At 36.8% G+C, this 60,948-nt stretch overlaps 1 protein-coding gene and 1 non-coding gene across 3 annotated transcripts; both read left to right on the top strand.

Moving 5' to 3' along the window:
- The first annotated feature begins 35,425 nt into the window (after positions 1 to 35,425).
- LOC145788723 (PRA1 family protein B1-like) lies at positions 35,426 to 36,539 on the top strand. The gene has a single exon (XM_082882592.1). The coding sequence runs from the start codon at positions 35,554 to 35,556 to the stop codon at positions 36,220 to 36,222; it is 669 nt and encodes a 222-aa protein (XP_082738718.1). The 5' UTR covers positions 35,426 to 35,553; the 3' UTR covers positions 36,223 to 36,539.
- A 942-nt stretch (positions 36,540 to 37,481) lies between these two features.
- LOC114315769 (uncharacterized) lies at positions 37,482 to 41,685 on the top strand. 2 transcript variants are annotated; one of them, XR_014337659.1, is made up of 3 exons: positions 37,482 to 37,623; positions 37,764 to 37,843; positions 41,429 to 41,685. It is a non-coding gene; the product is annotated as an uncharacterized LOC114315769 (transcript). The 2 variants fall into 2 exon arrangements; XR_014337658.1 differs by lacking the exon at positions 41,429 to 41,685 and adding an exon at positions 39,612 to 40,288.
- Positions 41,686 to 60,948: the final 19,263 nt, after the last annotated feature.

Here is a 60,948-nt window from a genome sequence, read left to right on the forward strand (position 1 = left end):
TGTGTTTTTGTGCTCTAAAGGGTATTTTGTTCTCACTATTGCACACAAACACCTACCAATACACCATCATTGGTTACTGAGGTGCTAGGGAGTTGGTGTTAGGGTTCTTGAGGTGATTTTGATCAGAGAAAGTTGCTGGAGTGGTGTTCTTGAAGAGTGTTCTTCAAGGGTGAGCATTCTTGCTTTTAATACCCCTTTCTTGCTTAAGCTTTTAGACCTTCTTGCTTATTGTTTTAAGCTTAACTCTAAACTACAATAAGTTCTGATTTTTGATACTTTAGATCTTTGTTTAAGGTCTCTTTTTGGTTTGGGGTTGTTTCCCCCCTCTTAGGCCTTGTTTGGCCTTATTTTAGGCCATCCTTTTTTGCTCTTGTTCTTGGCTTTGCATGACCATTCTACCACTAAAATCCAGAGGATTTTTAGTGGTGGAAAGGTGGTTTTGGAGTCCTAAATAGGAGAGGGTCATCCCCTCTCCTTATTGTCTTGAATGCTAGTATAAATAGCTTATATTGGAAGCATGTTTGCTTGACTTGTTTTAGCTTCATTTCAGTATGTATTAGGCTTTGTTTTACCATGATATAACACTGTTTTGACTTGGTTTGGACATACTATGTATGCTTCATGTACTTGCTTTGCAATCCTTTCATTTGCCTTAACATGCATCATGCTTTAAGCCATGTTTCTAGCATGATTTTGGCTCGACTCCATGAAGCTTTTAGCCTTGTTGTAATATGCTTAAGCTCTTATTTGAGTTGTTTTGACCATATATGCTATGCTTTGTATAGCCATAAGACATTCTAGCTTGTTAGCCTTAAGTGTTCAAGTCACTAGCATGCTTTACTTGGACTATTTCAGTGATTTGGCATCATTTGTTATATTATTTCAGTCCATGTTTCATGCTCAAACACTTGCACTTGTCACTCCTTTAATGCTTTAAAGAGTTGATGTTTTATGCCTCATGAATGGGTCATTGTGTGTGCCATCATGTTTAGGTCTTTGGAATGCCATCTAAGTGAATTTTGGGGCTTATTTTGATATATGTAACAGCGCCCGCGTGGGACCTCGCTACAGTTCGGACTCGATTTGTGTCACGGTTCTTAATCTTGAACCAAAGAGTCCAAATCTGGCAAATCGTTTTGAGAAACAGATTTTTGAAAAAAGTAGTGCCAAACATGGACTGCTTTGCCAGATACAGAGTCGCCACCTAAATATTTTTAAAATGGGAAATTTAGGAAACCCTGACTCGGTGCCGAAGGCCACATGTCCGTCATCACCGGAGTTGTCTCGGCTCGGGAGCTTGGGTACGATCGGGGAAGGTCAGCTATGAGCACCCCCTTTCGCCCGGTCCGAAGACCGGCCTCTACTAACCGTGATATCCGTATTTGAAAACTTTATGTGTTCTTATTCCATTTATTAGCCTAGAATTACTATGTTATGCGCGCAGCAAACAAGTCTAGGCTAGATTGTCTAATTTGGAAATAAACATTGCATATCCGTTTGGTTTGAAAATGCTTTGGAATTTGCTACTCGCAAGTAGGCTAAAATACGGATTTCAACGAGTTTTTCCAACTCAAACAATCCAACCTTCACCCACAGGCAATCAAAACAGTTTAACACATAAGCATCTAGCCACATGTTAAGCATGCTGTCATGGCAACATTCACACTCATGCGATATGCTAAAGCGGAAATACTTACATCGTACTCCGTGCCAAAACAAAGAACTTGTTAGCAAACATGCATGATCCAAGTCCATGTGAAGTGCCTAATGCAACGCATACAAAATGTTACTAGAACAGGCTCGGCTATCCTAAACATGTCATGTGAAAATGCACAATTATCACGTATTCAGTTTGGGAATTGAAGCATTGATGCAATTAGCGTGATGTACCGAGCCTAATGCATGCAATACAAATGCATGGATGCACACATGCATAGCATAAGGTATGCTAATTTAAACGTGCCCTAATACTAACCATTAAAGCGGGTAAGTAAAAGGGAAGAAAGAAGTGAGGTTGGAAGACATACACACACTCACGCACGCTTATTACAAATTTGCCCTCACTCGGAGGGACCGAATAAATATTACAAATTAATTAACTACACAAGCTAATTAATATTACAAATTACCTAATTTAATTAACAAATTAAATTAATTAATTAAAGCAGGAAAACGTCTCGGGAAACGCGCCACCATGCGCAAGCTGCCTCTGTTTTCCTCCCTTTCCTCCTCTGGAGGTTGTCAAAACCTCTGGACTGCATCCTTGGACAGAGGGGATCACCACCGGCTGATTGAAATTTCCACCGGCAGTGTAGTATGGCCATCGGCACAAAACAGGGTCTGTCGGCAGAGAAAATGGTGCCGGTCGGTACATTACACTGCCGGTCGGCAGAGTATTCCTGCAGAACCTGCAACTCACAGCAACAGAGGGCAAAACAAGGCATGGCAACATATTTCAAGGCATGTATGCACTAACCATGTCTCTTATCATTGTGATGACTCAAAGGGACATGTGCCTCGGTTCTCGGACCACCAATCACGCATTTCCATGCATGATGGCCCAAAGAACCAAGTATGCAACTTTGATTTCAAATGCATGCAAACCAAATCAAACCAAATAAGGCCCAATTCCTATCATCAAGTCAAGGAACAAGGCATGCATGTAAGATGCAATGCAACCTAAGCATACAAGCTAAGGATGCAACATGGCATGGCAAAGCACTTATGCAATCATGCGAGCATACATATGGCAATGCAAATGGATGGCAAAGATGGACTTAAACATGAATTAGGCAACTCTAATAAGGCCTAAAACAGTGGCCATAGGTGCTAAAGAGTGAAGGCTAAATGGCATACACACAAATGCACATAAGGACCAACACTTAAGCACAAATCAAGCAACATTCAAGCACACTTGAAAGGGACAAACATGAACAATTAGCATGCATTATAAGATTTGAAATCATGCTAATACATGGTGCCAAACCAAGCAACAAATCAAGCCAAGCATGCACCAAAAAGGCCTAAGTGTCCAAAGCAAATTAATGAGGCAATGAACTACACTTAACATGACCAAACATGGCATGAAAAGAGGGGCCAAAATTAGAGGTCTAGCATGTTAAAACAAAGCTAAAGGACTACTTAGATGGCATCTAAATGGCCCAAATACAAAAGCATACACTATGGCCAAAACATAGAGCATTGCAACACATGCTTTCAAAGCATTAAAGAGACATGCAAGGCAATCAAACAAGCATGGAAATGGGACTGAAATGGCATGTGGGATGATCCCAAATCATCAAAACAATGCAAAGATGGCATGCTACACATGCACATACTCAAGGCCAACAAGCCCAAATATAAAGGAGCTATATAATGCATGCAAAGATCAACCCAAACAACTATGGACAGAGCTAAAACATGGCAAAATAAGCACATAAACTTCATAAATACAAGCCTAAAACATGCTCCAACAAAGGCTAACAACCTAGAACATGTTAAGGCACGAATAAGGCATTACATGGCAACTATGCTAAGCATGCATGGAGTTCCAAAACCAACTTGAAATCATGTTATATCATAGATATATAAGCATGAAAAACAAACCAAATATGCCCAACACACACTCAAGCATAGGCTTCCTTAAGAAGCCAAAATGTGTCCCTTTCAAGGACAACAAGGAGAGGGGGTGGCCCTCTCCTTCTTGGGACTTCAAAGCATCATCTTCACCACTGAAATCCCTCAAGATTTCAGTGGTGAAGAGACCTCAACACCAAAATCCCGGAGCTAACACAAAATGGCTCAAAATGAGGCCTTTTGAGGCCTAAGGGTGGTCAACAACCCTCAAACAACAAAACACTCTTAATAAACAACAAAGAGGGCTTAAAAACAGAACTTTTTTATGTTATACAATAATCACAAAAACAGCTCTAAGACTAGTAGAAAATTGATGCAAGAATGGGGAAAAAAAGGGACTAGAATCTCACCCTTGATGCCTTCTTCAACAAAGATGCTCCAATGGCCTCCTTTGGCTCCAAACCAGTCAAGAAACTCAAGAACAAACCCTTAGAACCTCAGCTCCAAGAGGAAGGTGAAACACTAGGTGTTTGTGTGCAATAGTGAGACACAAAACACCTAGTGTGCAAAATGAGAGGAAAAGAGAGATAGGTGAGTGTATCTAACCCTAACCCTAGAAAAACCAGAGCTCTCCTCTGTCTTCTCTCCTCAAAAATGTCTAAAAGCCTCCCTCTTTGCCTTAGAGAGAGCTTCTCTCTATATGCCTCTTGTAAAGCTTACAAGACAAGCTTTGCAAGAGGGAGATCCCTCCATACACGTGTATGGAGGGGAGCAAAAGCCATACAGCTGTCTAAAAATATCTGCAAAAGCAGATGAACAGCAATCGGCCAGTAAAAAATGCCATCTTGGCCAAACAAAGTGCCGACCGGCACAAAATAGTGCTGACCGGCAACAAAGAGTGCCGGCCGGCAAACTATATTGCCGATGGCAGCAAAAACCAGCCGGTGGCATCTAGCCACTGCCGGTGAAGGGTGGGGATGGTCTACAAGCCCCACTCTGCCTCTCAAAGGCAAGAAGCAAGTGTTTGGTGCAAAACCAAACACTAAACGGTCGAGTTCGGAGATCCTGAGGCAAGGCACGCGAGCCGAGACCTCCGGGAACTCCAAACGAACACAAACATGGATAATCACCGAGTGTTCAAACGGTGACGTCCAAGTCTTGAGGACGGTCAAAAATGGGGTGTCTACAATATACCATAACTCTGTTTTTATTGGTTTAAGTCATGCCATGTTTGGTTTTGATAGGTGTAGTATAACACCTCTTTTGTGGCCTTGCATGCCTCATGCTTGTGGACTTTTATTCTAGCTTGTGTTGTCTAGGTTTAAGCTTGTTTTTGGCCCTATCTTGACCTGCCTTGGGACTGTTTTGATAGCCCTTGGCCCTTTGGGGCTTGCCTTGCATAGCCATGGTTTGAGTCCCTTGGTTAGCCTTAAGCTCTAGGCTTGCTTACATGCTATACCTGCTTTGTTTGGTTGATTTGACATTATTCCTCACATATTTTCAGAGCCTATTGCATTGCCACATTCTCATGTTTGAGAGTTGTGTCTTGTTGCCTAGCTTATGGGCCAATTGGCATGTGCATGTTTGTTTTGCATTTTCATGCTTCCAATTCATAACTTTGGCCACTGATTTGGGCACATTTAAGAGTTGTCCACTTTAGTTTAAGTCCATCTTTGTATGTTGTTGCATGCTTGTCTTGCATGTTGTTGCATGCTTGCTTCATTTTGTATGTTGTTGCATGCCATGTATCTTCACATGTTTAGGTAGTATGCCTATTGCACATTAGTTGCATTGCATGATCTAGTTGCATACTTGTTGCATGCTTGAGTTGTTCGCATCACGCTTGCGTGTTTGCATTGCATTATGTATGCATCCCTTGCCTCTCGATCAAGCATGATAGAGGTTGGGGCCTCTTATGTGTTTTGTGCATTCCATTTGATATTGAATTGCACACTTGGCTCCTTTGGCCATCATGCATTGGAATGCGTGATTGGTGGCCCAAGGGTCGAGAACTACACTCCTTTGAGTCTCAAACATGATAAGGGGTGTGGTTGTGCAAACATTGTCTTGCAAAAGTATTGCCATGCTCTGTATGTCCTCTGTTGCAGCAAAAGAAGCATTCAACAGGAAGAGATGGCCGATCGGCTATATTCAATGCCGGTCGGCTAACAGCATTTGGCTAAGAGCCTTATATTTGGTCGATGACCAATTTCTCATGGCCGATGGTCCTATTTTTTGGTCGATGGCCTCTCAGCATGCCCACAAGGTGGTTCAGAAGTGTCACAGAAGTTGGCACAATTTTCAGAGGTATAGAGCAATGCAAACAGAGACAACATGAAGCAGGGCAATGGATTTCCGAGCGAAGCCGTCCGAGCATGCATTCATCCCTCGTCTCGAAGCCATTTTAGTGTTTTAATAACTTAGAATAGTTATTTATTTCGATTTGGTTGTGTAATCAATTAATTAGCTTGTTAGTTAGTTAATTAGATGATTTGTATTATTTTTTCGGTCCCTCCGTCGAGAGGGCACAATTTTGTAATAAGTGTGCGTATGTGTGATGCATATCTTCCAATCCCCATTTCTTTCTCCCTTTTACTTAACCGTTTACGATGGTTAGTTTTAGGACATATTTCATTTAGCATCCTTATGCTATGCATGTTTGCATCATTCATCTGTATTGCATGCACCGGGCTCGGCGCATCATGCTAACTGTATTGTATTTCAATTCCTATTTGAATACATGTATCGATTGTCGCATCTCATATGCCATTTTTAAAATAGCCGAGCCTATTTCTAGTTGCATTTTGTATGTGTTGCATTAACCATCTTAACATGGACTAGGATCATGCATTGATTACTAACTAGTTCTTTGTTTTGGCTCGGAGTACGCTGTGAGTGTTTATGCTTTAGCATCTTGCATGAGTGTGAGTTTTGCCATGACAGCATGCTTGCCATGAGGCTAATCGCTTATATGATATAGCTGCCTGAATGCCTGTGGGTGAAGGTTGGATTACTTGAATTGTGACAATTCATTGAAATTCGTATTTTAGCCTATTCGCGAGTAGCAAACTTCAAACCATTTTCAAACAAATGGATATGCGATGCTTTGTTCCAAATTAGATGATCTAGTCTATACTTGTGTGTTGTGCGCATCACATAGTAATTCTAGCTAATTAACTGGAATAAGAACGCATGTGTTTTCAAAACCAAGATATCATGCTTAGTACAGGCCGATCTTTGATCGGGCGAGCGGGGGTGCTCATAGATGACCTTCCCCTCTCGTACCCAAGTTCCCGAGCTGAGGCAACTTTGGTGATGACGGACATGTGGCCTTAGGCACGAGTTAGGGTTTCCTAAATTCCCCCAAAATAAAATATTTAGGTGGCGACTCTGTATCTAACAAAGCAGTCCATGTTTGGCACTTCTTTACAAAAGTTCTAAGCAGAAGATGAAAACCAACAAGGTCAGGAGATTGACCCAATTCTAATTTCTAGTGAAGACTCGCAAGTTAGTATGGTGCAAGACAAATCTGAAATAGCCACACCAATGGAAACTAGAGACGAGAGTGAAGAAGAGGTAATTATTAACCTCTCGTACCCTTTTGAGTATCCCATGACATCCATGACACAGCATGTCAAGCCCTTGTATATCAAGGCCTTCTTCGATGGGATATAGTTGAATCGGGTATTGGTGGATAATGGGGCAACAGTAAACCTGCTTCCGAAATCTTCTTTGAGGAAACTAGGAAAAAGGAACCCTAGGTTAATCTCAACGAGCACAACCATTGCTGGTTTCACTGGAGACAAACAAATGGCTTAGGGAATTTTGCCCATCAACCTGAGTGTGGGAACCAGGGACTGCATAACGGCATTCTTCGTTATCGACAGCAATACTAAGTACAATGCTCTACTTGGTAGAGATTGGATTCACACCAACAAATGTGTGCCTTCCTCTCTGTATCAGAAGATAATGATGGCCTTGGGCAATGGAGAGACAGAGGAAATCAATGCAAATCCTCAACCCTTCATAGCTTGTGTAGACTTTGCAGAAGCTAAATTGTATTTTGAAGAAGTGGCACCACTCAGTGTACTGAGAAAACCTGATAGATCAGCCGAAGTGACGGCTGATGAGGAATTAGCACACCTGAAACACTTGGTCCAAGAGAGTGCTGATGAAGAATTTGTCGCGAAGAATGACAATGATGCCTGGTTGTAGGCAAAAAGAGGAAACCCAAGTTGCCAGATCTTTGGCCTTAATTAAGTTCTCAGTCTTGGACGTAAAATCAATAGTCCAAAAGGTACAAAGGCAAGAAAAAGAAGCCATGGCAATTGGCTATAAGCAGGAGCAACAACAGGTCAGGGTTTTGGCCTTGGATAAATACTGTGCATTGGACATTGAAACAAAAGTCCAGGAGATACAGGAAGAAGAAGCCTTGTGGACAGCCTTTGTCTATGAGGAGGATTGCAAAGATGTTGAATCAAAGAAACTAGGAGCAGAACAAAGTAAGAAAATTGCTTCGAAGACAGGAGAAATCAAAAAGAAGCATCAGTGAGTTCTCAGATACAAGACCCTTTGGAGAAGTTAACTTAGGGGAAGATTCTACACAACAGCCCACCTACATTAGTGCTTTATTGAGTACTTTTGACAGAGACCAGTTGTTAGTGGTCTTAAGGAAATATAAAAATTATTTTGCATGGTCTTATGATGAATTACCAGGGTTGGACAGGTCATTAGTAGAACATAGGCTCCCCATGAAGCCTAATTTCAAGCCATACAAGCAAAAACCAAGAAGGATGAGTCCTGAAGTGATTCAGAAGGTCAACAAAGAAATTCTTAGGCTCCTTAAGGCAAGTTTTATTAGAACAGCCAGGTATGTTGAATGATTATCCAATATTGTGCCTGTGGTTAAGAAGAATGATAAAATGATGGTATGCATCGATTTCAGAAACCTGAATTTAGCAACACCAAAAGATGAGTACCCCATGCCCATAGTAGATTTATTGGTGGATAGTTCAGCAAGGCATAGGATTTTATCAATCATGGATGGGCACTCTGGTTATAACCAAATCTACATTGCAGAGAAGGATATCCACAAGACAGCATTCAGATGTCCTGGAAACATTGGCACCTTCGAATGGGTTAAAATGCCATTTGGCCTGAAAAATGCTTGGGCTACATATCAAAGGGCTATGAACACTATCTTTCATGATCTCATTAGAGGATATTTAGAGTGTTACATTGATGATATTGTAGTAAAGTCTCAATCCATGGAGGAACATTTGTTTCACTTAGAAGCAGCTTTTGAAAGAATGAGAAAGTTCAAGTTGAAACTCAATCCTCTCAAGTGTGTTTTTAGCGTATTAGCTGGAAACTTCTTGGGCTATGTACTACACAATAAGGGAATACATATTGATTAGAACAAAGCCAAAGCTATCATTGAAGCCAGACCTCCATCAAGTAAGAAAGAATTACAAAAATTCCTTGGACAGGTTAATTTCCTTCAAAGATTTATTTCTAATACTACAGAGAAAACTAAAGTATTTTCTTCCTTGTTAAAGCTGAAAGATGAAGAGGAGTTTGTGTGGACAACAGAGCACCAAGCTGTTTTCGAAGGAATCAAAGTCTACTTGGCCAAACCTCCAGTGCTGATGCCACCAAAGGGTGATAAGCCCTTGAAGTTGTATATTGCTGCAGCAAAAGATTCACTGGGAGTTTTCCTAGCCCAAGACAATGAATAAGGCAAAGAGCAAGCAGTTTATTACCTTAGTAGGTTTCTAAATTCTTGTGAATGTAAATATTCAGCTGTAGAAAAGTTGTGCCTTACATTGTATTTTGCTGCAATGAAATTAAGATACTGTCTTTTGCCTACAATTGTCTTGGTAATTGCAATCACAGAGTTGGTTAAATATATGTTATCTAGACCTATGTTGAGAGAAAGAATTGGCAAATGGATACTAGCTTTATTAGAATTTCATCTAGAATATGTTCCCCAAAAGGCAGTATATAGCGACCCCGGTCTTTTCCCATTTGATTATTGTATCCGGACTTAGGTTCCGTTTATTCTGTCATTGTATAATTGTTGTTGTCGTCCTTTGTTTTCTCATTTGGAGTTATAGGATGTGTTGGGCAGGTTTGTTTCAGGTTGGTTGGGTTCGTAAACCAAGTGTTGCTGTCCAGTTTTTGGGTTGGTCGCTCGAGCCAGGGCTTGGTCGCTCGAGCGAGGGTTGTATTTTGTGTCTTCTGGTTCGATCCAGCTTTGCTTCGCTCGAGCTAGCAATGCGTCTAGTATAGACCTGAGGGCAGTGCTTATTCGCTCGAGCGAGATTTTCTTCGCTCGAGCGAGAGAGGTGTGTGTTTTCGAGTTTCTTGCTCGAGCGAGCATTCTGTCGCTCGAGCGTGCTCCAGGGTTGCAGACCTGAAGTATTGCATTCTTGGCTCGAGCGAGCTTTTCTTCGCTCGAGCGAGGTTTTCGTGTGTCTGGTCGCTCGAGCGACCAAGTCTTCGCTCGAGCGAGCCTGTCAGGTTTAAATGGGCAGCAGCGTGTTTCAGATCAGTTTTTCATACACTTTCAGATTCCAAAACCCTAGTTACGAGTTCTCTCTCCCTCTACACACCTTCTCTCTTAGGATTGATCTACTTAGAGTGAGTTTCTACCTTAGATCCTTTATTAAAAAGATAGTGTGAGTCGAAGGCTTCCATTTAATCTGAACATTTAGTGATTTGGAGCACATTGGAATTTGGGTATTTATCTTTGTCTTCTCCATTCGGGTTATTTTCTTCGAGGTGGGGATTTCCTACTCCAATTTATAAGTTTTGTTCTAAGTTTTGGTATATTGATATGTTGGGGTTACTTTGATAATTTTGGGAAAAACCCTAGTTGTATTAATTAATTAATTTGTATAATTAATTTAAGGGAGTTGGGGAATTTGGTTAAATTCATGAAATTGGGAAATTTATTGATTAAATGGTGTAGTTGGATAATTTAAATCACTCACCTATTGAATTGTTGATATATTTATTTCCAAGTCTAGAAATAACTGTTTTGGGCTATCGGTGGAGGATAGTCGTGATTGTTGTAGACACTGCATGTGGATTAGGGATAACTGAAACTAATCATTGATTAAGTCATCAATTTTGACCGTTGAATTAATACAGACATTATGTGTATTGATTGTGTGATGTATATGTTATGTGTTTACATACATTGTTTTGTGTGGGAGGAGATAGGGGATGTACTCCACGGTTTAGGGGAAGATAGGGGATGGACCTCTAAACCGGATTTTGTTTGGGAGGAGATAGGGGATGGACTCCATTAGCATCACTTTTATGTGTGCTTATTTATATTGAAGTGTTTCTATTGATACAGCACTAAAATGTGTATCAAGCTGGAAGTATGAAGTGTTTTGATTTGAGCCTGAGTCTCATTTGTTTGTTGACATTGGAAGAATGTGAATATTATATATATGTGGTTCACTGTTGTAAGTTTGGCCAGGTTCTGAGCCATAATGACAATGTTGAAAAGTAAAACGTGTCTTAGACATTAGTGTCATGAGACTGTATAATGAGGTAATTGATTATCTTGGTTAACCATCTATTGAATGCTATTGCTTTATTCAATGCTTATATTTGGTTTAGTATATTTCTACTGGGCTGTGGCTCACCCTTTATGGGAACATCATTTTCAGGTCCAGGTGATAAGCTACCTCCAAGGACTTAGCTTGGAAGGATTTGGCTTTTGGATGTTGAAGACTATCTTTAGTTATTTGTTTTTATTTGATAAATAATCAAGCCTAGGGCTTTATTTGTAGTGGAGTTAGAACTCATATTTTGTGTCCAAGTGTTGGCTTGGAAAGATGTAAGCCCATAGGGCATTTAATTTGATGTTACATGTAATGTTTTTATTTAGTAATACACTGATGAATAAATTCATAAATTGTTTTCTTTAATTAATGCATGTCAATGATATACATATAATGGGTTTATTTTGAGGCCGTTACAACTTGGTATCAGAGCGTACCAGGTTTGAATACTTTGGGTACGTGGGAAGTGATTAGTATCACAATGGGTTCGTCTCGTTTGATAGAGACTTAGTGTAATGTTATATGCTTATGTGATAACATGTTTATGTGATTATGTGGGTATGGAATGTAGTTTCTAGGATGTTGATTGGACCCTTGAGTTTCTAGTAGTCTTGTTGGAAAGGCACTTGATCACTGCTACTTCCAACCGGAACAATAGTAACGCATTGGGACTATCATTATCCGGGAATGAAATTCGTAGGTGCTTATGTGATTATGTGCTTACGTGGATTGAATTATTGTTGTCCAATGCTTTAGGACGCGAGTGTTTAGTTTCGGCACATTTATTAATGTGCTAACGTCTTTGTTTTCCTTTATTAGGATGTCAAGACGGGGACGAGGACGCGGTTGGCGTGGTAGGCCGGGTAGGCAGGAGGTGCCTGTGCCAGAGGAGATTCCGGCAGTTCAGGAGGGAATTGGCCAGGCCAATGTGGCCGAGCCAGTAGGCCAGCAGGCTATGGGCGCTCTAGCCCGAGAGATAGCAGGGGCATTCAGGGAGTCAGTAGGCATTCTCAGAGCTGAGAATCAAGCTCGGGATGTTGCTGCTGATGTAGGACCTTCCTTTCTGAAGAGGGAGTTCTTCTGGTCTAATCCGGATGAATTTGTGGGTGATCCTAAAGAGCCGCTTAAGGCAGATGAATGGCTCGAACAGACAACGATGACGTTTGAGATGCTTGGCATCGAAGACGAGGGGTTGAAAGTGACCTTGGCATCTTTCCAGTTGAAGGGGGATGCGGGTCAGTGGTGGAAGTTTACTAAGGGTCGTATAGGAGGTACATGGGAGGCTTTTGTGAATGCTTTTTAGGAAAAGTTCTTATCTCTAGCAGTTAGGGAGAAGCTGAGAGACCAGTTCTGCCAGCTTAAGCAGTCGAGTTCTTCAGTGGCCGAGTTTGAGGCTGCATTTACTAGTTTGTCCAGGTTTGCACCTGAGTTGGTGGCGTCTGAGGAACGCCGTTGTATCGAGTTTGAGAAGAAGTTGAGGCGTGGCCTCAAGCTGAGAGTTAGGGGAACTATGATTCGGGATTATGGGCGTATGGTTGATGCTACAGCCCACATGGAAATCATGATGCAGGAGGAGGAGGAAGGACAGAAGGGCTCCAAGAGGAGTCAGGATGGTCAGAGTGATGGTAGGAGACAGAAGGGTTTTAATCCCCAGCAGTCTCAGGGTAGTTTTTCTAGATCGACTTTTCCTGTGCCGAGTGTTAGTTCGGGGAAAGGCAGTCAGGGAGACATTACCTGTTTCAAGTGTGGCCAGCTGGGTCACAAGTCTCTGGTTTGTCCTCAGAGGGGAGGAGTGCAGAGAGCAGCATCATCTTCGGCTCGATCTCAAAGCCAGAGTCAGGGTAGAGGCCAGCCACTTTCGTGTTATCAGTATGGTCAGCCAGGGCATATGAAGAGGTATTGCCCACAGTTGGGTGGCACACCTGGTGCATCTGGTTTGAGGCAGATTCAGGGTCAGCAGCCAGCTCAGTCAGGTCAGGCCTCGAGGGCCAATCAGGGGGCTTCATCGTCCCAGTCGGTGCAGCAATCTTATGCTCCTAGGGGTGAGCAGGTTGATCAGAGGTCGTCTGGGCGCGTGTATGCTGTTACCGCGCAGGATCTTGTGCCGGCACCATCTGTTGTGAGAGGTACCTTCTTGTTTTGCAACTCGGTTGCTAATGTTTTGATTGATATGGGTGCATCTCATTCCTTTGTGTCTGCTGCATTTGCATCTGTTTTGGAGTTGGAGTTAACACAGTTAGCATCTCCCATTTGTGTAGTGTCACCTCTTGGGGGTGAATTGATTTTGAAACAAGGTGTTAGGGGTTGTGATATAGAGGTTGATTATCATAGAATCCCATTTTCCTTTGTAGTTATGCCTATGAGGGGTTTCGATGTTATTTTGGGTATGGACTGGTTATCGTCATACCGGGCAGTTATTGATTGCTACCGCCAGAGGGTCACTTGTTGTACCGTGAGCGGAGAGTATTTTCATTTTCTGGGGGACCGGGTTGGTAATGTGTTGCCACCGGGGTATGTTCCGCGAGGACGGAGTGAGCTTAGTGGTCTACTTGCTAACCTTTCGATTAGTGAGGATGATGAGACTCAGATTGTGTTGCCAAGGGTGGTTTGTGAGTACTCGGACGTCTTTCCCGAGGATCTTGTTGGTTTGCCACCGCATCGAGAGATTGAATTCTCTATTGACCTAGTGCCCGGCACGGCGCCGATTTCTATGGCACCTTATCGTTTTGCCCCAGCCGAGTTAGTTGAGTTGAAGATTCAGCTCCAGGAGTTACTAGACAAGGGCTTTATACGTCCTAGTGTTTCGCCGTGGGGAGCACCGGCCCTCTTTGTTAAAAAGAAAGGTGGTGCTTTGAGACTTTGTATAGATTACCGAAAATTGAATCGGGCTACGGTTAAGAATAAGTACCCTATGCCTCGTATAGATGATCTGTTCGATTAGTTGAAAGGTTCCCGTTGTTTCTCGAAGATAGACTTGAGATCGGGTTATCATCAGTTAAGAGTCAGGGAGGAGGATATTCCGAAGACGGCATTCCGTACACGGTATGGCCACTATGAGTTTCTGGTGATGCCATTTGGGCTCACCAATGCACCGGCAGTTTTTATGGATCTGATGAACCGGATATTTCAGGAATTTTTAGATCGTTTTGTAGTCGTCCTCGTAGACGACATCCTTATCTATTCACCTTCTGAGGAGAAGCACATGGAACACTTGAGAGTGGTGCTTGAGTTGCTTAGAGCCCATAAGCTTTATGCTAAGTTTGGGAAGTGTGAGTTCTGGCTAGAGGAGGTTAAGTTCTTAGGCCATGTAGTTTCTGGGGAAGGAGTATCTGTTGATACATCCAAGACTGAGGCAGTGCAAGATTGGGCACAGCCTAAGAGTGTGTTTGAGATCCGCAGTTTTCTGGGGTTAGCTGGGTATTATCGTCGGTTTGTGAAAGATTTCTCCAGGTTAGCTTCGCCTTTGACTAGATTGACTCGGAAGGGAGTCAAATTTGTATGGAGTGAGACTTGTGAAAAGTCGTTCCAGGAGTTGAAAGTTAGACTGACCACCGCTCCAGTCTTGATTATTCCGGAGAGAGGGTTGGGTTACGCAGTCTATTGTGACGCCTTACAAGAGGGTCTGGGTTGTATGTTGATGCAGGAAGGGAAAGTAGTTGCCTATGGCTCACGTCAGTTGAAAATTCACGAACAGAATTACCCTACGCATGATCTAGAGTTAGCAGCTGTGATATTTGCCTTGAAGATTTGGAGGCATTATCTTTATGGTGAGAGGTTCGAGGTATTCTCGGATCATAAGAGTCTGAAATATCTGTTTACACAGAAAGACTTGAACTTGAGGCAGAGGAGGTGGATGGAGTTCATAGAGGATTATGACTTTGAGTTGCATTATCATCCGGGAAAGGCCAATGTGGTGGCCGATGCCCTTAGCAGGAAACCTGTTGGTGACATAGCTAGTATAGCCATCCGAGAATGGGAGATGTTGGGTGCACTTGGGGAGTTTAATTTACTTCTGGGCGAATCCGTTGAGGCTGCAGCCTTGTTTTCTGTTGTTGTACAGCCTACACTTGTGACTCGAGTGTTAGAGGCTCAGAGGGGTGACCTTGAGGTAGAATCCCTCCGTGAGAAGATTTCTGGTGGGAAGGTTGAGAAGGGTTTGACGGTGTATCCCGACCTGAGTGTGAGATACCGAGACCGTCTGTTTGTGCCGGAGTCTTGTCGAGAGGAGGTACTCCGAGAGTTTCATCATTCATGCCTTGCGGTGCATCCGGGAGGCACTAAGATGTATTGAGATTTGGGTCGCCAGTTTTGGTGGCGGGGTATGAAGAGAGATGTGGCAGCTTTCGTGTCTAAGTGCCTTATTTGTCAGCAAGTGAAGGCCGAACATCAGAGGCCAGCGGGTTTGTTGCAACCCTTGCCTATTACCGAGTGGAAGTGGGAACACGTCACTATGGACTTCGTTGTGGGTCTTCCGAGGACTCAGCGGGGTAGTGATGCTATTTGGGTGGTTGTAGACCGGTTGACTAAGTCGGCGCACTTCATTCCTATGCGCGTGAGAGATTCGGTAGATCATCTTGCCGACTTGTATATTCGGGATATAGTGAGGTTGCACGGGGTTCCAGTGACGATCGTCTCAGATAGAGATCCTCGTTTTACTGCCAGGATGTGGCAGAGTTTGCAGAGTGCCTTAGGCACTAAGTTGACCTTTAGCACGGCTTATCATCCTCAGATTGACGGGCAGTCTGAGCGTACTATTCAGATCCTTGAGGATATGCTTCGGAGTTGTGTTCTAGACTTTAGTGGGTCGTGGGAGAGGCACTTGCCGTTGGTGGAGTTTGCTTACAACAACAGTTTCCAGTCTAGTATCGGTATGGCACCATTTGAGGCCTTGTATGGCCGACCGTATAGATCTCCTGTTTGTTGGGCTGAGGTGGGTGATGCACCTCTGTTGGGCCCGGAGTTGGTGAGGGAAACGACGGAGAAAGTTGAGCTTATCCGTAAGAGGCTTGTTACAGCACAGAGTCGTCAGAAATCTTATGCAGACCATAGGAGGAGATCTTTGGTGTTCGAGATGGGTGATCATGTCTTTCTGAAAATATCACCTAAGCAGGGTTTGATGAGGTTTGGGAAGAGCAGGAAGTTGTCCCCTCGGTTCATTGGTCCTTTTGAGATCCTTGAGAGGATTGGCGAGGCTGCCTATCGTTTAGCTTTGCCGCCGCAGTTGTCCGGAGTACATGACGTGTTTCATGTGAGTATGCTTCGGAAGTATGAGCCGGATCCATCACATGTGTTGGATTGGACCGATTTAGTGGTTGATGAGGATGTCTCGTATGAGGAGAGACCGGTTCGGGTCTTGGATAGGCGGGATCAAGTTTTGCGAGGCAAAACCATCCCTTTGGTCAAAGTTTTGTGGAAACATCACGGAGTGGAGGAAGCCACTTGGGAACGTGAGTTGGAAGTTCGCGAAAAATACCCAGACATGTTTATCGATTTGTAATCCTGTATTTGGATTTTGTAATATTGTTGAACTTAAGAGCTTTACATATGTCTTAAGTTGTAAAACGTTGAGTATGTTTTGATAAATGGGTGTATCTTGAAACTTGCTTCATTATAGAAGTTTAGTGTAACATTGCATATGTTGATTACATTGTTGAATGTGTTGTATATATCATGCAATTGAATATGATATGGAAATTGCTATCATTGAAAGGAATAATGCATAATAGTGATGCAGGTTGAAATATATGTTGTTTTATATATATATTGTAAGATGCTTCTTGATAAAGAGATGAAATGACCAGTTTTGGGTCAAGTTGTGTACTATTGAATTGTCATTTTAAAATCAAACTTATGCTTAATTTCGGGGACGAAATTCTTTTAAGGGGGGGAGGTTATAGCGACCCCGGTCTTTTCCCATTTGATTATTGTATCCGGACTTAGGTTCCGTTTATTCTGTCATTGTATAATTGTTGTTGTCGTCCTTTATTTTCTCATTTGGAGTTATAGGATGTGTTGGGCAGGTTTGTTTCAGGTTGGTTGGGTTCGTAAACCAAGTGTTGCTGTCCAGTTTTTGGGTTGGTCGCTCGAGCCAGGGCTTGGTCGCTCGAGCGAGGGTTGTATTTTGTGTCTTCTGGTTCGATCCAGCTTTGCTTCGCTCGAGCGAGCAATGCGTCTAGTATAGACCTGAGGGCAGTGCTTATTCGCTCGAGCGAGATTTTCTTCGCTCGAGCGAGAGAGGTGTGTGTTTTCGAGTTTCTTGCTCGAGCGAGCATTCTGTCGCTCGAGCGTGCTCCAGGGTTGCAGACCTGAAGTATTGCATTCTTGGCTCGAGCGAGCTTTTCTTCGCTCGAGCGAGGTTTTCGTGTGTCTGGTCGCTCGAGCGACCAAGTCTTCGCTCGAGCGAGCCTGTCAGGTTTAAATGGGCAGCAGCGTGTTTCAGATCAGTTTTTCATACACTTTCAGATTCCAAAACCCTAGTTACGAGTTCTCTCTCCCTCTACACACCTTCTCTCTTAGGATTGATCTACTTAGAGTGAGTTTCTACCTTAGATCCTTTATTAAAAAGATAGTGTGAGTCGAAGGCTTCCATTTAATCTGAACATTTAGTGATTTGGAGCACATTGGAATTTGGGTATTTATCTTTGTCTTCTCCATTCGGGTTATTTTCTTCGAGGTGGGGATTTCCTACTCCAATTTATAAGTTTTGTTCTAAGTTTTGGTATATTGATATGTTGGGGTTACTTTGATAATTTTGGAAAAAACCCTAGTTGTATTAATTAATTAATTTGTATAATTAATTTAAGGGAGTTGGGGAATTTGGTTAAATTCATGAAATTGGGAAATTTATTGATTAAATGGTGTAGTTGGATAATTTAAATCACTCACCTATTGAATTGTTGATATATTTATTTCCAAGTCTAGAAATAACTGTTTTGGGTTATCGGTGGAGGATAGTCGTGATTGTTGTAGACACTGCATGTGGATTAGGGATAACTGAAACTAATCATTGATTAAGTCATCAATTTTGACCGTTGAATTAATACAGACATTATGTGTATTGATTGTGTGATGTATATGTTATGTGTTTACATACATTGTTTTGTGTGGGAGGAGATAGGGGATGTACTCCACGGTTTAGGGGAAGATAGGGGATGGACCTCTAAACCGGATTTTGTTTGGGAGGAGATAGGGGATGGACTCCATTAGCATCACTTTTATGTGTGCTTATTTATATTGAAGTGTTTCTATTGATACAGCACTAAAATGTGTATCAAGCTGGAAGTATGAAGTGTTTTGATTTGAGCCTGAGTCTCATTTGTTTGTTGACATTGGAAGAATGTGAATATTATATATATGTGGTTCACTGTTGTAAGTTTGGCCAGGTTCTGAGCCATAATGATAATGTTGGAAAGTAAAACGTGTCTTAGACATTAGTGTCATGAGACTGTATAATGAGGTAATTGATTATCTTGGTTAACCATCTATTGAATGCTATTGCTTTATTCAATGCTTATATTTGGTTTAGTATATTTCTACTGGGCTGTGGCTCACCCTTTATGGGAACATCATTTTCAGGTCCAGGTGATAAGCTACCTCCAAGGACTTAGCTTGGAAGGATTTGGCTTTTGGATGTTGAAGACTATCTTTAGTTATTTGTTTTTATTTGATAAATAATCAAGCCTAGGGCTTTATTTGTAGTGGAGTTAGAACTCATATTTTGTGTCCAAGTGTTGGCTTGGAAAGATGTAAGCCCATAGGGCATTTAATTTGATGTTACATGTAATGTTTTTATTTAGTAATACACTGATGAATAAATTCATAAATTGTTTTCTTTAATTAATGCATGTCAATGATATACATATAATGGGTTTATTTTGAGGGCGTTACACAGTAAAAGGACAAGTTTTAGCTAATTTATTGGCAGATCATCCATGTCAAACAGAAAGCCAAGAAATAATGGAACTTGGTATGGTTAGTGTTGAACCATGGCAAATGTGGTTCGACGGATCAAAAGCCAATGGTCTAACTGGAATTGGTGTGGTGATTAAGTCACCACAAGGGGTAGAAACCACACATGGTTTCAGCATGGATGAAATTACTTGTTCCAATAATCAAGTTGAATATGAAGCTTTAATAATGGGACTGACTACTTATTGGATTACAAGCTCATGCAGTTGATATATTTGAAGATTCTCAATTGGTGGTTAACCAGGTAAAAGGAATTTTCAAATGTCAAGGTGTAAGCATGTTGCCATACTATGTTGTCAAATTCCATGGACAAACTTGGGATTCATTGAGTTGTAATTTTCTTTTGTTTTTGGTCTTCCCGCTCAAGCGGGGAACGTGGTGCTCGAGCGGAGATTTCACCATCACAAGTATTTTGGCTTGTCTACAAATTATACTAAGTGATGTGTTTTTACGCTTGAGCGAGGGTTCTTACGCTCGAGCGTAAACCCTGGTTTGGAACACACGTTATAAAGTCCCCGCTCGAGCATCCATTCCTAAGCTCGAGCGGACCTCACGATTTTAGCTTCTATAAAGCTGCAGGTTTCTCCTATTCTAGGGTTACATTTTCTTGATCTTTTTCAAGGGTTTTAGGGTTTTCTTTTGGAGATATTTTTCTAGTTTTCCTTGATATTTGATTGAGTATTGAACTCATGTTCTAATAAGAACACATCAAGGAGTATGATTGATCTTCTTTAAGAGTATTCTTCTTTGGTGGATTCCGAAGATTCAAACACAGAGTAATCGAAGGAGTTTAATGTTGTGTGCAGTCGTTGATTCGACAATGGATGTTGTGAATTCAACATCAATCTAATCAATTCCAATACGAAGGTTGCGGTGAAAGATATACATAAGATTTGAAGACAAATTGGAAGCGTTTGGGTAATTTGTTTGATATCTTTGTAATCTTTCTTTCTTCAGTAGTGGATTAATTTGTGGCGTTTCGCCCGTGGCTTTTTTTTATCACAATTGGAGGTGCTCAAATCGTGGTTTTTCCACGTAAAAATCATTTATGTCGATTTATTGTTTCGGAAACAACAATCTAAATTACGTTCGTACGTGCTTAATGATTTAGATTGTTAGTTTTAGTTGTTTGGGAATTGGTACAATTAATTCATGATCTAATCACGAATCACTTAGGTTTTTCATGTTTGAATCACAAAACATGGTTCATATTATTGTCCTCATTGAGAATTGGACGATTTAAGCCCTTGTTTGGCATAAGCTAAACGAAAGCTTTTTGATTAAAATAGTTTTTTAAAAAATAAAATAGGTTTTTTAACACAATAAAACAAAATATCACATCCAAATTATAATCATTTCATTTTTTCTCTCATGAAAGTCAAAAAAGCCAAAAAGTTAATCCCAAATGAGAATTTTTAGTTCTAAGCTAAAATAATCAAAAAGTCAAAAAGCCAACCCACATTCAAAACCAACCCTAAGTGGATTAAGAAACAAATCAATGTATTCACAATAATGAAATATTTGTTTGATATATATATATATATATTGTTTTACCTTTACAATACAGTTGCTATTTAAATGAATATTAGTTATTGTGATTTGAGTAGGAGTTAACTTGGTCTATATTTGTTAATTTACGGCATATTGTTACGTCAAGTTTTTCTTCAAATTTTATTTTGAACAAATTACTCATAAGTCTTTTTTAAAAAGTATATATTTTATTTAATCTCAAAATGTTTTAGATAGACTCAAAAGTCTTATACCCATTTATTTTCTCATCTTTCCCTACACCTTATTGTTTCTCTCTCTCTTTCTCTCATATTGGCGACGATGACCACGAACACGCCCACGCCAACGCCTTCTTTATTTTCTTTCTCTTTTTAATTTACAGTCACCGACGATCACCATTGATTGGGTTTCACAGGTAACCACGGAGCACTAACTCATTACTTCGTGCTCACCGACAACAAAAGAGATAAGTTTCCGATGAAGAAGATGAATAAATCTACTCAAATCTTATGTAAATCTACTCAAATCTACATCAGATCTGAGTAGATTTACGTTAGATCTGTCTACAACTAAACCAAAAAATAGTTGTCGGAGTACGAATATCTTTTTATATTTGTCTCTTTCCTTCGATCTCTCAGTTTTAATCTTTTTTCTGTACTACATACTTCTATTTTCCTGTTATAATGAAGAAAATTTTTAAATTCTGAACAAATTGTTTTTGAATTTTAATTACAGGCGGTGAAAATTGTAAATTTTTACAGTTTTAGTTTTTTTTTTTTTCAAAATGAATCATTAATTAAAACTGTAAAATTTTACAGTTTCATAATATGTTTTGCACTTTGATTAATAAGGATAAATACTTAATAAAATCATACTTTGAAATTGTAACATTACAATTTCAAAACTTGTTTTTCAGTTTGATTAATATTGAAAATTATTTGCTTAAATCCTACAAAAATTGAAAATAACATTTTTTTTTCCATTCTTGTTGTTTGTTGTTCTTAGGTTTTTTTTTTCTTCGTTGAGTTTATTAATATTTAACACATTTTGCTATATTTTTTTTCACTTTAATTTCTCAATTTATTCTTCTTCTTTTTTCAGCAATATTCTAAACATCCTGATAAGTCTCCGGCGATATTCTTGACATCCAATGAATATTCTAGACATTTCAACGACTTCCGATGACGTTCAAAACATTCTGGCAAATTTTCGGTGATATTCCAGCGACCTTCCGGTGATAGTGAACATTCCAGCGAGTCTCCGGTGATCGTCTGACAGAAGTCCGGTAGTGGTGGGATGTAGCAGTGTCTTCAAAAAAAAAAGATTTAAAAAAAATAGGATTTTTTAGTAACAATTAAAAATATAAAAGCTAATTGATACAAGTGTTTTGTTTTGGAACTAGATGGATTTTGAATTTTGTATATTGAACTTATTAGCAAGTTTCTCTTTTATTTTTTGGGTTCAACTCTGCTCCAATTAGTGATCCAACTAGACAAGTATTTTTGGATTTAGTGAGTTCATTTTGAGTCCCGCCCATGATGCAAAAAAATCATCTTTTAAAATCCATCGACAAGAGCATTTGTGTAAAAAATTAGGGTGATCGAATCACATTTGTATTAAAAAAATAGACAGTCTATTTTTACAATTAGACGTGTCATTCAATTTTATAAGACAAATATTATCTAAACATGTAATTATTAATATCCAATTAACTTAACTTTTATTGTTAACTTATATTCCCCATAAATCTTACAAAATAAATGGTTTAAACTATGAAAGTACCCGTAAAGAATGAGCCCACTAAACCCAATAACTCTTTTCCAGGTAGATCTCCATTTCCAATCGAGACCATCCATCTCTCTATTTTTATTGAGTACATCTTATTCCCCGAATTCTATGACACGAAGGGAAGTACCAATTTTAAAGTTTTGTCCTTGATAGTTTAGTTAACATCATCCAATCTTACTCAGCATTTTCCTTTTGTTTAGGTATTGAAGTCAAGAAAATATGTGTAGTTAGCCATGAAAAATTAGCTCAAATTGAACAGTTTTACTATGAAAATATGAATTGATAACAAAATCAAACACAAAATATATAGAGATTTACGTTTAATTCTATAACTGATTTTAATAATCGTAAACTTATTCTATTTAATTTGTAGCTAAGTCAATTAAGCTAACACTAGCTTGTGCATGGACGGAGCCACATACAAATCAATTGTTTTAATTGGACCCACTAAAAATTGGGAAAAAATATTTATAAATGTGCGAGCCGAAAAGAAGTTATACTTGAAACAACAAACAGAGCATCCAAACCTGTTTAAGATGGGCCGAATAAAGTCAAAACTCACCGGATTACATCATTGCCATATAGACGTTTAAATAGACGTGAAAAAATTAGGGAGCGTTGAATTACGGGTACTTGTGCCGAACAATAGAGCTAAGTGTGTCAGACGAGTCAGCATGACTCCATTAGGTGGGATCAGACTGTCCCTTTCAAGGAAGTATAGTAGGAAGATGGATCCTAACAAAACGGTGATGAAAGGCTAAGCTGCATGAAGTAAATATCGAGGAGAGTGACTCTATAAAAGGAGGAGGGAGGTTGGAGAAACAGGTATGTGCAAAAAACCTTAAACCTTAAGAAATTATAAAATATTAATCTTTCTACAGAGACTAATTTGTCTGTCTGAGTGCTAATTCTGACACTACCGTCTGGAGTTTTATTTACATTTCAGGTAACAGCTGTGAATCCAAAGGAATAATTAGAAACAAATACAAAATTGTGGTCATTTTTTTTAGTTTTGTTAATCTTGAATTAGGGAGAGCTTTGTGAAAGTAAAATAAAGGTGATAAAATATAAATAAAATATCAACTATTTGTATTTATTTATTTATTTTTACATTTCTCTTCTTTTCACAAATTCCTCCATAAATCTAACATTCAAACATTATCTTAAAAAGAAAATTACTTGATGTGTCTGTGGTTGACTTTATTAATGTTTTGTAATTGGTTTTTTTTCTTTTTCTTTCTTTTTTGTCTTTAGTTGAATCTTTTTTTTAGTTCGAAAAACCCAACACTTTTAGATTCTATTCGAGTAGGCGAATCAGAAAAAAATAAAATTAAAAATAAAATTTTGAATAAAAATTCAAAAAGGAAAAAAAAATAGTTCACTATTTTATCTTTTATTTTTATTTTTTTTCTATATATGATATTTAAATGTTGGGAAATTTTATAGGGTGTGTATTATCTGTACTTTTAATCATGATATTTGTATCTTTGGTTATAATCTACTATGTTGTGAATTTTAACACATTGCAATGCTGGTTATGACGTTATTTTGGTTATAATCCAAAATTCTTTGGTTACATCTCATGTAATATTTAGTTAAAACTCAACTTTTATTTTTATTTTTTTTTATAGTTACGACTCTTATAGTATTTAGTTAAGCCATTGAATAATATTAAGAATCATGAAAAAAATATCATGAAATACATCATGAAAATTTTTCATCATTTGATTAATGTGTAGTGTTTTATTGTATTAGTGTAATCCAAAGATGGAGAATCTTTCATGATCATCTTCGTGATCCCTATTATTACTCTATGTCATTTGTGATAATTAAACTCATAAGTGGCATAACTTGTATATGATGCACACCCTTTTGAGGTGTATACCATAACATTATCCTAAGGAGGAATTACATGCATGTGAGAGAAAGAGAAAAAAAAAAAAAAAAAAAACAATTATCAATACATAGGGTACAAGTATGTCTGTGGTAAAGTATAAATGAAAGATCGTAGAAATACAAGTGTTACTTGCACCTCTCTATATGTTGGTTATTGTTTTTCTCAACTTACACCTACATGTAGTTCCCCTTATCCTAAAATGTATCATGAGAAAGTTGACATTGACAAGTATTATAAAATTAGAAAATTGATATCAGTAATGCTTTACACTATGTTTAAATCATGTATTTAAGTGGAAATTTAAAAAAAAAAAATGAATATGTTAAACAAATATAAATGAAATACAAATAAAAAAAATGAGAAAATTACCCATAAATCCCATTTGAGAAAATGTTAACCTATTTAGTCCTAGAAGTTTTTTTTCAAACCATTTAATCCTTTTTATTTTTGGTACGTTATATTTGATTTGATTTGAAGTTTATGATATGACTTGTTTGTCCTTAATTTTGTGTGTATATTGATTTTGTATTGATGTTAACAGAGAGTGCGTAAAGTATGATTGGAGATTTCTATTTTTTTAGAGGGAGGGGGAAGGTTTGTGAATGTTCCATAACTGGGTTTGTTAATATTGATGTTGAATGCTGTGTGTTACTACCTTAAACTAATGTTCTACTACAAGCCACTAACCTCAACCCATTTTGAATGTAAAAAACTTTGCTGTCATGTATGCAACATCAATAGACTATCCTACATGCCACACACAACTTCTGATTTAACATCAACACATTTGTCGAAAAACTTTGACACAGCATCGACAAGAATATACCTAACACCATGGGTTAACAAACACAACCGGTGATCAACATCGACGATCGTATGTGAAATGTGTTAGATAATGTCTCAATGGGACCACATAATTAAATGTGGTGTTATCATTTATAAGAAGTCTACAATTTAAGTGATTCAATTTAGTTAATAGGCTTAAGGGTATATGTGTTATGGACCTAATGTGTAGATACTAGTTGTATAATTTCTATTTCTATGAGGGGCAGAAATAGAAATTAAAACATATTGGTTAAAGTTGGTTTTCATTACCTTTCAGTTTTAAAACCAATAATGGTTAATTTATTGGTTTTCATTACCTTTCAGTTTTAAAACCAATAATGGTTAATTTATTGGTTTTCATTACCTTTCAGTTATGAAAACCAATTGCAACCTTTAAAAGGTTATGGTCCCTATTCCTTCCTAAGGTGAAAAAATAAGAACACTGTTTTGTTTTTCTAAATCCTCTCAAGGAAAAACATAAGGCACCAAAGGGGAAAGGATTAGAAGGCAATAACATAGTCAATATCAAGGTTTTATTGACAATCAGACGCTTCCGTTTAACCGTTCATCGATGGATTCAGGTATGTCATTTTGTCTTGATTTCTTGATGATATACATGGTAGATGATCCGAAACATGAAGTTTCATGTTCTGAAATTTATGTTTACAAGTGGTATCAGAGCGGTTATATCATGTGTATTATTAGAATAGATATGCTTTTATTCATCCTATTTAGTTTCTTGGAATCAGATTCTGTTTTTTGTATTTCTGTTTTTCCCTCTGCTGCAAATTCTGTTTTGTTTTCTGGAAATGGAACATAATTCGGATGGGCGGTTCAATTTTTCAAATGGTGAACATCATGTATTTATATATATATATATATAATTGGGATTGCTGCAGATTATATAACATATACGGGGTAACAAATTCAGAAATCTTTAAATTTAATGTAATTTCATACAACGTCTACGGAAATTTAATTTTCTAATGTTCTAAATATAAGTCAATTCAAACAAGATGTCACAAAAGTGATCTCTCTTGTCTAGATTGTTTTATATGGAATGTTTTGAAATTCATGTATGTGTATCTCATGCGGGTATTTATCGGTCCAAAGACATGATTAAGACTTGGCAGAATTACACACACATTTTGTGGTGATAAACATGTGCCAATTGTCAAGGAAACCTAATGTGAATAATAAATCCATCAAAAGATAGATTTGTTATTTGACATAACTTATTGTCAATGTTTGATCATTACAACAAGAATACCACTTACAGTTAATATCACTACCCAAAGGCTTGGTATTAATGTTGTGCTAGGTATCTTGAGATGTTGTCATTAAATTAATTTATTTAGAGATTATCTGTTTGGTAACTTAATGTGAGTATAATTGTTTATTCCTTTTATTTTCTTTTCGATTCAGCTTTAATGTCGACTACTTCAATCTCTGCCAACATGAACAATGTTCCAATGTTAAATGAAACAAACTTTAAGGACTGGAAAGAGAACATATTGATTATTCTCGGCTGCATGGACATAGACTTGGCATTAAGGATGCCAAAACCGAATGCTCTCACTACACAAAGTACTCCTGAGGAAACTGTGTACTTTGAAAGTGGGATCGTTCTAACAGGCTAAGTCTTATGATCATAAAGCGTGGGATTCCAGAAGTTTTTCGGGGTGCAATAACAGAGGATGTTACCGTTGCCGGTGAATTTCTTTTAGAAATTCAAAAGCGTTTTGCTAAAAACGATAAGGCTAAAACAAGCACGCTTTTAGCAAGCTTGATTTCAATAAAGTATAAAGGCAAGGGTAATGTTCGCGAGTACATCATGGAAATGTCTCATCTTGCTTCAAAACTTAAGGCACTAAAGCTCGACCTATCTGATGATTTGCTCGTGCATTTAGTTCTCATCTCTCTTCCTGCACAATTTAGCCAATTTAAGGTCAGTTATTACTGCCAGAAGGAGAAATGGACTCTCAATGAGCTCATTTCATTTTGTGTGCAAGAGGAAGAGAGATTGAAGCAAGAAAGGACTGAAAGTGCTCATCTAGCAAGCACCTCCAAGCATACGGGCAAAAGAACGCATAAGGGAAAGGAAGTTGCTATTCCTCAGGGTCCGGAACCAAAGAAACAGAAAACGCAGGATGGTTGTTTCTTTTGTGGCAAGCCTGGACACAGAAAGAAGGATTGTGCCAAATACGTCGCCTGGCGTATAAAGAAAGGTCCATTTCATGTTTTGGTCTGTTCTGAAATAAATTTAGCTTCAGTACCAAGAAACACTTGGTGGGTAGATTCTGGTGCTACTACTCACATATGTGTTTCTATGCAGGGTTGCCTGAACTACCGAAAGCCAACTGATGCTGAAAGATACATTTTTGTGGGTGATGGCAAGTCAATAGAAGTGCAGGCAATAGCGCACTTTAGATTATTACTGAAAACTGGTTATTATTTGGATTTATTAGACACTTTTGTTGTACCGTCCTTTAGACGGAATTTAATATCTGTTTCTGTATTGGACAAATTGGGATATTATTGTTCTTTTGGAAATATGAAGTTTAGTATGTCTATTAATTCCAATGTTATTGGTACTGGTTTACTTAATGTGTTTGATAATCTATATTTGCTCGAAACTATTGCATCTTATAATGCAACCTTGCACGTGGAATCACGAGGTACAAAGCGTAAATTAACTAAGGAAAATTCAGCCTCATTATGGCACAAACGCCTAGGTCACATCTCTAAATCTAGAGTTGAGCACCTTGTATCTGATGGAATTTTGGGCTCTCTTGATTTTTCAGATTTTGATGTCTGTGTTGAGTGTATCAAGGGAAAACAGACCAAAATAAAGAAATATGGTGCCCATAGGACTACAGATGTCTTAGAACTAATTCATACGGACATTTGTGGCCCATTCCCTATGGCGTCTTGGAATGGTCAACAATATTTTATCACATTCATAGACGATTATTCCAGATATGGGTATCTATTTCTTATCCATGAGAAATCACAGTCTTTGGACGTATTCAAAAGATTTAAGGCCGAAGTTGAGTTACAACTCAACAAACGGATTAAAAGTGTTAGGTCTGACCGTGGTGGTGAATACTATGGCAGATATGATGGATCAGGTGAACAATGTCCAGGACCGTTTGCAAAATACCTAGAGGATTGTGGAATCGTCCCACAATACACCATGCCAGGATCACCTAGCATGAATGGTGTATCTGAGAGACGAAACCGGACTCTTAAGGATATGGTAAGAACTATGATCAGTCATTCTACTTTACCAGAGTCCCTCTGGGGTGAGGCTCTAAAGACAGCAACTTATATCTTAAATCGGGTGCCAACTAAAGCAGCTGCAAAAACACCTTATGAGCTTTGGGTTGGGCGAAAGCCTAGTCTAAAACATTTGCATGTGTGGGGGTGTCCTGCTGAGGCGAGGCCTTATAAACCTCATGAACGAAAATTGGACTCTAAAACCATTAGCAGCTACTTTATTGGCTATGCCGAACGATCACGGGGTTACAAGTTTTATGATCCCACAAATAGGTCAATATTTGAGACGGGAATTGCAACATTTTTTGAGGATGTTGAGTTTGGGGGGAGAAATCCAGTTAGAGACATTGTCTTTGAGGAGAAAGCAGGAGTAATCCCACTTCCTACTACTACTTTTGACCAATCACAAGTTCCTATACCTATCATTGCTCGAGAAGTAATTTCGAATCCTCAACCAGACAATGTTGTTCAAGATAATATAGTTCAAACCCCCATTCAAGATGAGGTAATTGTTCCTGAGGAACAAACTCTACAACCTCAACCTCAAGAATCTGTGCCATTAAGGCGATCCACCAGAGAAAGGAGATTTGCATTTTCAAATGATTATATTGTATATCTCCAGGAACATGAGGTAGAAAATGGAATGTCGAAAGATGATCCAATCAACTTTCGTCAAGCCATGGAAAGTTCCAACTCTCATAAGTGGATAGAAGCCATGAATGAAGAATATAAGTCTATGCAAGACAATAAAGTTTGGGAACTTGTCTCATTACCAGTTGGTGCGAAGCCCGTAGGTTGTAAATGGATATTTAAAACCAAAAGGGATTCAAATGGTAATGTGGAGAGGTATAAGGCACGTCTTGTAGCCAAAGGCTTTACTCAAAAAGAAGGAATTGACTTTAAAGAAACTTTCTCTCTAGTTTCTTCGAAAGATTCTTTTAGGACAATTATGGCGCTTGTTGCATATTTTGATCTTGAGTTGCATCAGATGGATGTCAAAACAGCTTTTCTTAATGGTGACATTAAAGAAACAATTTATATGGTGCAGCCAGAAAACTTTGTGTCAGGAGACCCAAAGAATATGGTTTGCAAATTGACTAAATCCATCTATGGTCTCAAACAAGCTTCTTGTCAGTGGTACTTCAAATTTCATCAAGTTCTCACTTCGTATGGTTTTGAAACTAACGTTGTTGATGAATGTGTGTATCACAAGTTCAGTGGGAGTAAACACATATTTTTGGTTTTATATGTTGACGACATATTGCTTGCCACAAACGATATAAACTTATTGCATGACACCAAGAGATTTCTATCTAAGAATTTTGAAATGAAAGATCTTGGTGATGCTTCCTTTGTATTAGGAATCGAAATACTCCGAGATCGTTCTCGGGGTATTCTGGAATTATCACAAAGGAGCTATATCGAAAAAATACTCATTAGATTTGGCATGCAAAATTGTAAATCAGGTGAAACCCCGGTTGCTAAGGGAGACAAGTTTAGTCTCAGCCAATGCCCGAAGAATAGTCTTGAAATTCAAGAAATGCAGGAGATTCCTTATGCCTCAGCTGTAGGGAGTCTAATGTATGCTCAAGTATGTACGCGTCCGGATATTGCGTTTATAGTTGGCATGTTAGGCAGATATTTAAGTAATCCTGGCATGGATCATTGGAAAGCAGTCAAGCGTGTTATGCGATATTTACAGAGAACAAAGGAATATATGCTCACATATAGGAGATCGGATAAGTTAGAGGTCATTGGATATTCCGACTCCGATTTTGCTGGATACCAAGACAGTAGGAAATCCACATCAGGCTATATTTATCTGTTAGCTGGCGGAGCAATTTCTTAGAGGTCTGCAAAGCAGACGCTCATAACTTCATCCACCATGGCTGCAGAGTTTGTAGCATGTTATGAGGCATCAAACCAAGGGATATGGCTGCGGAATTTTGTCACTGGGTTGCGTATTTTGGAAGGCACTGAAAGACCACTTAAGATATATTGTGACAATAAGTCTGCAGTTTTATATTCCAATAACAACAGGAGCTCGACAAAATCAAAGCATATTGATATCAAGTTCCTAGTTGTAAAAGAAAGAGTGCAGAGTGGACAGATTTCCATAGAGCACATTGGGACAAACTCCATGATAGCGGATCCACTTACGAAGAAACTACCACCCAAGGTCTTTCATGAGCACACTGCTCATATGGGTGTTGTTCTATTTGAGAACATTCTGGTTTAGTGGGAGTTTGTATTTATATTACTGCTTTATGTCAGCCTTGAGTTTTATCTATGTAATTAGATTAATTTCTGCAGAAATGAAGTATTCAGTTTATTACGCTCTGTTACGTATTGTGAAGTATTGATCTCAATAAAGTTAAGTAGGACCAGTTGGACATAGGCATGTATGGATCACATCACATGTAATTTCCATGCTACGCATCCATGATTGATCTATGTCATTTAGCTATATTTGTATACGTGACCATTGGTGGGTCGAGTTACGATTGATGTAACGAAGACCGCTTTGATCCTATATTAATATAGTTAATGGACAAGATTGTTTGGATACCCTCAAGTTATGATAACAATTTTCTGAGCTCACTAAAGTTAAGTACATTTTTCAAGATACATATGTGGTCCAGTGGGAGATTGTTAGATAATGTCTCAATGGGACCACATAATTAAATGTGGTGTTATCATTTATAAGAAGCCTACAATTTAAGTGATTCAATTTAGTTAATAGGCTTAAGGGTATATGTGTTATGGACCTAATGTGTAGATACTAGTTGTATAATTTCTATTTCTATGAGGGGCAGAAATAGAAATTAAAACATATTGGCTAAAGTTGGTTTTCATTACCTTTCAGTTTTAAAACCAATAATGGTTAATTTATTGGTTTTCATTACCTTTCAGTTATGAAAACCAATTACAACCTTTAAAAGGTTATGGTCCCTATTCCTTCCTAAGGTGAAAAAATAAGAACACTGTTTTGTTTTTCTAAATCCTCTCAAGGAGAAACATAAGGCACCAAAGGGGAAAGGATTAGAAGGCAATAACATAGTCAATATCAAGGTTTTATTGACAATCAGACGCTTCCGTTTAACCGTTCATCGATGGATTCAGGTATGTCATTTTGTCTTGATTTCTTGATGATATACATGGTAGATGATCCGAAACATGAAGTTTCATGTTCTGAAATTTATGTTTACAAGATGTCATTCCACACACACCCCATCGTTACATTTTTCATAATTATCGTATGTTAATAATGTTACATTTGTGAACACATAAAACACATGTACCATTTATTCAAAATTCCACATTTCCCACAACAACCCAGCCCACAAATATTACATTTGTATTGTTTGTCAACATTCCACAATAAACACACCCACAACAAAATTGGGACCACAGATACCCATGTCAAAACATTACAACAACACAACATTCCCATCAACACCTTCATAACACACTAGGGGATAATAGCAGAACAAAAACACCCCAAACTGATGTTCCACTACAAGCCACTAACCTCAACCCATTTCAAATGTAAAAAACTTTACTGCCATTTATGCAACATCAACAAACTTTGTTGTGTTGTTGATGTTGTTGTGCAGGGACAAACCCATTTACCACCAATACAACAAAACCCACTCAAAATGGACACATTTCCATGGCCTTCCATTGAACATCATAAACATATACATCATCATAAAATTTCCCTTCCACTAACATTGACATACACATCACTCCACATTTATGTGTTGTGTTTTTTTTTTTTTTACACAGGAATGGAGTTTGCAGTGTTATTGTCATTCACAAGATTGCCATTCACATCAAATTGACATCAATCTAAAATATCACAACACAATAACCCCCCGCAACATCAACCATAGTGATTCCTTCAAAATTAACACTACCCAGAACACGGCCTCCAAACCCCCCCAAACATTAAGATCGAACAACATCAAACACAAACAATAAACATGGATACTCACCCATCACACATATGCACATAGTTTACCGTTAACCAAATACACTCAAATACACTATCGACAATGATCCATCAAACCTACTGGAATAAGAAGTCGGATTACACATACTCGATACTACCATTGACTAACTCAATCAAAATCGTAGATGCTGGGTGGTGATTAACTTCACGACGCCGACTGTCACGACGCGAACCACAATGAAGGCAAAAAACATACAGGGTGTTTGGGAAGTTTGGGTTTAGGTTTTTTTTTTGATTTTTTCGACTAAAAGACAAACCTTTTGCAAAATCAAAAAAAAACACATCCAAACAAAAATCACATCCAATCCCATAATCATTTCACTTTTTCTCTCACAAACATCACATCCAACCACAAAAAAACTCAATTATCTTCCCAAACACAAAAAAAAAAAATTCTCCAATAATATCCTACAACTAAAAAAACCTACATAAAAATTCACTTCCCAAACACTTACATATATAGCCCCACTCGATTCAGACGATTCAATGTTACAACACATCAAATGGAATGTTGTTTTTCTAGGGTTTGGGACAAGAACCAAATGTTAATTGGGGCAATTTCGAATACCAAACTAACATTCCCAAATCATTGAACACTGCAGGAACATTTTACAGAGCAACATTACCATCCCCTAACGTTGTCATTCACATATCTTCCGGAAGGATCGGCTGGGAGGGAAATCCAAAAACCCATACAATAAGCTTTTTTACAAAACTGTAAAATCAACATCATCAAAAACCCCCTTTATACCCCTATATTTCCTGAAATAATATAGGGAGCCAATGTACAAAAAGGTCTTTTACAGTTAAATGGGACTTATTAGTCCACAAGAAAAAAGTCAGGGCTAAATGGTTTATAAGATGTCAACTTGGGATTTAATTGTGCTTTACCCTAAAAAAATTCACCATTTCTCTTATATATTTTTTTATCTTTCTAAATTCATACTTAAATTTGTAATTTAAACATAATTTTAATTAATGATCATACTTCATAAATTTCTGACTACGCTACTAAGATGTGATGCACCAATAGAAAAAGATGATACCCTATATTCACAATTTAAACATAACTTTGATTCATGTTTGAAAGAAAGAAAATACACTATTCTCACAATTTCTTTTATACATAAATTTTAACTAAAATGATATAATAATAATAACAATACATTTGTTGGGGTTACTAGTGAAAAGTAAAAATCTAATTAAAATTATAAAACGGTAATGGGGCATTAACTTCCATAAACTTTATAAAAAACAGTTAGTGGATCAATAAAAGATATATTTTATTTTTACGGACAATATAAAAAGTAGAAAGTAAATGCTCGCAACTAGTGGCATAATTTGTATTGAGTGAAATATTTTTAAAATATGTAAAAATATTAAAGGAATATTTTGACTTTTAATAAAGTGTATTGAATTTAATAAAAAAATATTTTAAAAAATTTAGATACTCAAAAAAATAATTAAAATTTTATTCATAATTTTAAAACGTGATTTCAATTGAATCTGTGTATAATGTAATCCATACATATAATTTGGATGCCACACTAACATGTCTTAATAAAATTGTGAGTACAAATTTTAAATGTAGTATTACTAAAAATATTTTGAATTTAATAAAAACTATCTTACGTTTCTTTTTTAATCGTATTCTTATGCCTTGAAGGTTTGCTTGATTTGCAAGATAACAGTGAAAAGATTAACAATTTATGATATTAATGTAATATTAATTATCCAATTAGATTAATGACATATATAATTTCCTCTTATCTACATTTATCTTGCATTAGATATGAAAATATATAATCTTAAGTACATGTATATATATTTGCATGAGGAGATAGGTTGTCTCTCGTCCACAAGTGGACTGGACAATACTACTAAGTCCATGAGGCCTATCACGGATTCTGTTTCAATAATTCGAATAAGTCAATATGTAGAGTTCGTTGAATCCTTTATCCCTGTAAAAAATACGTTGATCGGATATCAATAATTATTTGATCGGACTAGATTTTTGTCAATAATTTATTTTGAAAATTATATTTACCCTTGGCAGAAATTTGATCCAATCAAGTAACTATCGATATCGGATCAACGTGATTTTTTTATAAGGATAAAATACTCAATGAGTTTGACATATTAAATGGTTGGGATTATATGGTAAGTATCCACGAACCCAACAGCATGCTCCTGTTCAATTTTGAACTAGAGAGAAGCTTGACCCTTTGCATTATTAGTTGTAAGACTGGAAAATTTATCAATTTTGTTGAATAAAGTTACTTTTAGAATCTAATCAAATGCAGTAACAAAATTTGTAATCAAATAATGAAATATAAGGGGTTGTTTGGGGTGTCCTAAATAAGTGTACTTTTTGTCTTTTTGGACTAAAAAATTGAGGAAGAAAATATAGATGTTTGGGTTAACTTTTTGACTTTTTATGGAAAAATATGTAATAAAAAATTGTAAAAATTGATTTGTAGGAGAAAATTAGAATTGGGAGTTGTGCAGCCGTAATTGTTGACTTTTGGTGAATAGTGTTAACTTTTTAATTTTTTGAGTAACTTTTTGACTTTTTCTGAACATGCCAAACTTGGCCTAAGTCTCATGAATTAATAATTACAATATTATATTGTAGCCCATCTAATCAAACAAACCTTGAGGTTGTGTTTGATTTAAAGATTTAAAGATAAATTTAGAAAGGAAAAATGAAAAGAAAAAATAAAAAGGCATGTGAAATTAAATAAAATAAGAATAAAATAGACTTATATTTTATCTAATTTTACACATATTTTTTTATTATCTTTCTAAATGCATGAACCAAATATATATTTGTTAATGAGATTCAAAATAAATAATAAATAAAAACAGAAAAAAAAAAAAATTATCTCACCATTTGAGTTTAGAGGATCCAATTAGTGCTTTAACATATTTTTGATTTTTTTTTTTTTTGTTTAAAAAAAAGAAAAGAAAAAAAAAAAAAGAAGGTATTTAGCTACGAACCATCGGACCTCTTCTCAGCTCCCAACACCTCCCCTCCCCTCCCCTCCCCTCCGCAAATTTACCTTCCAATCTATCCCACCACCACCACCACCACCACCACCACCACCACCACATCCATGGCTTCACCACCCACTCTCCCAATCTCCAGCAACCAATCAACCACCACCTCCTCCGCCGCCGCCACCCAATCCCAGCCACCCATAGGCACCCCAGCCTTCCGCTCTTTCATGACCCGCCTCTCCACCTCCGTCCGCCAAGGCCTCTCCCAACGCCGCCCTTGGTCGGAGCTCATCGACCGTTCCTCTCTCGCCCGCCCTGACTCCCTCTCCGACGCCGCCTCTCGCATTCGCAAAAACCTATCTTACTTCCGCGTCAACTACATTACCCTAATCGCCCTCGTCTTGGCTCTCTCTCTCCTCTCTCACCCTCTCTCTCTCCTCGTCCTCCTCTGCCTCCTCGCCTCCTGGCTCTTCCTCTACCTCTTCCGCCCCTCCGATCAACCCTTCGTCCTCTTTGGCCGCACCTTTTCCGATCGCGAAATCCTCGGCCTCCTCCTCGTCTCCACTGTAGTTGTGGTCTTCCTCACCAGCGTTGGATCGGTTCTGATCTCTGCTCTCCTCGTTGGATTGGCGATTGTTTGCGCTCACGGCGCGTTTAAGGTGCCCGAGGACCTGTTTCTTGACGATCAAGAGCCAGCCAACGGCGGTTTCCTCTCGTTCCTCGGCGGCGCCGCATCCTCGGCCGCCGCAGCGGCAGCTCCAGCTGTTGCCGCCGCCCGGGTTTGATGAAGGTTTGATTCGATCTCGTACGATCTGATTCGATATAATATGTGATCTGTGAGGGTAACATGAATCTGAACCCTCTTGTTTCAATTGAATTGTAACTTTTCTTTAGTAAAAATTGATTAATTTGCCTGGGGTTTTGCAGATATTGATTAGGATTTTGTTTGATCTGTCTCTAGATTGGATCTGTATACTGCAAATTTAGATCTGTCTTAATTGTTTGAGATTTAGCGCAAGTTGATTCATTGCCATGTGCTCCTTGTAATGCTGTTTTTGATGGATTTTGATCATCAATTTTATATAGACTAGTCTTTCATCTAGCGTTTTAGTCAATTTTTTTTTTTCATATTTTGTTTCCCCAAATGTTCTTCTCGAGTATTTATTTCAAATTTGGTTCTACACTTCACCACAATATGCAAATTAGGCTAGAAAACAAAAATAAAGAATTAAGCAGGAGAGAAAAGAGAATAAAATATATATATATTTTTTTTTTATTCATAATAAAAGAGTTGAATGATATATGGAAGCTCTCATTCTTGTTTTGATCTTTTATGAGAGAAATAAAGAGAGAACGTGGATTATTCCTCTCTCTTGTTTGGGAAAATATAGAACTTGCCCGTCGTTCTTCTTTGCTGGTAATAATCCCTTCTGCTGTCAATGTTGCTGGAGAAACACACCATATCCTCGACCTTGAGGAATATGTCTCCATCGTCGGCAAATCAATAAACAACTTGATCCATTCCTTCCACCACCGTCTCAACAAGACCATCTGCAAACTCGCCCGAATCAGCACTCATCTGAAGTAGAAAACAGGGCTACGGTAATGCCATTATGGTTGATGGGTTGACTTCTAAAACATATTGATGATGTAGAAAACGCCCTTACAAGGTGGTGTTTTCTCCCATCTGGTAAATTGCCATGGAAGATGAGAATGGGTCTGCATCTTTTTTATCTCAGCCTTAGATCGAATGTCCTGCAAAAAGTTTTGGTTGTCCTTGGTCTGTTCCTCATTTGGGTAACCATCCTATAATTTTTTTCACTTATTTTTGTTCAAGAGGTTTACACTTCAGTTTATTGTGATAATATGACTATGTATTATAGTTGATTGGTGAGAATCAATAGATCCAACAAGCTGTGAGAAAAATTACCATGATGTGATATGTTTCATTTTGAATGAATGTAAGTGCCAAGTTCCATGTAATCTTTTACATAGTTTTAATTTTTGTTTTTTTTTTTTTTTGCAAATTATTTGTTCGGAAATAGAAGAAAAGCTATGTGAATTATAGGGTATACAAATGTATCTGGAGAGATTTTGAGCCTTTCAACTCCCTGTTGAGATCGAGGAAAGAAGGTTCGTTTCTCTGGCAACATCAGCTGAAGTAGATTCAGCAACCAAATGGAATGGTAGTGTTCGGCTCTGTACCTCATACTATTATTATTATTATTATTATTATTATTATTATTATCTCTGTTACTTGCAAAAACATTCAGTCATTAGTGTTGTGCTTGCAATGACGTTGGCACACATGAACCATTGGATACAGGTAATGTGGCTCTCTCTTAAAAGTAGTCAAGAGGATAATTGAGACTATCGGTCTGGAGGAGCTTATCCCGAGCTAAACAGGTGATTTGGGAGTTTGTTTCTCTCTTGTTGAGCTAAAAATTTCTCTTATTAAGCTAAACAAGTGATTTTTTGGGAGCTACCTCATTTTATTGAGCGCTTATATTTCCAAATCATTTTCCCTCAGCACATACGTAGTTAATTTTTTTTTAATTACAATTTTTGTCCTAAAATAAAACTCTACCATAATATCTTATCTTCTTCATTCCAAATGTTATCCTTGAACCATCTGCCACTACCACCCTCCATTGTCGATGCCGCCCCATTGCAGCCCCCTCTATCTCTCTCTTTTCTCCCTTGTGTGGCTCTCTTCCTCCCTCGTTGAACCCCCCCACTGATGTGAAATCCCTTCACTTCAACCCCTCACTTTTGCAACCCCTTTTTGCCGAGAAACTTACCTATATAAAACCTTGTCATTGCCGCGAACAAGTGGGTTTGATAGTTGATATCCAAACATATACTATTGGTTTGATGGTGGTTGGAACAGTTGAGAAAAAAGAGTGAAGTTGAGGTTTGGGGGTGGTGGTGATGGTGGTGTGTGCGATCTAGGGTTAGAGTTAGGGTTTGGAGGTGGTGGCAGGGAACTTGATTTTTTAGTGCAAGGATTTCAATGATCTTGTTGTGACTTTAACCGCACCAGTTAAGACATGATTCAACGGTTTAGGTCTATTTCAATTTAACAAAATCAAGAAAATATGTGGTGATTTCCTTTTCTGCAAATATAATTGACTTACCTTTTATGCAAGCATTGCGGATTGATCCAAAATATAACAGACCGACCAAAGACTTTCCAAAAAGATTAGGCTTTAAGGTACAGGCCGACCCAACAAATGACTAGTCGGGTCTCATTTGGCAATTGGGTTGGGTTGGTTTTTTTTGGTTAAATTAGTCATAAAAAGACAAAATAAGTTAAAATGTCAATAAGATAAAATGTCACATTTAAAAAATTAAAAAATTAAAAATTTAACCCGACATTCCAAATGAAACCTAGTCGACCCAACTATGCATGCTCAAATATCAAGTATGACTTCTATCATCCCTAGCTCCAATTGTGGTCTTGTTTTGACTCTTCCATACTTTTTTAGGCTAAATAATAAAATCCTAGTTAAAATTTAATTTTAAAATCATAAAAATAAAAAAGCTAAAACACAAATGCACCCTTGTGGTTTATCAAAAATACGGATTCCCTTTCCATGTTTTGAAAATTACAAATATCTCATTGTTATAATTTTTTTCTTTAACTGATCTAATTGTAAAAAATAAAAAATAAAAAATAAATTACCTAGATACCTTTTAATACCAAAATAAAATTATCATACGATTCTCATTTTTGTCCACCCACCACAAATTTCTCTCTACACCACCACAAAATTCCCAAACCGTCTTTGGCTACACATCAAATGTTTATATATAGACAATAATGATGGTGGTGCATTGGTCAAAAGTGAGGGGTGTGATGGTTGAGTGAAGTGGTGATACTAGTTAAGAGAAAATAAGAAATAAGGAATGTGAGATGGGCAAAAGGAAAATAATAATAATAATAATAATAATAATAGTGTTTAATTTCATAAAGATTAATGTAGGTATTTCTATAAAAAAAATCAAAATAAGATTTGTTACTTACGTCATACTCTATAGTTTAACTTAATAATTGATTGTCAAAGGAGGCTATTTGTTATATGACTAGCATTAGTGTTTAATTTCTTATTTTTTCTATTTTGATTTTTTTAGTTGTGGTCCCTTGATTTGTGATTTTTGTGCCGATTTGTAGTGGGGCGGGAGGTGATGGTGGAGGTGAGATGAGTGAGATGATGTGAAGAAGTAATTATATAATGAGGGCAAGAGGTGTTGATAGTGGCTATTAGGGTGGAAGATAAAGGTATCGTTGGTAGGATTCATAGATGTGGTTGTGGTTGTGGTTGTGGTTGTGGTTGTTGGGGTGAGTCATGGTGGCAGTGGCAATGGCAATAGAATGGAAAATGAAGAGTGAAGAGTGGTGGTTGTGGCAACGAAGGCGAATGAGGAAGTGCAAATTAACCCCTAAATGATATTGTATATAATTTTCAAATCCTATCTAAGGTGTTTGGGCCTTGTTTAGAAACAGACTATTTAAGTAATTTTTTACATTTTTACAAAAAAATGTGCAGAAAAATAAAAAGAGTGATGTGATAACTTATAGCGACTTTTTAGTTTTTTTGGTTGGCTTTGGCTATTTTAACTATTTTTTTGTTTGGGACTAAAGTTTGTTTGGTTTGGTGGTTTGGTGGTTTGGCTTTTTTGACTTTTTGTATTGGAAATGGTGTTTCAAGAAGTAAAGTGACAAAATTGCCCTCCATTTGCCAATTGGAAAAAACACCTCTAAACATTTTTTATTTTATTTTATTTTTTCAGTTCAATTATTTACATTTCATTTGTTGTATATTTTATCAAATTTTGTTTCTTAGTTAATGGTTGCTGCTTTCCAATAACAAAAATATAAAACAATTATTTCCACTGTGACAATGGATTGTAGTTAACGGAAATTTTGCTGTATTTCCAACTTCAATAATTTGCATAAAACTTAATTTGTATGTCATAATTATCTTGTTAGTTAATGGAAAATTATGTACACTTCCAGTATGGCATTTTCATACATCAGCGTAGAAAACACGGGGAAACTTCTGAACATCCCGGCAAAAATAAACGTTGCAAATACAGATTTCAAGGAACTTATTTCCTTAATTTTGGGAAAGGTTTGTACGTAAAAAATTTTCGTCAGTTAATACATACCACAATAGGTTTTTGCAAATTAATATATCGCATACCACACGAAGTTTGTGAACGACAGTAATACTGTCAACGATAATTATCGTCAACGGACAACAAATAAACCTACCAAATTCGAAACATACATTCCTAATTAATACATGACGTACATACCGACTCTACTACAAATACTAAACATGGTGCTACAATTCCTTACAAGTACAAACAACAACAATAATTTATATGGATTCGATGTAACTTACAGACCGACGTCACCCTATATATTTCCCAACATTTCGTGGTTGCATGTATATCAAACGGTCTCTTACAAGAAGGTGCACGCTTACCATATGTGAGTCATCATCTCCAATCATTAAACCATCCTTTCCATGTGTTGCCAAAGGTATGCTATTGATTATGGTTGCCACGGCGTCCTCAGTTATGATTGGGTGAATATACGTATGTAGTTATATAAAGCCATCGACGAACCAACTAAATGTACTTACGCAGTCGCAAAATCATAGCGAGGCATATTTTTGATAAACCTCCGCTGATTTTTTCATGCCCCGAATGTTTGTTTAACGACAATGTTTGTTTAACGACACTCTACAATGACGAGTGTGCCTTGTTAAATAATTCTCTTGGGTTCGTTGCATTCTATTCATTTTGCCAAAATTCTTGTTGGTGATCATGGCTATCGCAAGGTAACCCCGTTCAGTTAGGATAGCCAGCATCAACAAGATAATATTCTCTTGTCAAATGTAAACAAATAACACTATAAGCTTTCCCTTTATACATCAACATACTTACCTTTTGTATATCATTGTCCATACCTTCCTCTAGGTGTGAAAACGGCACATTTTCATTGCTGATTATTTCAGCGAAAATTCGACTATCATGCATGTTGCCTTCCCATCCAAGCGATACGAACGTAAAACACATGTCGAAATCGCACATGACCATGATATTTTGGGTGTAACAGTATTTGCATCCAAAATATATTGCTGCATCAGGCCGCGTGAACTTCGTAACAACATGTGTGCCATCCAAAATGCTGATACTATCCTACTTTGCAAATAAAAGAGAAACAAATTTCAATATATGCGAAAGCTTTGATGTAAAAAATCGTATGTTATTGTGTACATATGAAAGTTGTACCTTGAATGGTAGGTATTTCATTTTTGACCATAAGTAAGGATGTTGATCATTTTGGTTTGTTGTAAGCCTGCAATGCATAACCGTAAACTTCTTCATCGCCTTTAAAACATTATGAACATGGTGTGATACAGTTTCCCTCGAATGTTAAAATCGTTCTTAGATGGCTCTATTTTTAAACCCTCTTAACATGTAGATGAACATTGCAACGCTTTCTTCTACGGCTAATCCATGGCCATGTTGGTTTACACATAAACCAAAATCTGCAACTAAAGTGTCACACAACGAAGAAAATACTTCCTTGGCATATAGACATTTTCTTCAAAACGACCAACGTGTCCATCAAATAATTCATATATTCATGTATGCTCAACCAAAATTGATGTTCCATATGGAGTTTTTAACATGCGTTTTTCGTAATACTCTTGTAAATACTGACATCCTTCCACGTACGTCCGGTTATTATGTTGTTGTACCTATATAGCCATTTGATTTATTTGCTCGATGAAGCCATCGTTGTTGTTACCCTCCCTGTTGTACATGGCCACGACTTCAGCGAGGCCTACAACACATATGTCCAACACTAAAATCATTATTGTAAGTGTCAACTCGTTCAAGCATCTTACAAAAGTGTAACTACAACATAAATGTGACCAAAGAAGAATAACGATTAAAAAATTGCGCAATCTGTCAATAGAACATGCATAAACCATCCATTCCATACTGCATTTAGAAATTTAAAAAATAAAAAATAAAAAAATACTCCAAGGCAACCAACCAACATTATTACAAGGCTATTTGTTTACGACACACGACATACAACAGCTGAAGAAGAAAAAGAGAAGAAAAAAAAGCAATCCTAATGATCCAACACAACAAACAGGTTGTCCTAAAAATAGCGTAACACGTGTAGCATGAACAAATGTCAGAGAATAGCAGCAACCCAAAATGTGGCCTTCTCCCAGCAGCCATTAAACCCATTGTGCACCAAAGAGGTTTGCAAAAGGAGCTCTAGCATAGCTTTGTAGTTGCTTCTGCGAAAGCCATCTGATAATATGATCATCATTGAGCTGGCACATCATAACCTCTCGGTAATTAGCGTTGTTGATCAGTGACGACGCAAAGTGGAACAGTGGTGTACCAAGAAGGGAAGGAATAGATTTCAGCCTATCCATGCACTCCGAAATGTTATGCAACGACTCATTACCAGTTAAGTGCCTAACAGTGACTTGTTGGTTTTAACTCCGCATGACATTGGTAAGATTGTTCATGCTTTCAACTAGAGCAGATGCTCCATTTGTCGGTTTCTGTGACTTTGCACAACTTGCGGTTGGAGTCCTTTTCCTTTTCCCCCATGTTTTAGCACCTTCCATTGAAGATTCAGCCTCCACTTCAATCCTAGTTGAGGGGATTGGATTTGCGAATGGCCACATACCAAGACTTTCAACCGAATCAGAAGAGCCCTTGGGAACTTCGACAGTCTTCTCACCCGAGGTCCAATGATGTTTATCGGTTGTAGCAACCCCTGTAAAGACGATCTCCATCAACTCCCGGTGCTCCAAAGGTTTTGTCTTGAACTTTGCACAAGCCTTGTTTGTTTGCAGAATAGGAAACAAAACAAAATTAGCAAAACTTTGTTAGAAATTGAAATTAACAACAATACAAAATTAAAAAAATTACGGGAATACTATACCATTTCCATATTGTCCCACCATGCATCAGAAGCCTAAAACAATCAAGTTTCTTTGTTAAATCCAATTCCCGTAATTCCTTACCATCCTTCAACTTGATCCAAGTAGTCCACTCCTTTTCCAAGTTCGCATACTTGTCTTTCAACTGTTTCACATCATGTTTTTTGCCATTTTTTTTTCTAACTTTTGCGCCAATGACTTGTACCCAGCTGTGCTCAATACCATGAATGGGCGGTTTTCTCAATAATCTCATCAGAAATAAGCTCTAAGAAAATCTTGGTGGATTCAATATCCCACATAGCTTTGAGAACATGGTCTATGTCGTCAATAATGATCAGTCTACCCTTTGCAATCCCTTTATTTTTCGACGAGGTACATGTGGAATCCATAACAACTATGCATGAATACATGAAAGAGTAAGTACCGTATTTACTAGCATACATAATACTCACCCAACCCGATTTGCTCAATAAAATAGACTAGGCAATATGACATAAAACAAAAAATATTACGTACTGGTATTTAAAGACAAACAGTTATGTAGCTCCAAATCACATACGTTACATGTCATGCACAAAACTAACAAGTCCACAACAAACATAAGTCATTACATTCGCAGCTTTGCAACTATGTTGCTAAACTTGGATCGGTTTTACATACACAACAACAAAATAACAACTACAATGCATTGCACAGAAACAATGGTTTTCAAGATACGCAATATTTGTTGAATGTGAATGACATCATCCCGCAAGTGCATGACAATGTCGTTAGTGGCAGAGTCATGCGCGGTGGTCTGTCTCCTTGGTTTGTCACACCAACCAATCCAACTTAAACATTGTTGACAAAAAAATTTACAAAGTTACTAGTTAAAGGGTCCGGATGAAATGAAATTTATCACTGAAAAGAAAGGGTATACTCACCACAGGACGGGGACAATCATAGTAAGCATGCCTTGGATTTTTGTGAGATCTTAAAATCTTGACAAGACATTGACCATAGCCACAGTCACACATGCGACGTGATCATGTAGTAGACGTGCCAGTTGACATAAAAGAAGTCATGTTTTGTTTTGTAACATATAAGACTACAAGAACTAGACAAGGCGTAAGAAAGTGTGTTTTCATTTTATTATTGTCAACGTGTCCAAAGAAAGACTAGTTTTACGAAATTGGGCAACAAACATGTTCAAATATTTCTTGTGGTATGTGTCTATAAAAATAAGGAAGGAAACATGAAAACTGAACACTCCCCACGAATACAGATATGAGTGTCATAAAAAAGTCATATGAACATATCGAACATGGAAAACCATAATATATAGCAAATTGAACAAGGGAATAATGGAGACAACAGATAAATTTGATGTTCGTGGTAATATTTGAATAGCAACCCAATTGATCATCTTTTATTTATTTGTTAGCCATTTTGGACATTGAACATTGAACATATGGACATTGAGCATGGACATTGTACCCTGTATTTGATTGACATGTTATACATTGGGAAAACAATAAACAACATTTTTGCAGTGTGAAGAGAAATATCAATGGATGCACAATGTAACAAAAAGGAAGACTTGTTTGGAAATGGATGGGAATGTGTGGCCTATACTTTACTCATGAGCTTGCATGATGCCACTAAACCCAAGTGGTTTCATCATCACTTCTAATGTAACAAATATTTGCAGTGTAACAAAAATGACAAATAACACAATGACCAAAACACTCATGATTAGCAAGGTTGTAGAAAATAAAATTCCTTTCCTTAACATGACAAATAATAGAATTAGCAAAAGCCTATGTAAGAAAAATGAATATTGGTTCGTAAGGTAACACTGGTTTGTAGTGTAAACAAAAATATTTGCTTGTCTTTTTTGTAACACGGGTTTGCAAAACTGGTTTGCACTGTAAAAGAATACTGGTTTGCATTGTAAAATAATACTGATTTGCAAAAACTATGTAACACTTGTCTTTTTGTAAAAAAAATAAATGCAGTGTAACAAATATGAAACACCAACTTGAAAATGGCTTCAACATTTGGTTTTGAAATTAGTTTAGCAAACGGCTTCCGAAAACGAGGTAAATGGATTTTGCAAACTGGCAAACCAATTCGCAAGCCTGTCAAAGAAATTTATATGAACATTTGTAAAAAATAAAAAACACAACAGAGTGCCTTTTTAAATGCATTAAAAAAAATTTCAAAAATTGAAATCATAAATTTGTTGGTTGCATTACAAAAACATTCGGATTTTGGTTGTAGTAGGAAATGCAGTGTGTTTGGTAACGTTTACGTTTTCAGTTTATATTTACAAAAATTTTATAAACTGGTTTTTGTTTATTTTTAGAAAAGCATAAACTACAAACGCGTTTGGTAATTGACAAAATGTTTTAAAAAATTTAAAAATATAAAAAAGAGTGAGAAATGACAAGTAGTGGCAAGTGGCGGCGGAAGACGGTGGTGGAAAGTGGTGACGGTGGGTACCTGGTGGCGAGTGGGTGGTGGGGGTGGGTGGGTGGGTGACGGTGGCGGGTGGTGGGTGGTAACGAGTGGGTGGTAACGAGTGGGTGGTGGTGGTGGTGGCAAGTGGGTGGCGGATGGCGGGTGGGTGGTGGTGGCGGGTAAGTGGCTGGTGGTGGTGGTGGTGGTGGTGGTGGTGGTGGGTGGGTGGGTGGGTGACGGTGGCGGGTAGTGGGTGGTAGCGAGTGGGTGGTGGTGGCGGCAGCGGTGGGCGGCGGGTGGTAGATGGCGGGTGGGTGGGTGGCTGGGTGACGATGGCGGGTGGTGGCGGGTGGGTGGCAAATGGCGGGTGGTGGCGGGTGGTGGTGGTGGTGGGTGGATGGGTGATGGTGGTGGGTGGTAGGTGGTAGCGAGTGGGTGAGTGGTGGTGGTGGCAGGTGGGTGGTGAGTGGTGGTGGCAAGTAGGTAGCGGGTGGTGATGACGGGCGATGGATGGTAGTGGCGGGTGGTGGGTGGTGGCGAGTGGATGGCGGGTGGGTGGTGGTGGTGGTGGTGGTGGTGGCAACGGCGAGGGGTGGGTGGTGGTGGTGAGTGGGTGGCAGGTGGGTGGTGGGTGGTGGTGATGGGTGGTGGTGGTGGAAGGTGGGTGGCGAGTGGTGGTGGCATGTGGTGGTGGGGGGTGGGGGGTGGGTGGTGGTGGCGGAAGCCGGGGGTGAAAAATGGTGGCTGGTGGTGGCTAGTGTTGGGTGGTAAAAAAAAAAAACTGAAAACTCAAAATGGAAACACATTTTTTGTGTTTTCATTTTTTGGCCAAATTTATAAACTGAGATCACTGATTTATAAATTAAAAATTTTACCAAACAAGTTTTTATTTGAGTTTTTTAAATTTTTGTAAATATAAACAGAAAACTGAAAATGTAAGTGTTACCAAACGACACCATAACAGTTATATGAATTTTGTAAAAAACTAATTTAAACAAAAAAAATAAAAACAGATGTGTTGGTTGCATTACGAAATGCATAAAAATAAAAATAAAATAAAATAAAAAGGGAAAATAATAGGTCATGAAGTACCTTGCATCCGAAAAGGTGTTATATGGATTTTGGAAAAACTAAAATTTATATTAAAAAAATGCATACAAAATAAAAATAAAAATAAAAACATGACCGAAGGCAAAAATTTGTTGTTGTAGGATAATGATTTTTTTTTTTTGGTTCTTGGTTGCAAAAAAAATGGAAATAATACTTCAGGAAATTTCTACAAAGACAACACCCAGAAAAATCGAAAACAACTGGATTGTGTGGAGAAAATTGTTACTGATTTTTCAACATCATAGTGCAAAAAATGGTTTTCAAAATCCCCAATTATTTTTTCATGACTCCAATGACGCCAACAAAATCAGATTCCAACAAAGGCCTCACAAGGACGGGTTTTCAACATACATACTACACACAAAAAAGATCTGATGCAAGAGAGAAAAACTTCAAAACAAATCAAGTTATGCCTAACAGAGATGCAAACAGGGTAGGATGGCATGACTAGACAATTAGTTGATTGACAAATTGTGATTTAGATAGTTTTTGACGGATTGACGAATTGAACAATATTTTAATTAATTATCATGCATTTGCATAATATATAATAGGGTAAATTATGCAAATAATCCTTGTACTTTACACTATATGTCAATTTGATCCCTGTAATTTCAATTTGCTCAATTTTGTTCCTTAATTTAACAGATTGTTTCATTTTAGTCCAATAAATAACGGTTGTTAAATTAATTTAACAGAAGGTCAAATAATGTGTCAATTTGGTCCCTGTACTTTACACTATGTGTCAATTTGGTCCTTGTAGTTTCAATTATCTTGATTTTAACAGGGATTAAATTGACATATTATGAAAAATACAATTACCAAATTGACACATTATTTGACTTTCTGTTAAATTAACTTAACAGCTATTATTTATTGGACTAAAATGGCACAATCCGTTAAATTAAGGGGCAAAATCGAGCAAATTAAAATTACGGAGATCAAATTAACACATCGTGTAAAGTATAAGGACTATTTGCATAATTTTTCCTATATAATACTAATTTATATAATATTTTTTTTATATATATAATCCAAAGTAATTTTACATAATATATTTTATATATATGATTACTAATTTGTAATAAATTTCATATCTTAAATTTCTCTCTCACTTATTTTTACTTTAATATTTCATTAGAGATTAATATATATATATATATATATCAATTATAACGGAACGGAGCAGTTTACAAGGCGAATTATAAATTTTAAAGTTCAAATCATGACTAACGATTAGAGTGATATAAATTAATACAAATCGATACGATTTTAACAGATTGGGTAATATTTTACACAATCGTACTGCTATGTATTGATTGATATGCTTTGGTGGGTAATTTGATAATTTTACATTCGCCATCAATCCCTTAGCACTCACGTGATCTCATCTTGTCGTTATGTGCTTTTGTAGTCTATGTTATCGTATGTGTTTACGGTAGCTTAAACCTGAATTGCCAAACGGCGACTTAACTTTGTTACAAGAGTATTTTTGTCTTCGTATGTTCTATTACGGAGTTAGCTTTTAAAGCCTATAAAGTGAGGTTTGGGTCATTTTTACATATTAGACCATCTCTAATTTTTCATTAAATTTAGTATCAAATTTAAAATTTGATAAAAAAAGTATTGTTTGGAGCTCTAATGATTTTATCAAACTAATATCAAATCGAGAATTCACCAAACGTTTCACCAAAAGGAGGACAGGCTCCGCATTCACCAAAACACTGTGCATGACCGTTGGGGGAGACCAACCGGTTGACCGGTCGGTTGATCAACCGGTTGACCACCAAAAGGTTCAAACAGTTTCAAAAAAAGTTCAAATAGTTGAAAAAATAAATAAATAAATAAATTTGCCTTACCGATTAACCGGCCGGTCGACCAATCGGTCGACCACTAAAAGGTTCAAACAGTTCTAAAAAAAAATCAAAAATCAAAAAAAAAAAATTTGGCTTAATCGGTCGACCAACCGGTTATCCCGGCACAGATTTGATGAAAATTTGATGAAAATCAACCGTTGGAGCACTCGGTATCAGATTGAGAAAAAAATCATTTTTTTACTCAAATTTGATAAAATTTTGGTTCAGGATTGAAGATGCTCTTAGATAGTCATTTGTAATTTGGATAATTATCGATTGAGGTTAGAATACTTTGCTCATTTCATAACATATTTCTTGATTGAATTACACTCAAAAGTACATAATTAATTATATTTTTATCAAAATAAATAATTTATAAAGGTAAATGCTAACAAATATTCCATAAATATTATTTAGTGTTGTAAAATGTGTAAAAAGTATTTTTAAAATATGTTAAAATATTAAAAATGTATTAATTTTAATAAAAATGTATTTAGTGAAAAGTATTGTATATTTTTTAGAAAAATTTTTAAGACAGTGAAAGTCATAAATTTTTTCATAAATATATAATAATTTTGTAATAAATATATAATAATTTCATATAATTTTCACTTAATAGTGATTTTTCTTACAGTATTTTATAAAAAAATTTTTATCTTCTGCTTTATAAACTAAAAATATTTGTTAGCCAGAACCATGAATGATCGGCATAATAGTCACAAACAAAAGTACAATAAATAAATAAATAAATAAAAGAAGTTGAATTAGCCCAAGTACGACATGACGTATCGTGCACCGCCACTAGTTGCCAAATTTTCCCCTTTAAAAAGAGTAATCTGCTCTAGGGTGGTCCGCACATTACAGCAGTAAAGGACGGCCTCGTATTAGAGAAGCTATTAATTAGGGCTTGTTTGGCATCTATTGTATAAGTTAAAAAGTCAAAAAGTTACTCCAAAATTCAAAAAGATATCACTATTCATTAAAAAAAAAATTAAAAAATCATTTTTTTTCAACAAAAGTACACACGGAATTGATGACCCGTGCAGCTGCTGTGTGGCAGTGGGGAAAACAAGAAATGATTGGGTGTGCTTTTTACACACACCGTTGTTCGTTTCATGGGGGCTATCACGGGTCCCATTTTGAAAATCTGAACCGTTCAATGTGTAGAAATCGTCAGGTACTATATATTTGCAAAAAATCACATTGATCAGATATCGATAACTATATGATCAAGTCAGTTATGTACAACTAATGGATGGTGTTATAATTTATAATTGAAAAATAAATAAATCTGATCAGATAGCTATCGATATCCGATTAACGTGATTTTTTATAGGTACATAGTGTTCGACGCATTACACACATTGAACAGTTCAGATTATTAAAATGGGACCCGTTATGACCCCCACGGGCCAAACAAAACCGTCTAGTACAATGCCAAAAAATTAGCCAATAATTTTCTACTCCAATTCACACACGCAGGTTGTACGGCTGGACCCACTTCTCTCTAATCTTCTCTTACACATTTTTTTTATACAATTTTTTAATACACATTTTTTCATAAAAAGTTAAAAAGTTAACCCAAACCTCCATATTTTTTTTTCAACTTTTTTAGTCCAAAAAGACAAAAAGTACACTTTTTTAGGACACTACAAACCAGCACTTAGTCTTAGGCACTCCTTACGAAAATAGTGAGACTTGTAAAATTATATTAGATAATTAAAAAATATGAGAAGATATAATAAAAGAATTTTTGTTAATAAATTTATTTTAAAATTGTTATAATTTATTAGGTACACTAAGAATTATTATAGCATGATTAATTCTATGTATTTATATTTTTATTTCATGTGATTTTTTTTCTAATTTTATATTTTTTGTTAGACAATTATGCCCTTATGTATAGTATTTATACACTGAGAGGGTAATTTATGCATAAATTGGGCCGAGCTAAGTAAGTCCGTTGGTATGGACTGAGATAAATATAGTCTTGGGCCAAGCCACGAACCGAAGTAATTATCTCGGTAGCCTTGGTCCTTGGTCGCATTGGTTCGGTCAAAGGTGGGCTATCAGTGGCCTGGTCTAGCGGTCGTAAACTGAGGTATCTGTGGGAATAGGGCCGAGCTAAAAGATAGCTGGGCAAGAGGTCATTCCAAAGATTAGGTTGACTGAATTGACTTAATTAACACCAAGCTGTGTAAGCACAGTTACGTCTTGTGCTAACCAGAGTAAGAGTTGCAACTATCTTACTTAGACAAGTAGTGCGTAAGGAGTTATCAGAATATGCATTATCCTTGAAAATGTAATTCCTAGGAGAACTCTGCTAAGGAGAGTAGAGTCCTACTAGGATTGTGCAAACCATCTCACTTGGTTGGTAGTGAGTATGGTGTGTGATTCCTAGGAGGACTCTTATAAGGAGAGTTAGAATCCTACTAGGATTGGACCGAACAGAATCTATAAAAGTCATAGCAGGACCTATGAATAGGTATCACAATTCTTATTCTAGAATACACAGAGCTTATTGTCTATTGTCTAGTTGTTGACTTAAGTATCGGAGGGGTTTCCGGCACACACCCGCCGGTTAGCTCACGTTTGTGTTTTCAGGTGGCAAAGCAACGTTGTTTGGAGGAGTGCAAACTTGATCAATAGGATTATACGAGAAGATTATTTCGCGCTTGTACATACACATAATATATATATATTGTTAATCATATTATTTAATTTTGATGATGTCTAAAATATTATTTGTATTATTTACTTTTGATGATGTCTAAAATATTATTTGAAACAATTTGGATTTTTTTTAATGTACATATTTATTTGACACAAAATATTATCTTTTTAAAATATATATATTTGTTAAATATTAGTTAAATAAAAATATTTTTGAAAACTTTACTATTCACTTTTTGAAAATTTAGGCTGATCACTATTCATTTTTTGACAAAATTAAAAATTGATTAATTATATTATTTTGACAAAAATGATTGATTGGTTGTATTATCTTGACAAATATGAGTTGTCTTCTTTTGACAAAAGTAATATACCCAAATGTAGTGGTAGGATATATTTAGTTTAAAATCTCTATATCATATACAATATTTTAAAAATGGCATATATTTTCAGATCCATCATAAATATTATTAAAGAGATTTTTTCTATATATGCAAATAATTGATTAGAACTTTATATATATAATAGCATACATCACAGAAGCAATCATATATATTAGTGTGTGGAAACATTAATTATTAGCATGTGAAAAATCATACACGATATAATACACAAAGAAATGGTTGCAAAATTGCAGCATATTGAATTTTAATTCACATGTTGAAGTTTGAATTTAAATGTTAAAGTTATATCTTTATAATGTGGACTTTGCAGGATTTTTTTTTCATATATATATATATATATTTATACTATATATATATTAATCAAAACCCACATGTTTGTGAGTTTTGTTCAAATTCGGCCACTATGTTTGACAAAAAGAAAAGATGCCTCATGATGAAAAGTTGGAACAAAGGATGCCTCATGATGAAAAGTTGAAACAAATAGATGTCATCCATGACGTCAGCAAGGAGCGTCCAACGGGTATATTTTTGTGTATAAATAGAAGTGTTGTGTGTGGAGAAAAATTAAGAATTTGAAGAGAAAATTTTCTGTGAGCTCCAAATTGTATTCTGCTCTTTCACTTTCAGATCTAAGTCTAGCTTTTGTTCTTACACTTTCATATCTACTCTTTGTGAGAGAATTATTGTAAAAGTGGGTTCAAGTACCACTTATTCTTATTCCTTATTTTTGTGAGAAATTTTGTAAGGGTAAGGCATTTATTGTTGAGTGAGGCTCAATAGATAAGAGTAAGTCCTGTGTCAAATCCACAAGTTTGGTGGTGTATTTATTCAATTGATAGTAAAGAAATTCTCAAAGAGGTTCCTTGGGGAGTGGGCGTAGGCCTGGCGTGCCGAACCACTATAAATCGCAGTGTTTGATTTTCTCTCTCTATCTCTCCTACTTTTTTATTGATAATTATTATTCTGTTTTTTTTGTTTATTAAAATTCTGAATAGTGTGTTATTTTTAATATTGTGAAATTTTTAATAACCCAATTCACCCCCCTCTTAGGTTGCCTATCTGGGATAACAATTGGTATCAGAGCCTAAACTCTAGTTTGTGTGACCTAACCGTCTTAGAGTAGATCATAGCAACCCCTAGTTATTCTTTACCCAAGGGACAAGCATCCAATAGGCCACCACTATTTAGCGGTACAAATTTTAGTTATTGAAAAACTAGGATGACCATACATGTTCAATCTAATGATTATGAATGTTGAAAAATTATTTGTAATGGTCCAAAAATTCCTACCAAAACCGTAGATGGACTTAGGGTACCAAAACCTGAAGATGAGTGGGATGAATCAGATACTAGAATGGCCCAAATTAATGTCAAAGCCATAAACATGTTGTACTGTGCCTTAGATGCCAACGAGTTCAACAGAATTTTCACATGTAAAACCGCAAAAGAAATTTGGGACAAGCTTATAGTGACTCATGAGGGAACCGAACAAGTTAAAGAATCTAGAGTTAGTTTGCTAGTCCATAATTATGAACTCTTTAAAATGAAGCTTGATGAGACTATTCCTCAAATGTTTACTTGCTTTACTGATATTATTAATGGTTTAACTTCTCTTGGAAAAATATATACTAATGCTGAAATTGTAAGAAAAGTGCTTAGGTCATTGTCAAAAAGTTGGGAGACAAAAGTCATTACCATTACCGAGGCCAAGGATTTATCAAAACTAAGTCTAGATGAGTTAATGGGATCTCTCTTAACTCATGAGCTCATAATGCAAGAAGGAAAGGAAGAGGAGGACAACAACAAGAAGAAAGGAACAACCTTCAAATCTACCTTGAAATATCAAGAGGATAAGGAAGATGATTCAGATGAGGATGAAGAAATGACATTCATCACTAGAAAGTTCCAAAGGTTTGTGAGAAAGAAACAAGGCGTACGAAATTTTTTCAAAAAAGACTTCAACAACAGGGATTTTCAAAGAGGAGAAAATCACAAAAAATCTGAAGTAACCTGCTACGAATGCAACAAGCCTGGACATTACAAATCAGAATGTCTAGAACTTAAGAAAAAATTCAAAAAGGATAAGAAGAAAGCTATGATTGCAGCATGGGGAGAAGATAGTGATGAAAGCGACACAGAAACCGAAGTTTGCAAAAATGAGGTTGCTAACCTATGCTTAATAGCACTTGAAAATGAAAATGAGGTAAATGACGAATCCTTTACATTTGATGAATTACATGCTGAATTTAAGAAACTTAGTTTGAAAAGTAATTGTCAAAAGAAAGTAATTTCAAGTTTATCAAAAGAAAATGAATCATTGACTTCCAAGATAAATGTTCTAGAAAATGAAGCCATGAAAATGAAAAAGGGAAATGAGATTTTAATTCGAAAAGAGTCTTCAATTTCTGAAAAACATTTAGTTGTATTGCAAAAAGAAAATGAGTCTTTAAAAAAAGGAGCAAATTATTTTGAAAGAAAATATTGAAAACTTGAAAAATACTCTTTCAAAATTCACTCAAGGCTAAGAAACTTTAGATAAAATTCTTAAAAATCAAAATCGTACTTTTGGTAGGGCCGGAATTGGATATAAACCTTTTCAAAAGTAAAAACTGTCAAAAATGGCTTTGTGTATGCATCTTCTAATCACTCTCATCTCACTTGTCATTTTTGTGGTACAAAAGGTCATATTTCACCTTCATGTCCTGTTAAAAGAAATCCTTTTGCTAAAATAAAAAAGATGTGGGTCCCTAAGGACAGTTCAAGAGTATCAAATTCTAACTTTTATGGACCCAAGAAAAAATGGGTACCAATAGAAAAACCAAATTTTTGTAGGTATGTTTCAAGACAAAATCCAGTAACGATAGATGGTATCTCGACAGTGCATGTTCGAGGCACATGACTGGAAATAAAGCTATGTTCGCCACACTTCAACCAAAGGATGGCGGATATGTGACTTTTGGCGACAATAGCAAGGGTAAAATCATTGGTGTAGGAAGTATTGGTAAAAATCCCTCTCCTATTATTGAAAATGTTTTATTTGTTGAAGATTTAAAACATAACTTACTTAGCATTAGTCAATTATGTGATAAAGGTTATAGAGTTATTTTTGAGAAAACTCATTGCACTATTGAAAATACCCTAAAAAACAAAACTTTATTTGTAGGTTATAGACATGAGAATGTATGTGTTTGATTTACATGATTTATCTTCTCATTTTAACATTAAATGTTTATCTGCTATAAATGATAATGGTTGGCTTTGGCATAGAAGATAAGGACATGCTCATTTTGATTTAATTTCCAAACTTTCAAAAAATGAGTTAGTCATAGGTTTACCAAAAATTATTTTTGAAAAAGATAAACTTTGTGATGCATGTTAATTTGGAAAACAAACTAGAATTTCTTTTAAATCTAAAAATATCGTTTCAACTACTAGACCCCTTCAACTCTTACATATTGATCTATTCGGACCATCTAGAACATTAAGTTTAGGAGGAAAATCTTATGCCCTTGTTTGTGTTGATGATTATACTAGATATACATGGGTATTATTTTTAGCACACAAAAATGAAGCTTTTTATAATTTCTCAAAACTTTGTAAAAGAATTCAAAATGAGAAAAATCTTAATATTTGTAGTATTAGAAGTGACCATGGTAGAGAATTTGAAAATGATGATTTTATTAAGTTTTGTGATGACTTAGGAATAGATCATAATTTTTCAGCCCCTAGGACTCCTCAACAAAACGGTGTGGTTGAAAGAAAAAATAGAACTCTTGAAGAAATGGCTCGTACTATGCTTTGTGAAAATAATTTGCTTAAATATTTTTGGGCGGAAGCTATAAACACTGCATGCTATGTTATAAATCGTGCCATGATTAGACATATTCTTAAGAAAACTCCTTACGAATTTTGGAAAGGTAAAAAACCTAATATTAGTCACTTGTGTGCTTTTGGTTGTAAATGCTTTGTATTAAATAACAATAAAGATAACTTAGGAAAATTTGATGCTAAATCGGATGAAGCTATATTTCTTGGTTATTCTATGTTTAGTAAAGCTTATAGAGTATTCAATAAAAGAACTCTACTTGTTGAAGAATCTGTGCATGTTGTTTTTGATAAATCTAACGATATTATTTCCAAGAATCTTGTAAGTAATGATATTGTAGAAAATCAACCAAGCATGGAGAGCATTTACAAAAAGAAAAATGAAGAAAATCCATTACGCGAACATAACGAAGAAATGACAATGGAGAAACTTCAAGAAATATATGCTCTTCCAGAAAATGACTCAAATCTACCAAAAGAATAGAAGTATGCTCATGGCCACCCCAAAGACCTCATCATAGGTGATGCGGCGGAAGGTATAAAAACTCGTTCCTCTGTTAGAAATATTTGTGGTAACTTAGCATTTGTTTCACAAATTAAACCCAAATCATTTTTAGAAGCTGAAAATGATGAAAACTAGATTTTGGCAGTGCAAGAAGAATTAAATCAATTTGAAAGAAATGAAGTTTGGTTTTTGACCCCTCGACCTAAGGATCATTCCGTTATTGGTACAAAATGGGTTTTTCGAAATAAAATGGACGAATCAGGAGTTGTTACTAGAAATAAAGCTATATTAGTAGCTCAAGGCTATAATCAAGAAGAGGGAATTGATTTTGATGAAACTTTTGCACCAATTGCTAGACTTAAAGCTATTAGAATGTTACTTGCTTTTGCGTGTTTTAAAGATTTTAAATTATATCAAATGGATGTTAAAAGTGCTTTTTTGAATGGGTATATTTCAGAGAAAGTCTATGTTGAACAACCTCCTGGTTTTGAAAATCATAAATACCCAGATCATGTTTTCAAACTTTCAAAAGCTTTATACGGCTTGAAACAAGCTCCTAGAGCATGGTATGAAAGATTGAGCAATTTTCTACTTGACAAAGGTTTTTGTAGAGGAAAAATTGATACAACACTTTTTATAAAAATCAAAAAAGAAGATATGCTAATTGTTCAAATTTATGTTGATGATATCATTTTTGGTGCTACTAATAAAAATTTATGCAAAGAGTTTGCTAAAGACATACAGGGTGAGTTTGAAATGAGTATGATGAGAGAATTAAATTACTTTCTTAGTCTTCAAATTAAACAAACTAATGATGGAATCCATTTAAATCAAACGAAATATATCAAAGATCTACTCAAAAGGTTTGAAATGGAATCTTCAAAGCCTGCAGCAACTCCAATGAGCACATCGATAAAAGTCGACAAAGATGAGCAAGGTAAACCTGTAGATGAAAAGAAATATCGAGGTATGATTCGTTCTTTACTCTATCTCACTGCAAGTAGGCCCAACATAATGTTTAATGTTTGTATGTGTGCACGTTTTCAATCTGCACCGAAAGAGTCACACATCACCGCAGTCAAACGCATTTTCAGATATCTTGTTGGCACTCCAAATGTAACAACTCTCACTTCAACTTAGTCATACTTGCATACATTTATATATGATCTTGTTTTGTTATGTGCATTTGCAAATCCTGTCTTGTTTTTCTTGAGTGTTACTTGCATGCTTTGTTCTTGCCTAGTGTATTGCCGAGGTCATCTTAAGCCTAGACACCTTGGAAGCTTTCCACACTTAGAACTATCTTGGAACCACTTCGGTTGACCTCCATCTTCACCCTAGCATATTGGCCGAGATGTGCGTCATCTAGGCCGAGATGTTATTATCTAGGCATTCTAGATCCTTGATCCTTGCGCTTAGTGATTTTGTTCCTGGAATGGTATGACCTAGACCGAGGTGTGGCACATCTAGGCCAAGGTGTGGCACAGCTTAGTCAAGTGTTGTCCTTCCAAGCCAATGTCGTGGCCACCCTACTTGCCGAAGCTTTGCCCTTAGCCAAGATCATCACTTGTCGGAGTGCTCTTGCCGTCTAGCTTGTTGAACACACTTTGTCATGGTCTTGTCTTGTCAGTCAGTCACCTTTTTTAGTAGAACCAATCAGCCGATGCCACGTGTCCCAGCAAAGGGTTGAGTCAGTGACTGTCGAGAAAACATATCATTTTAGTACCAAATCTTGTCTTCTAGAGAGAGAGAGAGACTCTAGGAAGAAGAAGGAGAAGCTTTTGAGTGAGAGAGTGGACCTCCAAGCTTGACCGTGGGAGTTTGAACCGTTAAATTCAAGTTTTGAGGTTAGAATCTTAATCTACTCTTGTTGTTCTTAGTAATCGTCTAGCTGCATTGCATGATCGAACCTGTTCTGCATGCCTTGCATTGATTTAAAGTCGGTTTTGGTAAGAGAAAATAGTGTTCTTATGTTCTTGAAGAAAGTCTTGTTTTGATCCGGAAGTTTGCATCAAGAACCATATTTTTGCGTTTGTTCTCACAAGATCCTTTTATATGGGTGCCCAGGTCCATGTTTTCGAACTCATAGCATGAAATCTCAGACTTTGTAATAACAAGTTATGATTTTAGCATGCATGTCCTTCATCTTCGCCATCTTCATGTTCTTCATGTTCCTCAAAGGGAAACCCAGATTTTCCCGACTTCGCTTTTGAATGTGGCCGTCGAAACCACACCTCGGCGAGAAAGTGTGGGACCCCGGCCAAGACCTGGTTGGTGCCCAGCATATTTTTCCCGAGATGAAAAACAGTGTTTTGTTTTAATTTAACTTAGTTTTGATGAATGCCGAGATCATCCGTTTGCATGTGAATCTTGTTTGAAAGTACGTTCAATAGACTTTGCCATGTGTTTGTAGGACTCGGACTTTTGTCTTAACCCCGACGTTGAAGAACTAAGTGAGTGGTATTTTTAATAAAGCTATGTTATCATGTTTTGATAAGCTTTGCTTTACCTTGTTTTGAAAAGTATTTGATCAAGTATGAATGATTATCCCTATTTTGTATATCAAGTATTATCTTGTTTTGATGACATTCTTAGAAAAGTCCTTAGTGCCAGGGGACTATAATGCAACTGCACATCTTGTTTTGAAAGTCCTTAGTGCCAGGGGACTATAATGCAACTGCACCATTGTTTGAGATATCTCCCTTGTTTTGTCTTGTTTTGCCACTGACGATTTACCGCGTGGGTTTGTTTGTCCGGAATGTCATCATTTGTAATATGTCGATGCTAGTAAGCACCCCTTGAAGCTTTGAAGATTTGCTAGATGGACGAGGTCCATCCCTTGTTATATAAAGTTTCGATATGTATCGTTTTGAAAAGACTTTGCTATTATTCATGCAAACCCCTTTATTATTTATATCATTCACTGAGTATCCAAGCTCACCCTCTCTATATATATGTAGGTGATGAGCAAGAAGGCGGTGACGCCTAGATGTGATTCGCGAGCTTGTTTGGATTTTTGTCATGTCGGAAATCTTGAAAATTATGCTTCTCGACTTGTAATACTTGTATTTTGCATACGTCGGCCTGAGAAGCCTTTTGATCAAGATGTAATATGTACTTTACTTCATTCGTAACTAAGTTGTAACCCATGTGGAGATGTATGCCATTTCATTCAACTTACGCACAGCTCTTATGGACTAATTAGATTTGTATGTTTTGCTTCCGTACTTGTGAGCCCCTTATATTTATACTCTGGTTGTGTGTGAATTTTTAAAGTTAGCCTTCGGTAATCTCGGATTACTGGCCATCACGGCACCATCCTACTAGGGGCGGTTTGAGGTCGTGACACCAAATTTGGGATTATGGTATCCTAAAGGAACCACCTTTGAACTTTTTGGTTACTCAGATGCCGACTTTGCGGGATGTAGACTTGACCGAAAAAGCACTAGTGGCACTTGTCATTTTCTTGGACACTCACTCACTTTTTGGTTTTGCAAAAAACAAAACTCAGTGGCTCTGTTAACTGCTAAAGCAGAATACATTGCTGCCGTTGGGTGTTGTGCACAATTGCTTTAGATGAAACAACAACTTCAAGATTTTAGACTTCACTATGATCATATTCCTATTAAATGTGACAACACAAGTGCCATTAATCTTTCAAAAAATCCTATTCAGCATTCACGCACTAAACACATTTAGATAAGGCATCATTTTCTAAGAGATCATGTACTCAAAGGTGACATTGAACTCAAATTTGTGCCTACAAATTGTCAATTAGCTGACATATTTACCAAGCCTCTAAATGAAGAACAATTTTGTTATATTAGAACAGAACTTGGTATGATGAATACTCCAATATAATGTTTATATTAAAAAATGATTTTTTTTAAATAATTAAATAAAATAATTATTGTAATAATAATTATTATTATAAAAAATAATAACAATAATAATAATATACATATATTTATATATATAATTTTTCTCTCTCTCTCCCGTTCCGTCTCTATCTCTCACCCACTCTCTTCCTCACTCTCTCTTTTTCTCTTTCTCTTGGTCTCTCGCTTTCCTTTTCTTTCTCACATCCTCAGCCGACTCCATCTCCATGCTCACCATCGTCTACAACCATCTTCACCATCCACAAAATCATCCATCACATTTATCTCTACCATCATCCACCCAAATCCCTCACCAATCCACCGAACTCCATCACTTCTCCACCTGAAATCTGCATCACCATCTTTACCGATTCATCAAGTTCCATCACCGATCCATCAAGATCCGTGACTGATCCATCAAGATCCATTGCCGATCTACACAAATTCGTCACCGATCTACCCAATCTTCTCCATTTCTTCCGATCATCAAGGTCATCACCGATCAACATGTTGAAATTCTTGTTGCACTGTGTTATATTTTTTTACTTGTTGTATGTGCTCCAAATTCTCTTGGATTTAATAATGGTTGCTTCTACTTTGTTTGAAGAAATTGTTTTTTATTTTTATATTCTCCTTTTATGCTAGTGCACTTGGTGTAGTTATTTATGGCCGGATCTTAATGGCCCTTGGTATTATAGATTGGTAATTTGTTTCTTCAAATTAATGTAATTTTTAGTGCATTAATTCAGGGGGAGACTCATATATTTTGAGATTAACAATCATTATAAATATATATATATATATATATAAAGGGGCATGTGTAT

This window comes from Camellia sinensis, chromosome 8 (genome assembly GCF_055761805.1).
Source record: "Camellia sinensis isolate YWXY chromosome 8, ASM5576180v1, whole genome shotgun sequence".
Lineage (NCBI taxonomy): Eukaryota > Viridiplantae > Streptophyta > Magnoliopsida > Ericales > Theaceae > Camellia > Camellia sinensis.

Bases quoted from the DNA above. Each gene is read 5' to 3' on its own strand.
- LOC145788723 (XM_082882592.1), top strand. From the start codon at position 35,554: ATGGCTTCACCACCCACTCTCCCAATCTCCAGCAACCAATCAACCACC.